Source organism: Balaenoptera borealis (assembly GCF_965194805.1).
Source record: "Balaenoptera borealis genome assembly, chromosome: 1".
Lineage (NCBI taxonomy): Eukaryota > Metazoa > Chordata > Mammalia > Artiodactyla > Balaenopteridae > Balaenoptera > Balaenoptera borealis.
In genome coordinates, this window is record NC_138860.1 from 144909495 (window position 1) to 144981583 (window position 72089).

A 72089-nucleotide genomic window follows, 5' to 3' on the forward strand; every position below is an offset into this window, starting at 1 on the left:
AAGAGGTATAGGAATTTCTGCATTGAAAATTTTTATGGTCATTCTTAACACAGCTAAACAGTCTTAAAGAGTTAAATGATAAGCATATTTCATGTGCGTTAACATTGTAGTGGACATTTACGAAATACCTGCTTTTAAGTTATGTGCCAGGCACCCTTGGTTACCGAGATAAATAAGGCACAGGCCCAATTCTCATGGAGCTCATGGGCTCAAGAGTAAATTCTACACCATGTCTCTACATTAAGTTTATTTTAGTTTAATGGAATATACATCTTTAATATTTGCCTGATTATTTAGGTGAGGGGGGAGGGGACAGTGGTATATTGGCCTGTAAAAATAGTTGAATTGGTAGGATTTGGTCTAGCATTTTCCACCTCTGATACCACATGGAAGATGAATTCATTAAAACAGGAAGTGTATTTCTCTGATTGCCCTTATATATAGAGAAAGACAAAATTCAAAGAAACAAATGATATGCGTTGGCATTTCTTGATGCATGGTTACATCCTGGTTATTCTACATCTCTGATCCTTTTAGATCCTATTGCATTAGAAATGCCTTCTGTGAGAGCAGGGACCTTGTTGTTTATTGCTATGTTCCCAGGGCTTAAAACATCCTTGAGTCAATAGTGACTGCTTCAAAATTACTTGCTGAATTAGTGAATATAATATCTAGAGTGTTTGATTTTTCTTCATTCCATTTGGTATAATGGTTGAATTTCTCCCTCCTTCCAACAAAGCCCACTATAACACAATAGTAGATTTATAAATTAACAGTATGATTCAGAATCAAACTAGAGTAGATAAATTTATAAATAGTAGATTTATAAATTTACAGTATGATTCAGAATCAGACTAGAGTAGATATTTGTTTTTCATGGTAGATTTTTAAAAACTATTTTAAGTGCTGATAGAAATTTGACATTGCTTCAAAGTAAAGGAAAGTCCATTTCTAATCATGTGGTTTTGAAAGATTGACTTAAGGTGGGTCCACATTTTGAGATTTTGGTAATACCATTACATACGTAATTACATGGTTTAATTATCAAAGAATTAAACTCACCTGCAGCAAGCATCTGGTTGTTGATAGAGCACGTTTCCAAAGCTTTGAGGTACCAACTTTCCACCTAATAAAAACCCACTTGATAAGTGGAAAAAAAAAAAAGAATAACAAAGAAATGGCATATGTAAAATATCTTGTCACAGTACTTGACCTAGAGAAGTTGCTTCAGAATTATGGGTTTCGCTCCCCAGGAACTAACATTTTATTGAATTCATACTATTTATCAAACACTGCCCAAAGTACCTTAAATATTTAACTCATTTTCTTTCCTGGACAACCCTATGTGATAGGTACTAATTATTATTGCCATTTGGGAGATGAAACAGAGATCAGTAACTTGCCCAAGGTAAACAGATAAATGGAGGTGGATTGGGATTGGAAACCAGATAGTCTGGCTCCACCCTGAGTTTTTGAACATTCAATAGTTTTGCCACTTGTTAAAGCTGCAATCCAACATAACAAGTGTTAAAGATATGTTCCCATTATTTCGTTCTTCTTTATGACTGAGTATACCACATCTTCTCTTTCTGTCGTTGCTGATTTTTTTTTTTTTACATCTTTGTTGGAGTATAATTGCTTTACAATGTTGGGTTAGTTTCTGCTGTACAACGAGGTGAATCAGCTATATGTATACATATATCCCCATATCCCCTCCCTCTTGAGCCTCCCTCCCACCCTCCCTATCCCACCCCTCTAGGTTGTCACAAAGCACTGAGCTGATCTCCCTGTGCTATGCAGCAGCTTCCCACTAGCTATCTATTCTACATTTGGTAGTACCACATCTGCTTTATCCATTCATCTGTCGATGGACACTTAGGTTGCTTCCATGTCTTGGCTACTGTAAATAGTGCTGCTCTGAACACTGAGGTGCATGTATCTTTTCAAATTAGAGTTTCCTCCAGAATATGCCCAGGAGTGGGATTCCTGGATCGTGTGGTAACTCTATTTTTAGTTTTTAAAGGAGCCTCATAGGGAACTATATTAAATATCTTATAATAACCTATAATGGACAAGAATCTGGAAAAGAATGTATATATATATCTCTCTCAATATCAGTTATATATATATATATATAACTGAATCATTTTGCTGTACACCAGAAACTAACACAACATTGTAAATCAATTACAATTTTAAAAATTAAAAAAATTTTTAATTAAAAAATTATGTGCTCCCAGTGCATACAGGAGAAATAAACTAGAAGGAAAGGCTTCGTGTGACAGATAAGGTCTGAACATAATCTTGAGATTTGAGTGGGTGCTAATCAAGCAAGCATTGGGGAACAGTACCTCAGATGAAGGGAACAGCATATGCAAAAGTATAGAGACAGGAGACAATGTATACATGAGCCTCTAGCAGGACATGCCACTGGAGCTCTTAGTTGTTAATGTTAATATTTGCAGTGTCGACATTTCACTTGGTTCTCATGCTTTCTGCTGCCTTCCTGGTTTCTGGCCCTCTTGGAACCTTCATGGATTGTGCTTTGCCCCTCAGCTGTCCTTGACCCACTCTTCACTAGCCCTGCAGCTGCTTACCTCCCCAGAACAATCTGTGCCATACTGGGGTTTCTGTGCAAAGCCTCTGCTGGCTGGTCGTATTACCAGGTCATTCAGGCAGGACCATTGCTAACCATTGCTCTCTGGCTGAGTGTCTACCAGAAGGCTTTTAGCACTGTGGACACACTGCAAAGACTTGTTGACTGTCTCACTTCTTTTGATGGGCACATTGCTACCTGTAGCTTTTCTGCCCCTTGCATCCCATTGTGTTTGTTGTCTTGGTTATTCAACACTAGAACAGGCTAGGCATGTCCTTGGTGCTACGTACACAGCAATAAGTGAAACAGACAAAAATCTCTCCTCTACTCTCCTTTTAGAGAGGAAGGAATGGCAACAAACAAACAAAAATGAATATAGGATGTAAGTCATATTGAGAAAACATGGCTTGAGGATATAGAGAATGAGGAGAGTGGAGGTGATCAGGAACAGCCTCTCTGGACAATTTGGATCAATGACTCCAAAAACCATTGTGATGTCTCTAGTTCTAGAGTTGACAGAGGGTTAAAAACATGCTTTCCCTACCTGCTTCCCCCACCCCCATCAACACACACACATTGCCACCCCACGAAACAAGAAAATCTGAAAATAAATTTTGCCATGACTGGCCTTGTGATTGAAGCCAGTTATTCAATTTCTCCATACCTGTGTGAGAAGTTGCATCAAAGGCACAAAAGGCAAGTAAAATTCATTAATTCAACACATTTCTTCTGACTACCTACTGTACACCAGGAACTGTGTTGGCATGGGAGTTCAATGAATAAGGCAGTCATTGCCCCCAAGAGGCTCACTGTCTAGGGGAAAAGGTGAGGAGCAATGGAAAATTATAACGCCAAATCTCAGTTGTTCAGAAGAGGCACCTAAACCAGCAACAGGTGGTCAGAGGGGAGCTTTCCAAAGAACATGATCCTTGAGCATCGCGTGATAGCTATAAAGTGCTTTGATAATGAGTAGGAGAACTAATTTGAGTCCTCACGTAGCCTTAAATCTTTCTCATCATCATTTACCCCCCATCACCGACGTGTGCACACTTAATGTTCTGGGCAAAGCACCGAATTTCACTCCTTAGAACAGTATATACATCTGGCATGCCAGCTTTTGTTTTTGTTGAACCATCTACCTAGAATGTGTTCTTCCTATGTGTAGCTACCAAGTCCTGTCCATCACAGCTAACTTTGCACTTTCCAGAAGCCATACCCTCTCTTCCCTGGTTGCAAATAACCTTTCTCTTCTAAGCTTGAAGTGCAGTCTGTATCATGATTATGGCACATTCTTTCTGAAATTGGATTTATATTTTCCATGACTTTTTTACTAGATGGTAAGTGCCTCAAAGATGGACCTGTGTTTCCTTCACCCCTGTATCCTAAGACCATGCACAGTACCTGACACACAGTAAGTGTTTAACAAGTATTTTTTTAGCTCAAATTTAATTGAGTTGAATGGAACTAAAACGTGTTAGGGGTTGAATTAAAATTTCCCTTCATCCACTTGCCACTTAAGATGCTATGAATGGATATTTTAAGAATTAATTTTTATAGAATTTATATAGATGAGTAATTTTTCCAGAAGTTCATATTGCATCAGGCAGCTGGGTAGTTTTCCCATGATCAAAGATGGTTAAGTCCTATCTGATGAAATTCCATCTCAACTCTCTAGTATGATGTCATTTATCTATTGCTAGAACTTGGGTAAATTAGGGGGCTGTCAGCTGCTTGAGTCTACAGGGTTTAGATTAGATCCTAACATCTGGCAAGATAGAAGACATTAAAGGACTCAGCCATGAGCGATAAAGAGAAAGAAGGAAGACTGAATGATATGGGAAATAAACCACCAGTTACAAAGGATCTAGGGAGCTATGGGCATAGGCTCCACTGTCACCAAGATGTACTGTCAGGGCTCAAACAACCGTGAGCTCAAAGACAGCTCTCTGAGTGGCTGGCTGAGGGCCAGTCCCGCCCCCAAGGAGTCCTTCTGAGCAGATGTTACTGAATATCCATTGATTACTTCATACGGGGGCATTCCTGAGATGTCTTATCTTGAGCCTTTCTTAGACTGACCACCTTGAGGGAAAATGAGGCAGTTCAACACAGAGAATTGTACTTATTATGGCTTCTACCTATTGGCCTATCTCATTCCTCCAAACAACCCTCCTCGGTATCAGACTCAAACTGTGGGTGCTCTCCTGCACTTGGAGAGCTGGACCATGCAGCCAGCAACTGGGTCATGTAAAGGTTATGCTGCCAGTGCCGGGTTCTCTTGTGGTTTTCCAGGGTGAATGGGGGGAGGGATTATGTGAATTAGCCTCTCCATCACTGTGCAGGCTTTATTTATACTCTGCTTGGCTATTTTCTCCTCTTATGACTGCTGCCATCTCTCCTGGGGCTTTCTGAGGCTGCTTCAGTAAGTTATATTTTTTATTTTGATTTTCCTTGGCTTGCTGAGGATTTGCAGAAACAAAAAACAAATGGAAACAAAATGCACAAACTCACTGGAGTACAGGGTGTTGCTGAAAGCAGGAGCAGGAAAGCTGATGTCCAAGATGAAGATTTTGGACTCAGGCATTTCAGTCTGCTCTGTTCACCAGCTGATGTCCTGACAGTATCTGGTAGTTTAGCCAGACTCAAGCCATGACTTCTGCCCAATTACCAAGCTAATGACTTCTTTCTTTGCTTACTGAGGAGTTTTACAATACATCCTTGTTCACTACCCACTCCTTCATTCAATGAGCACTTCCTGAGAGGCAGCAGTGGATCGGAACCTTGGCTTTGAGTCTACGCTTTACAATCACCTCATTGACCAATCTTAGTCAGGACACGCTACCTTTCTGGGCCCCAGTTTCACCAATCTCACGTGTAAATTTTAGAATGTGATCTCAGTGAGGGCAGAAAACGTCTGCTTGTTTATTTTTACATCCCTAGTGCCAAGCATGGAGCCTGACACATATTTGGTACTCAGAATATTTGTCGAATAAACAGATTGTAGAGTGCATTAGGTTAAACTGCATGATCTCTAATATTCCAACATGGTCCATCAATTTTTCATGTCTTCACTTGAGAATTTCCTCCACCTCTTAACCCTATTAATAACTAAGCTGTGAGGTTTCTAGAATCTATACAGAGAGCACCTATCATAGGTAATACTCCAACTCCCTAACTCTAAGGCGCCTTTTCTCTGAATTTCCGTAGCACCCACACTAACCTCTATCTAAACATTCATTATACCATCTTATCCTCTTGTCTTTTTACTTGTCCTTGCCCATCACTAGTTATGAACACACTGAGGGCAGGTTCTTTTTTATTTCTGTATCCTCAGTGCTCAGCACAGCCCCTCTGTATTAAGTGGAATTGATGAATTATTATTTTAATCCTCACTGTAAGGCCTCAGAGGCTCTAATAATATTTTTAAAGCTTTGAGTCAAATTTCACTCTTGTGTTTATCACTTTCTGGTCTCTCTGTGTATTTCTCCATCTTTTCTTCTCATCATTATAGTACAGTGGTTAAGAACATGGGTTCTGGATTTAGATTTCCTGGCTTGGACTCTTGCCTCTGCATTTCCTAGCTATATGACCGTGGGAAGTTAATAACTTCTCTATGTCCCAGGTTCCCCATATGAAAAGTGAGATAATAATACTACTTATCTCATATAACTGTTATGAGCATTAAAAGAGCACATGCCACATAGTAAACACTCAATATATATTAGTTAATATTATTGCCATTGTCGCTACTGATCACATATTAAACACCATTATAGGTGCTGTGAACAAGAAAGAAAACTATCCTGTTCTCATGGAGCTTAAATTATCGTGAATCAATCCCTTCTGATTTACGTATGAGAGACAGCTCTTTAAGGTTTAGCACCCACTTACACCTTAGTATAAATCAGATAGTGGATCTTCTCTGGAGAGGAACTTTTAATTGTGGTAGGGAGATGCATGAGACCATAGAGCACCTGTCTTAAAGGTAAGAAAGAGAAAAAGCAGAGGAAGCTGTGTGATTCAGGAAATAAACCACCAGTTACATAATTTCACTGTGCCTCCCCCTGTCTTCAGGCCATGGTCAGCAAGTTTAATGTATTGGTTTTTATGAGCAGCCACAAGGCATGTCCCATCAATTTTTTTTGTTTTCGATGACTGCGGAGTGACTCAGACTATTAGCCTTGTATGATTACAGCATCTGTATTATGATGTTGAGGACATGTTGCTGCTACAATTTATTCCCTTTATTTTGTTCGCTTTGTCTCAGCATATCGCTCAGTGGCTGCTGGCGAAAACACTGGTGATGGACAATTTCCCTTTCTCTCTCCTCTCCTGATATTCCTTCTCCTTGCCCTTCTGCCTTTGTTGATGTCTTGTTTAAAAGAAGATTTGTGGATTTCCTGGTTTCCTCTACATTGGCTGACCCTCGGGTCTGCAGCTCTCAGCAATGCGGCACCTCTCCATGGTGCTGAAAACAAGCACGTGGTTCTAGCTCTGCAGCAGCAGCTAAGGGAGCCTGTCGTATCATAACATGCAGCAGCAGGCAGTGGCCTGAGAAAGTATCCTGTCTTGTCCCTTTTATTTCAACAAAAAGGGACAAGAGACACAGAAATGAAGAGTCATTTCCCTAAAAAATTGTATACATCTCACATGAGATCAGAATACAGCTTTTCTGGAGACATATTCAGAGCTTCAGAGACAAGCTAAGAAAATTCTTTAGTGTCCTTAGCCCTTATTGTTCTCATCTGTAAAATAGGGGAATACTAAAAATCTAACAAGTACCGTGACATATAGATTAGATAATATGATACTAATTCTAGAGCCCACTGCCTATCTCATGCCTACTTCTCTATCTTTATCTCCTGCTGCTTCCTGCCTGACATGTTTTGCTTGAGTAATATGGAGTGATTTATGGTCTCCCTTTCCCACACCATGCTGCTTTATGCTTTACTCATACTGTTCCTTCTGCCTGTGGTGCCCTTACAAGTTCTTCTATGCCTTTATGATACCTACACTTTGCTCACAATTCAGGTCTGCTGACAGCTCCCTCAGAAAGCCTCCTCTGCCCTTCCTTGCCCCTCCTCCAATGTGGACTAGGTGTCCCTTCCAGGTGCTCTTATGTCACTCTCTGCATATCATTTTACATATCTCCCTATCAAGACACCTACCACATGATCATGAAATTGTGGTGTCTCTGATTTACTAGATTATAAGCTCTTTGAAAGAAGGGCCATATGTCATCATCTCTAGGACAATACATATCACCAAGTGGGTGCTCAATGTTTGTTGTCTTGAATTGAACATGATAGGGACTTAAATCATGTAAGTTTCTTTCTCATTTCCAGTCCAGTGCTCTCTTCTCGTATTGTGCTGTCTCTAGCTTGTTGGAAAGTTTTTGTGTTGGCTACCACTGTGAATACCTTCATTTGCTAATGCCACATACTTGTAGGGTTTACTCAGTTTGCTCTGGGTCATCCTTGAGTGTGCTGGATTCATATCAAGATGGTTTGTCTTATTGTCTTTGGCATAGAGTCTCTCCAAACCAGAGAATTCACATAAGCCATGAATTCGATCCAGAGAGGAGAGGGCACCTGCCTCTGTGAATTAGCTACAAAATTATCCTGGTCTGGCTTCCAAGAATACTTAGAAAATTCTAAATCGTCATAAGACTTCTATTTAATATCCACTGGCAAGAACAGCTGCTCTTATTTTAGGAAAATTAATTGCCTTTCAAATTGTTCTAGAAGTCTAAATCCATTTGATAATTCCATAGGAATAAACATTCACTTTTAATTTGAGGTCCATGAAAGCCCAGACTCTAATGACTTCCTTTGGACTTTGAAGTCATATGTCATCTGACATCATCAGTGACCTCATTAGAGATCACATGGTTATTATGGAAATGATTAGAATCTAAATCATGACACTGAAATTCTATTTCTGCTCTGACAATTTACCATGATGACCTTGAGCAAGATATTTCACATTTTTTAGCCTCTGTTCAATCATCTGTAAAATGGCAATAATTGCAACAATTCTGTTATCTTTATTAAAGATCCTAAGGGGATACACTAAACTGATGCAAGAGTGCTTCAAAAAGTATAAAATTCTATACAAATCCAGACATAATAACAAAGGTGATACCTAGAAAAAGTAGGAACTGGTAGTTGAAAAGAGAGAGGGAAGGAAAAGTGGATGGCAAAAGCTAAGGTGATGTTTCTTCAATGCAGATTTAAGAAAGGGGAAGAAAGCCTGGAAATAGTAGTTAATGTTTACTAAGCACTTATTACATTCTGGGTGCTCTACTAAGTGATGAACTTTTCACAATAACCCTAGAGGTAGAGCTTTTATTACCCTATTATACGGATAAGGAATAGAGACATAAGAACTTTAGCCTAAACATATATGCTAGAAAGAGGTAAAGCTAGGAATCATATTTAAACAGTGTGATTCCAGGGTCTATACACATAACCAGCCAGGCTGGAAAATTCCCCATCTCATGATGCTACTGTGCCGATGTCCTTCTGGTTGCTAAAGAGATCCAGACAGAAACTTCAGATGAGCTGGAAGAGATTTATTTTTAAACACATTTATGTTATTTGGAGTAAAAGGCACCAAGAGATTTCAAGGGAGTAAGCAGAGGTCACTAAAGCTGTTCTCAGCACACTCTCTCTCTTCCATCCCACACAATTTGTCAGTTTGAGTCTGGTCAACAAATATTTAGTCTTTGTGTATGCCAGATGCTATTCAAGGTGTTGAGACCACAGAGATGATTAAAAGAACCTCTCTCTCTTTTTTTAATATTTGTATTGGGGTATAGTTGATTTACAATGTTGTGTTAGTTTCAGGTGTACAGCAGTGTGAATCAGTTATACATATACATATATGACTCTTTTTTTTTTTAGATTCTTTTCCCATACAGGCCATTACAAAGTACTGAGTAGAGTTCCCTGTGCTATACAGCAGGTTCTTATTAGTTATCTATTTTAAAAGACCCTCTCTTTCTGTGGCATATCAAAGATAGTGGCAAACTTTTTGCTATCCCTTTGAATTTGGGCTGACTTTAGTGACTTGCTTGACTAATAGAATGTGGCAGGTGACATAGTGGGACTTTCGAGGCTAGGTCATAAGAAGCCTTGCAGCTCCACATTGGGCTTCTTGAAGCACTTGCTCTTGGAACCCGGTTAATCACGCTGAGCAAAGCCTCAGTCCTGTGCGTAGATGCTCTGGTTGACGGCCCCTCTGAGTTCCCACCCAGGAGCCAGCATCAGCTGCTAGTTATATGAATGAGTCATCTTGAGTTTCCAGCTCAGCGAGTTTTCAGCTGATTCTGGCTTCAGTCACTGACTGTAACCACATGAGAGACCCCAAGGAAGAACTGCCCAGCTGAGCCCAGTTACCCATAGAACTGTACAAGGTAATAAAAAGGTTAAGTCTGTAAATTTTGAGGTAGTTTGTTATGCGGCACTAGATATCTGGAACACATCATAAACAAAGTCTCCGTCAGAGAATGGGAGGCAGATGTACCGACAGTTGATTTCAACGTATGTTATAAATACCACACAGTGTAAGCGGAGGATGCTATGGAGTTAGCTTAGACCTCAAGGAATCAGAAAGTGTCCAGTCTAGGACTAGCTCTGCTGCTTTAGCGTATATGAGGTTGGCCAGGATTCCATCATCTGGACAGATTCCATCATCTCGACGGATTCCATCATCTCTGTTTCCCTCCCAATAATAAGACTTCAGGATTGCATAGACCCCTCTCTACTTCTGAGCCTGAGTTTACCCCTCTGTAAAGTAAGAGATAATAAGGAAGCAAGACACCTAACATAGACTGTGGAGCTGGGATAGAAGGCAAGAAGGATAGGAAAAATTCCACTGGAATTACAATGAGAGGATTTGGGGTGTGTTGAAATGAGCACAGGCTCTGTGGTCAGACGGCCTGGGTTTGAGTTCTGGCTTCATATCTTCCCAGCTGTGTGACTTCACCTCTATGAGCTTCAGCTTCCTCATTTATAAAGTGGTCGTAGCTGTGCCATGGGCACAAGGGAAAGCACCTGACAGCCTTATGTATTGCCTTCCTTCTAGGTCTGTGCTTAGTTCCAGGTCTCTTCTGATGTGGCTTTGTTCAATGGAAGAAGCCAGGCTGGGGGAACTGAAGGAGAGGCAGGGTAGCAGTGTAAACATCAAGAGGCAGGGAGCCATGTGGGTTCACAGCAATGCCAAGCAATATGGAACCTTGGCAGAGCCAGCCAAGGGCGGGCTGGATGGGGTTAACTGAGCCAGGGGCCCAGCTGGCATCTGTGCTGGCACTCCCAAGGAGAGAAAGAAAAGGAGCCTCAGTGTCAAGACAAGAAAGAGAAACAAAACAAAATACCAGCACTTTAGCCAAATTCCCAAGTTCCCATATGGATGGAGAAGGAAATATCCAGCCAGCTCCATGCAGCAGCCTCTGGTCAGAAAAGACCTGATGATCAGGCAAGTCTGTGAACACACCTGGGCAACTCGTCTCTGTTGGATGGCTTGTAAGAGAACCAGCTTCTTTATTCAATGTGACAAGAAAAAGGTGCATTTCCCCCCTTTATTATTCATGCTTCCAACCATCTACCCATCCATTCATTCAGCCATCCATCAATTTGTGCATTTCTATAACTAACATGTATTAAACACCTACACTGGGCCAGACACTATGTATTAGGTAACTGGGACTGTAGACAAATCAGTGAGACAAAGATGAATAAGCCAACGTGGTCTTTGCCCCAGGGACAAAATCTGCCAAGACTAGATATTGTGGGCAGCTCCAAGGTGAGCTCGAGGGTGAAGCTTGAGGGTGGAAAAAGCTAACATTTACTGATCGTTTACTGTGAGCCAGATACTGTGATAAGAGGTGTACATGCATCATCTCATTTAATCCTCACAATTTGCCTTTAAGTTTGGCAGTGTGATTAGCCCTGTTTTATAGCTGAGGAAACTGATGCTCAGCTATGAAGGTACTCGCTTAAGGTTGCACAGTAACTACGTGTCAGAGTTCTGATCTGAGCTCATTTAGTGCCGAAGAGGAGAACCTGGATAAAGACAGACAAGGACATAAGCAGGGCCGGGACTCACGTGCCACACAGTCTTGCTATTGTGTGGGAGTGGATGAGTGGTTGGAAGTGGTTGGGTGGTCAGCGTAAGGAGCTGCAGTGGGAAGGGAGGCACGTCCTGCCACCACTGGAACACAAATGGCAGAGTAGCACCCGCATTTGAAGGGTCATTCCAAGCTGAGACGACACTACCCCAGACCCATCATCCTCTTCTCAGTTTTGGGTGAACGCATTTTCTGCTCCTCTGCTGAGAACATGCTTATGAAATACAAATCCTTCGTCTCCTCTCTGCTTCCTGGCTTGCCTCTTTTACCCATATGTGCACCGGCAGATGGATGGGCTACAAATGCAGCTGAGAATCAGAACAAGAGGGGAGGGTGCTGGGATTTGGGGGGGCGGGGGAGGACTCCTGTGCAACTTTATCAAGTAAGGTTGTATGCCTGGGTATCTGGGTATCTGAAGGGATGGAAGGTTTGTTTATTTGTTTTACTATTATTATTTATTATTATTTTTACTCCTCCATGTTATTACTCACATGGTGGTTCGGGAAGTAGAAGGCAGGGGGCTGGGTCACCTGAGAATTACTTCCTACGAGTTTCCCAGTGAAGTTGGCTTCTTCTCTGAAAGCGATTTTCCTTGTTTGGAGTCAGTTCACACCTAATATGGAAGGATGGCTTTTAGTCTATACTTGTTGCTATGGCAGCTTCAGAAGCGGCTGCCAACAGAGCTGGGAGCAGCCGCTCCCTCTTCTCCCAAACTCCTTTGGCATGAGGCTGAACACGAATGGTTTCAAGACTATGCAAGTGTCAGTGGATGGCATGTCTTTTATTTTGGGAGACATCTTTCAAGTGGGCTGAGTGGCAGCTTTTGCTGGTCCCTCAGAGCCTCAGCACTGCTAATTCTAGATCATGCGTGGCTTCTATCGTCTGCTCCCTACCCCACCCCCCTTTTTAGAACAAAGGCTGAAAATGGCCTTTATAGATATTTTAAATAATTTAGCTAGTTGGATTAAAATGCAATCTTCTGGTTGGTTTTAAAAATAATTTTAAATAAAAGAGTGCTATAAATAAGTGGAAAACTCATTTCCAACGGGAGGAATGCCTCCCACTGCAAAAATGAGAGGCACAGGGAAAGGAAATGGTGTGAAACATGGTACCACCTTTTATGTGGGAGTTGGTACAGTGGTGAGTAGGGCAGGTGGAATAGTGGTGATTGAGATTCACTTGGTCCTTGTCCTTAAGAAGTTTATAATCCAGTGGGTAAGAGACATATTGGTTAAGTAATTACCAGTGTGATGAATATTGCAAGTGGGGGAGTATGGGGTGCAGTGGAAAAGTGAGATGGGCATCTTACTCCCATCTGAGGCAGTCAGGCAAGGCTTTTCTAAGAAAGAGAGGATTAAGATAAAAGGTGAATCATGGTAAGTGGATCTAGGGGTCGGCATATAAGAAGATTCTGAGGGGAGATAGTATGTTAGGAGGAATTAAATCTCAGTATAGCTGTAACAGAGAGCGAAAGGGAAAGATTATGAGCTACGAAGATGATGATGATGATATTGATGGTGGTGATGATGGTGATGGCAACAATTAAAAAGCATTTATAATGCACTATTCTAAGTGATTTATATATATTAACTTATGTAATCTTCATGACAACCTTTTTAAATATGTACTAATATTATATCCATTTTACAAATGAGGAAACAGAGGAACAGAGAAGTTACATAACCTGCCCAAGATTACAAAGCGATCACGTAAGCAGTCTGGATCTAGAGTCTATGCCAAATGAACAGGGACCTGCCACAGTAAAGAGTTTGGAGTTTTATCCTCTGAAGCCACCAAATGTGAAGGCACCAAAAGGTATTAAATAGGATAGGGACATCTGTGCTGTAGAAAAATGTCGCTTTGGCTGCAGGAAGTAGAATGGATTAGAGGGAAGTGGAGTGGAGGCAGGGACACCAGTTAGATGTTGGAGGCAAGTGCTCAGATGAGAGACGAGGATGACTTGGATTGGGGGAGGGTGTGTGTCAGTGGAGATGGAGAGAAACGGGTGGATCAGAGAGTTACTGAGGAAGTAGAATCTATAGACCTTGAGGGCTGTCTAGATGAGAAGGAAGTCAAGGACGAATGCCAGATTTCAGGCTTCATAACCCGGGTGAACTGTCAGACGGACTTCAGTGCCAGTCCCTGGAATTGGGTGGGGCCTCCCCACAGGACAACCAGGGTAAATGGACGCTGGGCAGGCAAAGATAACAGATGCTCACATCAAAAGTCAGAAATAAAACATCTGTCTCCTTCCTTCGCCCCTCTCCAACTCCCTTCCATGGTGAGGTCCCATCTTACTTATATCAAGTCATGGTCCTTTGTACCTGATAATGATTTAGTCAGGGGATTGTCCTCCCTGCTCATCTGCCTCAACTTGCCTTCCTTCCCAAACAAATGGGCTGTGCCCATTTCACCACTAATGGAATGGCCCGCTCATCTCTGCCAACCCCCATTTATTCATAAAGACATGGCCCATCCTACCTCCCCTTGTAGCCCTTATGGATCTCTCCTCTCTGAGCCTCTTTGGCTCTAACAGTCTCTGGTCCCCACAGTAAGACCACCTGACAGATTGTCAGATCTCTTTCTTGGTCTTGCTTCTATATCAAAACAGGGAGCTCCTTGACTGCCATCCCCAACCCCTGCCCCAGAAGTTTCATAAATGTTACATCGTTTGGAACTTTCATCATTTCCACAAGGTCCAAGGGCAGGCCATCTCCTTCTCGCCTCCTCTCCCTCCTCTTTCACAGATGAGGGGGCTGGTACCAAGAGAATCTAAGTCACTTGCCCAATGTGATGTAGCTGGAGAGTGCCATGCAGGATTTAGAAATTCCAAATCCCTTGTCTTTCATTTGTAGGCTTTTAAAAAATCTTCTAGAAATTGGGCAATTGTATTAAGCTTAACAGTTTGATTGTCTTTATGACAATCCTATGAGGTAGGCATTGCTATTTTCCTCATTCTACCTTTGAAGAATCCAAAGCTCAGAATAATGGAATAATTTTTTAAAAATAAATAGATAAATAAATAAATTTATTTATTTATTTATTTTTGGCTGCATTGGGTCTTCATTGCTGTGCGCCGGCTTTTTCTAGTTTGGCGAGCGGGGCGTTACTCTTCGTTGCTGTGCGCGGGCTTCTCATTGCAGTGGCTTCTCTTGTTGCGGAGCACGGGCTCTAGGAACGTGGGCTCAGTAGTTGTGGTTCGCGGGCTCTAGAGCACAGGCTCAGTAGTTGTGGCGCACGGGCTTAGTTGCTCCGCGGCATGTGGGATCTTCTTGCACCAGGGATAGAACCCGTGTCCCCTGCACTGACAGGCGAATTCTTAACCACTGTGCCACCAGGGAAGTCCCTAATGGAATAATTTGCCCAAGGTTTCAGGTGGTTAAGCCAGGGCCAGAACACAGGTCTATCCATTGCCAAGTGCATTCTCTTAATCCGCATGCTATGCTGCCCCTATTCTTTTTTCTACACCAGGCTGCAGCCATTCTAAGTGCCCAGAAAGAGACAGGAGTTCAGTGAAAGAAGAGAACATGACATGGCTGGGGAGGTGGAGTGTAGAAGAGAAAAGATGGACACAGGTGGCTCTTCATGAGAAGTGGGACCCTCCTGCATTAGAGGAGGGCAGGCTTCATGCAGACAGAGGCATTTCTCCTCTCTGGAGCTCACATTGCAGGTGCCCTTACCTGAAGAAGGCCTCCCTCTCATCCATACGCTGGCAGCCTCTGTCTCCTGCTGTTTGTCTCAAGGTAATTCTTTTCTTCCTGGAGCCCCCGCTCAGGGTGTGCAGATGGTTGGTCCTGATCTCCTGGAGTCATCCCGTTGATGAGGCCAATATAAATGCATGAGGGAGTCCAATTGCAAGTGCTGATTTCTGTGAGAGCTCAGCGGAGCCCATCCACAAAGTCATAGCAAAGGCTCTGACTGATGGGCCGGAAGGAGGCATTTGAAGAGCAAGCCCCTCCAGGAAGCTTTTTCACTACAGTTGCTGGTATAACTCAGGGGCCTGATCTGAGATGACAACATCTGCCCTTTGGGCAACTAAGTATGAAAGGTGTATATTTACAACCGAGTGATCCTCCATGGGCAGAGTTCTGAGAAGAGAGACTTCCTATAGGCCTTAGGGGTTTCCCTGGAAAAACCTGGTGCAGTGGAAAAGGTGTGGGCTTTGGTGCCCTAGACTCAAATCCCAGCTGTGCAACTTTGAGAAAGTATCTCCACCTCTCTGAAAATCAGTTTCCTCATATGCAAATTGGGACAATAATATCCTACTCAAGGATTTGCTCTGAGAATTAGTTTAAATGACTTATATAAAATGCTTGTTACAATTCATGGAGCAAATTAGATACTCACCTTACAATCCCTTTCTTCCTCCACCCAGGGAGATGGGTCTAACAACCGGTCAGGTGTAGCCCTGACTTTCCGTGTGTATGAGCTATATGCTTCTGCAGGGAGAGATTTGAAGGAGTCAGGTTTATTAATCTCCATATAACCTGTAGAGTAATTAGAGTGTTTATTCTCGGCTCTTTAGGAAGAAGTAACTATAATTACAGGACCAAATTAAATGGAATTATCTTTTAATGTTTCATACTGTTTGTAGGCTTTCTCTGCCAAGTTCCTTTTAGGAATCTGAGAATTTTCCCCACATCACCTTTCTCTTTCAGTGTCTAAATGCTGAGCCTCCTCAGGCTGCAGGTTGAAATTTCCCTGGTATCTCCTGAGTAGGATGGGCATGTGTTTAAAGGGTCTATTTTGTCACCCATGTGGAGATGGCCACCTGTCCTTCAGAAACCCCTGCTCCCCTTTCACAGTTTAGAATTACCACTGGGATTGGTAATTCTAAAGACAGTGGCTGTCTTACCAGGGCCTACAGTTTCTAGCCCCCTCACACATTCAAGAGGGGCTGCGTGACCAGCTGGGATGTAAACAGAGGACGTGTGTGCCCCTAATGGCCAAAGGTGGTTAGGCGGGGAGGGTGCTTTCTCCACTATTTTGTCACCCATCTGGTGACTTAACAAGGACACCAGGGAGATCTCAGAAACCATGAAGATGGCAGAACATCTGTCAAATTCGTCCCTGAATGACTGCGTGGAATGCAACCCCCCACTGCCACTGATCGGGAAAATCTGGTTGGAATTTACATGAGCTGGACACTGAGATTTAGGTTTTATCTGTTAGAGCAGTTTGCTTTACCTTAACGAACACACTGCCTGATCCTGCATCCCTGATAGAGGGTGAAACCATGCTAGTCCTGTCTTGTGGACTAGGAAGACGTGTACATGAACACATTTCAAAACAGCGCAGTAACGGCTACACAAGTAGGAAGACAACGCTGTGGGCACAAAGAGGTAAGAGTGACTGCCTGGAAAATTTGAGCTGGGCCTTCAAAGCTGAATAGGAGTTCACCAGGAGGTGAAGGATGAGGGCTGGGGAGATTATTCTAGGCAAAAGGAGCAAACATATGTGAAAAGCTGGGATGTGTTGAGTCACTGTGAGAAAGTCCTTGTCATGAAGGAGGACACAGTCCAGGTGGTGGATTGAATATATGCCAACAACTACACAAGTGGGCCAGGTTTGGCAGGGGCCAGAGGAGTGGTGTAGAGAATAAAGTACTCTTGGAGTTCTTAGGGAGAGAGACCACCAGAAGTTACTGTCAAGGGGTCAAGAAGGCTTCATGAAGGAGGGGGTAGGTCTGGAACTGTACCTTACATAACGTTGGTGACACTGGATAAGAGCATCATTTGTTAATTTATTCATCTTCCTCTTTTAGACTGTGAGGTCCTTTAGGGCAGGAATCAGGCTGTATTCATCTCTGAACTCTCAGAGTGGTGCCCTACCCTTAGGAGGCACCGACTGAATGAGTGAATGACAGAAGGAAGGATTGAATTCAGATGCTTCTGAGGTCCACCCTGCCTGCTCCATGTGTTGGGCATTGAGCGTCAGAGGCAACAGGAACTTCCCAGGGCTTCCTTATCCCCAGATCGTGACTAAGATTACCTCCAGGCAAAGCGATACTAGATTAAGGAATAGGCTTTCACTCTCTGTACCATTTTCTCCTGTATTCTACTAGTAGTTAGAGAGTGCCTCCTGTATATACTGGGTTCCTACAAACTGGGCAGGACACAAAAGTCACCCTCATGAAGTAAGGAGACTTCATACCACAAGTTGACTATATGTAACATCCCCCTTCTCCCACCACCAAGTCAGATCTCATGATTTACATGATCTCTAACATTCCTTATTTCCATGATATTTATGATGTTGACAGTCGGTGAAATGAAAGAAGAAAGCAGCATAGAGAAAATGTCAAGACTTGGATAATTCACACACTAGATAGCCAGTTCTCAAATCATGGAGACATGACAGTTTTGATGAGTCCAATCCATTTTGTGAGCAATAAGCTTCCTGGTGTCTCCAGGTGAAAGTCCAGGCTCCTTACTAGGACAGACAAACCTTGCTTCTCTCCAGCCTCATCGGCCATCACTTTCTCTACTCAGCTCACACCTGGACTCCCAGATCCTTAGGCTATTCTCTCACACACTTTACACACACTGCTTGTTCTCTGTTCCAGAGCTGTCTATCTAGTCCTTTGTGTTGCAATTAAAGTGTCTTCTCTTTGTAGTTTTTCCAGAACTTCCCAACCGAATTTTATCCATTCTTGCTTTGTGAAAAGCACTCTGCTAGGAACAGAGAGGAAGGAAGTTTGCATTAGGAAGCAACTGACTTTTATTGTTGTTGTTTCTTAATATTTTAAAAATTTTAGTTGTGACAAAATACACTTAACATAAAATTTACCATCTTAAACATTTAAAAATATTTTTTAACTTGAAATATAGTTGACTTATTACATTGTGTTAGTTTCAGGTGTACAACAAAGTGAATCAGTTATATATATATTTTTTCAGATTCTTTTTCATTATAAGTTATTACAAGGTATTGAATATAGTTCCCTGCACTATATAGTAAATCCTTGTTGTTTATCTATTTTTATATATAGTGGTGTGTGTCTTTTAATCCCCTACTCCTAATTTATCTCTCCCCCATCTTAAACATTTTTAAGTGTACAGTTCAGTAGTGTTAAGTACATTCACATTGTTGTGCAACCAATCACCAGATCTTTTCATCTTACAAAATTAAAACTCTATACCCATTAAAGAACAACTCACTTCCCTTTCCCCCCAGTCCCTGGCAACCACCATTCTACTTTCTATTTCTATAAATCTGACTACTCCAGATACCTCATGTAGAAGAATCACACAGTATTTACCTTTTGGGACTGCCTTATTTCATTTAGCATAATGCCCTCAAGGTTCATCTATGTTGTAACACGTGTCAGAATTTCCTTCCTTTCCAAGGCTGAGTAATATTCCATTGTATGTGTATAGCACGTTTTGTATATCCATTCATCAGTCAGTAGACATTTGGCTTTCTTTCACCTTTTGGCTATTATGAGTAATGATGCTAGGAACATAGGTATACAAATATTTCTTTGAGACCCCGATTTCAATTCTATCAGATATACACCCAGAAGTGTTATTATTATATCATATGGTAATTATATTTTTAATTTTTTTGAGGAACTGTCATTCTGTTTTCCCTAGCAGATAGGCCATGTTACATTCCCATCAACAGTGCACAAGGGTTCCAATTCCTCTATATCTTTACCAACACTTTGTTATTTTCTTTTCTTTTTGTTTGTTTTGCTAGCAGCCATCCTAAAGGGTGTGAGGTGATATTTCATTGTGATTTTAATTTAAACTTCCCTAGTGATCAGCAATGTTGGGCATTTTTTCCTGTGCTTATTGGCCATTTGTATATCTTCTTTGGAGTCCTTTACCCAGTTTTTAATCGGGTCATTTGGGGTTTTTTCTTGTTGTTGATTTGTAGAGTTCTTTATATATTCTGGATATTGACCCCTTATCAGATATATGATTTACAAACTTTTTTCTCCCAAAAGATTGCTTTTTCACTCTGTCGATTGTGTCCTTTGAAACATAGAAGTTTTTAATTTTGATAATTCCAGTTGATCTATTTTTATCTTTGTCACCTCTGCTTTTGGTTTCATATCCAATGAATCATTACCAAATCCAATATCATGAAGTTTTTCCTCTATGTTTTCTTTAAAGAGTTTTATAGATTTAGGTCTTATGTCTGATCCATTTTGAATTACTTTTTGTAGTGGTGGAAGTAAGGTCCAACTTTATTCTTTTGTGGATATCCAGTTTTTCCAACACCGTTTGTTGAAAAGACTGGCCTTTCCACATTGAATGGTCTTGGCATCTTTGTCAAGAATCATTTGACCATATATTCATGGGTTTATTTCTGAGCTCTCTACTGTATTCCATTGATCTATATGTCTTTCTCCAAGTTCCACACTGTTTTGATTACTGTAACTTTGTAATAGATTTGGAAATCAGGAAGTGTGAAACCTCCACATTTGTTCTTCTTTTTCAAGATTATTTTGGCCGTTTGGGGGTCTCTTGAAATTCCATATGAATTTTCGGATGGATTTTTCTATTTCTTCAAAAAATACCATTGTGATTTTGACTGCCTTGGGTTGTATGACATCTTAACAATACTAAGTCTTCCAATCCATGAACATGAAATGTCATTCCATTTTTTTGTGTCTTTGGGTAGCATTTGTTTTGAACCAACAATCAGGGGCTTTTTATATATCATTCCAGATCTCATTTACCCCTAATCCCCTTTTGGGTGACTATTCAGAAACAAGAGTCAGAAAAACGTTGCTTTTATGAGGACCAGGGACGTGCCTTCCTCATATTTCTATTATGCATAGAGGGTAGAAGAGAGATCACTTAATTTCCCAAGATTCCCTCTACTACTTCTTCCTGAGAAATGTACAGCTCAATTTTAATAATTATGTACAGTCTGTTATAATGTAATAATTATGATGATCTATATTTGGCATCCTTACTTTTTCTCATGTCTTAAATGCCTACTGTAATTTATAATTTCTCTGGCCCTAATATTTTTGTTTTTCTACTGCATTGTATGCATTATTATAAGCTGCCTTAAATACGTTGTAAATTGAAATGTGTCTATAAAATAATATTTTTAAGTGAAAGATATGTATAACCATCACCATATTACAGATGAAGAAGATGAAGTTAAGAATGGATAAGTAACTTCAACAGACCATACAGCTCATAAGTGGCAGAGCTAGGATTCAAATCTAGATCTCTTCAGTTGCAATGCCCAAGCTTCCATTTCTACTGTAAGTCAATAAGATTGGGTCCCTGCATAGCTCAGAATCTAATTAGGGGTGAAGAATTAGATGGATAAATATGGCCATAAATAACTCTCATACCAGCCAGGAATATGAACGGCAATAGGGAAGTTTGAGGGATAAAAATTGGAGGGGATGGAGGATTCTTGGAATAGATGGGATTCCAGATTGAATGATCTGAATATATCATATGTGAATTCATGAAGCAAGAACTTTTAAAAGAGGGTTTTAGAAATTGTCTCATCTCTGGGTTAAGAAATAAGAGGCACAGTGTATTAGGTTCTTGTTGTATGCTATTCTAATCATTATGAGGTGGACATATACCAATGTCTGCTCAGAATCCCTTTCTATGGAGGAACCACTCCTCCTCATTCCAGGGGGTTCAGTAAAAGACGACCTCCCTCCACCCCCATCCCGGTCACAATACTCCTCCCCTGGCCACAGTGAGGGACAAGCTATGCCCAATGTAGGCCAAATAAAGCCTTTTCAGGACCTTTGGAGAAAGATACTCTCTTCCTTTAATATCTTGAAGTATAAGGATGATGTAAGCTGGAGTCACTTGTGACTGTTTTTGCTGACACCGTGGAAATAGGAAAGAATTGAATTAACCTACAAAGAGTATAAGAAGAGCAGAGAAAGAACCCTGCTGACATTGAGAATCTCTATCCAGCCAGACCAAATGCTAGATACTCCTTTAACTATTTAGTTGAGAGAACCAATAAATTCCCTTTTCTACTTAAGCTGATTTAAACTGAAGAGTGTCCACTTAAAGCCAAAAGAGAACTGACAGGATGGGATGGAGTAAGAGTATGGACTTCTGCTTGAATCCTTACTCCATCACTTACTAATTGGGTACCCTTGTGCAAATTCCTAATTCTTTGCTCCTCAGTTTCCCTTTTCATTCATGGATTTATAGGATTCTTGTGAGGAATGGATGAGAAATTGCATGTAAATGCTAGATCAGAGCTTGGCATAAGTGATCATCCTAAGCATGTAAATGCTTATAAATACACAACAATTTTGTGAGGGGTAGGGATTATTGCTTCTACTTTATGGATGGGAAAATGAGGCTCATTAGGGTTTAAAAAAAGTAATGGATGTCCCACAGTTAATATGTCAGATTCTGGAGGAAATCTTCCATGGGGCACCCAGCCGATTGGATGATCCTGTTCTGCTCATGGAACCACAACTGGTGACAGCAGAGGGAAGGGCAGAGGAGCCCACCACATTGCTCAGCTGTCTTCCACTTGCTGAGCAATGTGTAGAATCCTATCCCCATTTTCCTCACAGAAGAGTCCCCATCATACCTACCAGGCTACAGGGAGAGAGTGAAACAGCTGTGGAGAAGGTAGGATGCCAGGCTGTATTTGTTCAGGTGAATACAATAGCATCAGACTAGTGTGGAGCTCAAATATTGAATCATAATTCTTCAGGCATCTTTGTATTTAAATCATAGCCCTGTCAAGCTCACATTTGATATGCACTAATTAATGTTCCCCATGAATTGTACCAGATACTCTGGGGTGTGTGTGTGTGTGTGTGTGTGTGTAGAGCCAGAAAGAGATTCCTATAAATCGGAGTGATCAGAAATAAGCATCTGTCAGTGTCAAATTCAATAGTTGGCTCTTTGCGGCTGATGGGTGCCTCCTGGATGAGAGGGGTGGATACTACTCATTAGACAAATATGAATCATTTATGAGGATATCACCTAGAGCAAATGAAGCTAATATTTTTTTATCATCCCTCAAAACTGGGATCTCACACTGGGTTGAAGAGACAACGCCAAACCCAATGTGGAATTTCATATTCCAATTCCAGTAATTCTGATCCTATGCCTTTCCTTCCCATTCAAAATGGCAGGGGCATAGCTGGAAATATGTGGATGAGATTTGGCTGAAAGGAGGTGGATATTTCAAGTGGAATATTCATAGATTCCACTGTAAAGAAAAAAATTTTAATATCCCTTTGTGGAACATGTAAAAATGGTTTTGATTAGAGGAGTCAATAAAAATGGACAAGCAGTAGACATGCTTATAATTATACCTATGGGTGAAATGTACAATGCAATGCCAGTGAAAGTGAGAATTAAAACCACTTGCAAGATTACTCTCCCTGGAAGAGAAGGAATTGGTGAAAGTTTGACTAACTGGAGGAGAGAGCAGGGCAGTGGGGAGGACTGAGATATTTAAGCTGAGAGGCTCCTCTTACATTCACACCTGGAGAAAGGGAGAACCTCAGCTTTGTAGTTAGACCAATTCAGGTTTGAGTCTAAGTTCTGTAGTTTCACATTAAGTGATCTTGAATAAACCATGCCACCTCTCTGATCCTCAGTTTCCTTGTTTATTGAATGGGAGAATATGTCATCCCTACAGAATTCATGTTAGCATTATGTGATATATTCTATGTGTAAAGTATCTTTTGCTAACTCTACTCAGTCCTAACTTTCTGTTCCTCTATCACTCTCTCCTTCAAGTTCCCAACACATTCTACATTCTACTTTTTGCCTCCATCATAAAATCCATTTGAAATTTTTATGAGTTATGCCACAAGGTATATAATACCTTAGGGCTGCCATGTTTAAATTAAAACCTTTCTTCTAGGACTGTGCAAATCACAGCAAAGAAAATACAGATGACAGTAGGTTTATCAATTATGAAAGATATAGCTAGCTGACCATCAAAATGCGTGCTCCCCCTTTCAGAGAAGTAGAATAGAGTGGCCACTGGGAAATAGCCACCAAGCCAGGTAGCTCTTATATTTGACAGCACCCACTGCATTTAGAAGGTGTCATGTGATTAGTTCTCATCAATGGAATGTGAGAAGAAATGTGATTCCAATTCCAAGAGAATCAACAAGCAGATATGGTTTCTTCTTCTAATGGCTTGATGTAACAAGCTTGGTTGTCCTTGGAAGCTAGGTGTTGAAGATAGAGGTAACCTATATCCCTAACTCACCACTTGAAGGAAAACCACACACTAATCAGGAAAACCAATTTAGAACTTGAATAAGAAATAAACTCCCATCATATCTGAGTTATATACACTTTAGATTTCCTTGTTACAGCAGCTAGTGTTATACATCAAGATATTTCAAGATGACAGATTATATCTATTTACGGAAGTGAGGTGGTGAAAGCCAACACATCACTGACAGGATCTAATTACCCAGGAGTTCTGAATTGATTGGGGGTTAGCCTAGATGGCCTCTAAGGTCTCTTAATACCCTAAACTAATAACACCAATATCTTACATTTAATAAGTATGTGCTATGTTCCAGGCCCAGGGCTAAGCACTTTACATCAATTTTCTTCTTCAGGACTTACAACAACCCTGAGATATTCTCATTTAAAGATAAGAAGGTTGATGGCTGTTGGCAGATATAAGAAACTTGTAAGTTCAGACAATCCACAAGTAGTGGATTTGCATCCAAACCTATCAGACTGCAGAGCCTGAATTCCTCACCACTGAACTACACTGCCTCCCCAAATCTGCGAGTCCATGATTTTAAGTGCACACCATACACCTCGTGCCTTTGTTCCAGGAATTGCTCATATGTTTGGTTATGGAAAATTAGTTGAAAGACCAGTCAATGGGTCAATTTGTATTGTAGCATTAGTCTATTTTTGGCTCTGTTTAAAAAGGAGAAATGAGGGAAGGGATGGGAACCAGCACTAACAGAGTTTCTGCAATGTACCAGGTGCATTCACATGTTATCTCATGTAAACTTTTCCAAGATCAGTATTAATATCATCATTTTACAGACAAGGAAGCTAAAATTAGAGCTATCCAAAATTTGTCCATATGGCAATTTATTCCCTTAATACATATTTATGGACTTTCTACTATGTTACCGCAGGAAATCCCAAAGTGAACAAGGCAAACATAGGCCCTGACATATTAGAACTAATGGTCCAGCAACTGCCACATGAGGCAGCAAGCAACCTGTCACAGAGAGTGATTCAGAAAAATCTGGATGCCTGCATACCAGGGAAATTGTGAAGGAAGTCCTGACATTGGATAGAGATTGCATTAGGTGATTTCTGGGGTCCCTTTCTGCACTGAGAGTCAAGTTGTACAGTATCTAGTTGATTGAAAAGGATCACCAGAAATGATCAGCTAGGAGAGAAAATAAATGCCAGGGAAAAGAGGCAAACAAAAGCAAAGACATTTTTCTATCCAGAATCTGGATTGTAGCAATTGTTCAACAAATATTATCTATCATCATTACTACTAAAACAATTTTTGCATCCCAACTTCACATACTTTTTATCCACTGAGTGTTTACAGCTCCCAATAAGGGAAAGGAATCATTGTTTATTAAATGGTTTCTGTTTTCCATATTATCTTATTCTGTATGCCATAATTTCACATTTTCTCGTGTAACTCTCAACAGCAATTTGACAAGATAGTACACCAGTAAGGATAGGTTAGGTGATGCTTCAGTAACAAGCTCACCCAAAATCTAAGTGGCTTAAAACAGGAAAGATTTATTTCTTCTTCATGCTGCATGTCTATCATAGGTTGGCTGGCGACTCTACCCAATGTTATGTTTGTTTTGACTCTGAGGCTCAGCGTGATAGGGTAGGATAGCCACTGTGAACACTGAGGTTGTTACGTCAGAGGGAGAAGAGAGTAATAGAGTGAAGCACACACTGGCTCCCACCTGGAAGTGACACACATCCCTTCTGTCCATATCTCATTGGATAAAGCAAGTCCAATGTCCTTGCCAAAGTTGAATTGGGATGAGGAAGTGTGATCTTAACTGTGCCCAGAATGAGAGGATCAAATATTTGTTTACAGTCCTCATGACTGCTTTAGGAAGATATTATTTATTATACCCAGTTTGCAGATGAGGAAACTGAGTTTGGGGAGGGGGCGGAATGCTAAATGACTTGTTGGAGTCCTGAGGACTAGTAAGCAGATTTGAATTTCATCGACCTGATTCCAAATCCATGTTCCTAGACTCTCCGCCTGTACTCTGGATCTCATTTTCCTGCCTTCACCAGGAAAGAGTTACCACCGCTCTCTCTCTGTCTTCATCTTTCCCTTCTCTACTGGCTCCTTCTTCCCATAGGCATGCTTAAATACCTTTATATTTCAAATAGAAGAAAAACTTTCTTCCTCCACTTAATCTATACATCCAGCCACTGCCCTACCTCTCCATCCTCCCTCCCCACTACACTTTTTGAAAGTTATCTGCAAGTATCACTCACCTCCCAATCATCCCCTGCTTTCTGGATTGTGCCCATATCGCCTCACTGAAACGACTCCTTGTTGACCTTCACACTTTAAGTCCAATGCTCTTTTTTCAATTCTTACTTCAAGCTTGATCCCTCAACAACATGTGGCACAGATGACCACTCCCTCATCCATAAACCTCCCTTCCCTTTGGTTCACAAGGTCAGTCCTCTCCTCCTACATCTCCAGCCACTCCTCAGTGACATTTTCAGACTCTCCCTCTTTTCCTATCTCTTAACTGATGGTGTTCTAGAAGGATGAGTTTTAGACTCATTTCCATTCTCACTCTACCCACTCTCTGGAGAGTCTTATCACTCCCCATATCTTTAATTACCTCTACAGACTGACAACTGCTACAGTGATCGCTTAAGCCCAGACCTAACTCTGGAGCTACGGGTATGTAGACCCGATAGACCACTTAGACATCATTGCTTGAATGTTCATAGGGGTCTCAAACTCAATATTTTGGGAAAAGCTATGAGTCCATGGATGGGCCTGGTAAATTTCATCTGGGGGATTTCTAGGGAATTGAACTTTTCTTCAGATTGGGTTTGAAAGCTCGTTGTCTGGGTTGCTGTTAGAGTGAGACAGATTTTTTTTTTTCCCACTCCTGTTTACTAAGAGGAGGGATTTTCTCTTTGCATGCTCCTGGCCTTTATTTGCCCTTCCCTTGGAGAATTAAAGCAATTTTTCTGATTGTGAATTTAGGAACAGTAACTAGGCACGCTTAGCTCAGATCCATCTTCCTTCTCTCTCAGGAGAGAGTTGTTTGCAGAGAGCATTGATTCCCCTCTGCTCACTCATTCCTTAGGTCTTACCTGGGTAGACATCCCACGTAAGACAGTTCAGCTGTGCCTTGGACTGAGTGGGCATGTCTGCCCAGTTTTGGGGTTAAATATTGGCAAGCCACATAGGCTAAGACACCTAAAGCCATGTGCTCCACATTGGCCTCTAGCAGTAATACAGTTGACACTTTGGTCTCCATAATTACAATTATTTCAACTTGTTTACAACCTAGGCAAGGAAACAGTGCTACTTTAGGGCAGTTCAAAGGACGCACTCAAAGACATAGGACTTGAGTTTCAGCTCCTACTCTGTTGTTTCTTAGCTTTGTGAATTTGGTCAAAACTTTATTTCTGATAGGGGATTACAAATATTCAAAATTCTCTATCTTATTTCCCTCATAAGCCTGAGAAAAATATCAAGTACTGCATACATTGCCATTTTGCATTGTTTTATTATTTATGTAGCAACATTTATTGAACACCTCTACCCCAGGTTTGGGGAATACAGAGATAAAAGAAACTGTCCCTGCCCTCAGGGTCTTATAGACCCCCCAGGAAGTCAGAGGAGAAAAGGAATAATGACAATACTGTGTCATCACAGATCAGGGCACACAGATTAGGGTGTGGGGTGAGCCTCAAGGAAATCTTAGAGAAGATGATGCCTGAACTAATTCTTGACAGATCAGTGGGAGTTAGAGAGGGAGAATGCAGGGAAGGTTATGAAGAACTAGAAAAACAGCGTACACAAAGGTACAAGGCCTGAGACAGAAGGCTCTTTCGAGGATCTGCAGGGGTTTGGTTTGGCTGGACTGAAGGTGCTGGCTGGAGAGTGGCCAGAAACGGGGTTGGGGCGGTAGACAGCGGCCAGCTCACAAGCGGCCCATTACATGAGGCTTATGATTAGGCAGTAAGGACAGTGTTGAGGAGGGTGATGGTGTGGACAGGTTGCATCTTGATGGTGCATCATTATCAATCCAGTGGCTGGCAGAAGAGGTGATAGCAGTGGGAACATCCAGCCACTGTCTCTCTGCGCATGGGCGGCCGATAGGATCACCAGAAAGAAGCAGGAAAGGGCCCAGCGCCTTCTAGGCAGACCACTTGTATTTCTAGTCTCCTTCCTAGTCTTTCCCCCAAGCTGGTACCTCCAGCTGATGCTTTACTTTGGTAAAGGGCCCATGAAGGTGAGAAGAGTGGTTCTGATACTACCTTCTGATGGGAATTAGAGCCCAATTATGATTAGTGACCTGCCCCAGGTTCCCGAGGTTATTAACCTACGATTTTCCTGGATCACAGGCAATTTTTCTGCTGTATTCAGGGAGTGCCATGTAGATTCTAGAGTAAGACTCCCTGGATTCACATACCAGCTCCCCTACTTCCAAGCTGAGGGCATATTACTGAAGTCTCTGGGCTTTGATTTCCTTGTCTGCAAAATGGGTTTCATAATAGTCCCTACCTCATAGGGTTATTGTAAAGGTTAAAGTGGTTAATCTGTATGTGCTTAGAGCATTTCCTGGACCTTCGTGACAGCTATAAAGTGTTATCTATAACGATTGTTACTTTATTGTTTCAGTTAGGCTGGCCTTGCTTCTAACAAGAGCATTCTTTAAGGACAAAAGCTGTATCTTACAAACTTTTTTGTGGTTTGGACAGAAAATTAGGAATCTTAAATTAGGTTTGGAAAAAGTCCTTCAAAGTCATGGACCTTCTCCCATCCTTTCTCTAATTTCCTGTAGGGAGCCTGGTCCATTATTCCACACACACATTGGCTGGGCACCTGTGCCAGGCCTACATCTTTTTGAGATGTAATGGGAATAAGTGAGACCCACCTGGTTTCTAACCTGCAGGAGCACATTGTCTAGTGGGGATATAAGAGGCAAATATCTGTAACACAGAGTCCAAAGGGATGGGTGCACACAGGAGGGGCTGGGAGAGTCCAGAGAGGAAGAGGTTACAGATAGCTCAGGCTTCACAGGAGTCTTTAAAGAGGAGGTGGCTTCTGAACTGAGCCCTGAACGATGCATAGGATATTGACAAACCTGAGCACGGGGAGGAAGGCAAAAGAAAGACAGGCAGAATGTTCCAAACTTCCAAGCATCTCTTGGAGAATTCTGATTAAGGAGCTTCCCATGAAATCCTGCCCTCTCTCCCAACCCATCAAATCACAAGTGGGTATATGCACACACACTGCTCTGTCTCTGGATCCTTTGTCTCTGTTCTAGTTTGTTTAAGCTTTTTGCAGTTTTATGTTGTGCTTCTTCAAGGAAAGAGAAAAGGAGAAGAAAACGAGTACTTTTGATTGCCTACTGGGAGCTAATTATATCACCTCATTTAATTTCACAATCCTGTAAGATCAGCATTATTATCGTCCCATTTAACAATAGAGGGAAACCACAGCTCAGAGAAGTTAAGCAATTTGTCCAAGAACACACAGTGAGCTCGTTCATTCAGTAATTATCTATTGAGTGTTAGGGGCAGAACCAGGATTTTTTTTTTTTTTAATTCTCTCATTTTTAATTTTTAATTTATTATTATTTTTTTATTTGGCCATGCTGTGTGGCTTTTGGGATCTTAGTTCCCTGACCAGGGATTGAACCTGGGCCCCCTGCAGTGGAAGCACAGAGTGCTAACCACTGGACCGCCAGGGAATTCCCCAGAACCAGGAATTGAACCTAGGCCACTTTGATTTCAAAGGCCTTATCCTGTTAACACAGGACACTGCTGCTTCTCTAGAGGGTCAGATCCCCAAGGGCATAATCCTTCTCATAGGACCCTCCAACACCTACCAACCTGCATTAATCCCTGGCCCTATAAGGGTACCAAACGGGATATTCAAGTAATGTCATCAGTGTTGACAGTGTTTGAGGGCTGGGCTCCTCATCTACCTACCAAATCTTCCTCTCTAACGAGCAACCAGTCTCCCTTCAATACCTAATGTTTTTCCCGTGTCCAGTTTTGCCAAGAGTCATTAACCCATCACCCACGGAACTGCCAGGAGCCTCAGGCCCCATCCAGTCCAATGCCCTGTGTTTATAAAGAAGAACCTGAGCCCAGAGAGGGCAAGTGCCTGGTCCAAAGCCACACAGTGATTGAGTAGCAGAGCCGGCAGCCGAGCCCTCATTTAGCCAGGAGCCTTGGAAACCACAGACTGTTCATTTTGCCAGGAAGCCCCCAGCTAGACCTGTAAAATAGCTCGGTCAGATCAGTTGGTTTAAAGGATTTTCTTTTTCACTCTTTTCACTGACTGAACTCCTGAAACAGATTGGGCTGAACAACTGAGCAGTAGGGAGGCAAAGTAAACAGAAGGGGTCCTCCGTGCCCCCGGCATGTCTGCTGTCGGCAGCGACTCATCACTGCCTGTAAGGCTGACAGACAGCCGCTCCCGCACGGGGTTCTCAGACCCCTTCTGGGGTGTGAAGAGACCCGCGTGGCAAAGCCAGGACAATGGAGCGCCCAGAGGCCCGTGCTGGGGAAGCCCCGCGTTATCTTTGTGTGTCCCTGTTGGGGGGGGTGCGGTCCGGGGTTGGGGGGATAGGGTTGGGGGTGGGCAGTGGGGTGGGGGACAGGGGTATGGAGGTCGGGGTTATACGGGTCGGGGGGTGTAAAGGGGTGGATCCTCCTTGTGACAGCAGCACACACTTAAAATCCAAATCAGCAGATCTTCCCGGGCCTCATTGGACTAAGTGCCCCATTGGATGCTTGGAGTCTTGCAGAAGCCAAGTGATCAAGAGGAGGGGACCCAGGACCTATTACGTTAGAGAAGCCGAGTTCCAGTTCTAGCTCTCGCACTTACTTTACCTGTTTAAACCTCACATCCTAAAGTGTAACCTCAGAGATGTCACTTCGGCTCTCTGAGATTGAAGTTGTCCCAACTATTCGATTGGATGGCTAAGGTCTATTTTGTAGGGTTGTTTAAGGAATCAGTTAGAAACTAGCGGTGGCTCCAAGTGGAATCTGCTTTACAGAAGTATTCCGTTTGTATAAAAATCCATTTACTTGGATTGTAATGCCTCTGGGGGATGGGCAGGTGTGCACCCTAAAGTTGATTTTCTGCCTATCCCTAGTACATAGCATAAATAATGGGCCCTCCCTTAGCACCTGCAGTGTCCTTGTGCACTTGGGAAAAAAGTAGCTCTTGGTAGGCCGAAGTGCCTTCCAGTGAAAGAAAAGTTGTTCCTACCTGCAGCTAGACTTTGCTCTGTCCCCTGGTGCATGGTTTGGGGAGCACAGGGCAGGCTGCATTTCAACCCATCCTCACCCTCTCATTGGGGTCCTTTGCAGGTGTATAAGCTGCCCAGCCACGTACAGACACCCTGTACACTGCCTCCCTCTAAGCAATCAACTGCTTCCCTCGAGCTTACTAATGCAGCCCTTCAAGGCCCTTGAGTTTGAGTTCTTCGAGGACCAATGATATCGTACACTGAGCGCAGTGCCTATGACACACAGTCGGGTCTGAACGAAGACCTTCACGGAGCAGAAGGGAGGATTAAATGAGGCAACCCATGTGACAATGCCCAGTGCATAATTCAATGAGTGCCTATTGCATGAATGAATGAGCTCTCAGTCCAGTTGTGAAAACAAGACATAAATCCCCATGTGAAATGTTTAATAACAAAAAGTGTTCAAATTATAGGTCAGTACAACTCAAGAGATGGCGCAAGTCCGCATATGAGTGTCAAATTAATTGCCAGGCAGTAATTTTTATAGGAGTTCAGAAGTTGGAGAAGATCACTTTGGTGGACTCAGGGTCAGAAAGGCTGGATGGCTGCTTGTTCATGCACTTACACAGCATGTTTATTCATTCATCGGATGTTTCCCAGGCCCATATTCGTGCCAGCTCAGTCACTGGACTCTGGGAATGCCAGCATGAACAACACAAAGCCCATGGCCTCAAGGAACTCGCAGGCTGGTAGGGGACCACAGTTAGGCAGACAATGTAAATATGATGCTAAACTAACACTGTGGAGAGAAGGGGGAGGGTTCAAGGAACTAGTGCACACAGTAGGTGTGTCATAAACTGCGGCATTGCGATGCACGCCTCTGATTACCATCGGAGCACATTTCTTTCTTTTTTTCTTTTTCGAATTTTTGAATTTTATTTTATTTATTTTTTATACAGCAGGTTCTTATTAGTTATCTATTTCATACATATTAGTGTATATACGGCAATCCCAGTCTCCCAATTCATCCCACCACCACCACCTACCCTGGCACTTTCCCCCCTTTGTATCCCTATGTTTGTTCTCTACATCTGTGTCTCTATTTTTGCCCTGCAAACCGGTTCATCTGTACCATTTTTCTAGGTTCCACATATATGCGTTAATGTATGATATTTGTTTTTCTCTTTCTGACTTACTTCACTCTGTATGACAGTCTCTAGATTCATCCATGTCTCTACAAATGACCCAATTTCGTTCCTTTTTATGGCTGAGTAATATTCCATTGTATATATGCACCACATCTTTATCCATTCGTCTGTCGATGGGCATTTAGGTTGCTTCCATGACCTGGCTATTGTAAATAGTGCTACAATGAACACTGGGGTGCATGTGTCTTTTTGAATTATGGTTTTCTCTGCGTATATGCCCAGTAGTGGGATTGCTGGGTCATATGGTAATTCTATTTTTAGTTTTTTAAGGAACATCCATACTGTTCTCCATAGTGGCTGTATCAATTTACATTCCCACCAACAGTGCAAGAGGGTTCCCTTTTCTCCACACCCTCTCCAGCATTTGTTGTTTGTAGATTTTCTGATGATGTCCATTCTAACTGGTGTGAGGTGATACCTCATTGTAGTTTTGATTTGCATTTCTCTAATAATTAGTGATGTTGAGCAGCTTCTCATGTGCTTCTTGGCCATCTGTATGTCTTCTTTGGAGAAATGTCTATTTAGGTCTTCTGCCTATTTTTTGATTGGGTTGTTTGTTTTTTTAATATTGAGCTGCATGAGCTGTTTATATATTTTGGAGATTAATCCTTTGTCTGTTGATTCGTTTGCAAATATTTTTTCCCATTATGAGGGTTATCTTTTCGCCTTGTTTGTAGTTTCCTTTCGGAGCACATTTCTGAATGAATCTCCACCAGTCAACATCTATTAAGTCTCTAAATCTCCCACCTTTTCTCCTCCCCATCTTGCTCCCTCTTTCTTTAAACCTGCCAGCAGCCTTTAAGGGCACTGCACTATCTACTTGCTGGACGCTTGGAGAGTGAGGGGATGACTGGAAAGGGGCAGCTTACGGCTGCAAGGGAGGCCCACGCTGTTTTGGAGCTCCGAGGAGCCCTTCCTGCCAAGTCCATCTTCACTGCAGTGAAGTCACTCTGATCACCCTGGCAACCGTGCACCCATAGATTCTTTGGCAACAATGCCAGTGAGGAACGTTCTCTTAAACCGCCACTGAAGAGGGAGAAAAATACACCTTCTCGAAAAGGTAGACCATGGCTCTCAGTCCCCTCTTTCCCTCAGAGAAAGGCAGAGCTGGAAGGGACACCCTCATTGCATGGACCTCAGAGTTGAGCTCTGTGACCAGGGGCCCTGGGGGACCAGCCGTGACGCAGGGGAAACAGCACAGTCAGTAGGACCAAGATGTCCCAGAATCAAATCCTGACCATGTTACCTCGGAACACGGCAGCTTAGACATGTTAGTTCAACTTCTTTGGGGCTCCGTTTCCCTCTTTGCAAAATGGACATAATAATTCCTGCCTCCCAGGCTTATGGTGAGAACTAATTGCAAGTGGGATAGGCATTTGATGAACGTTAGTTGAGTGCAAAACAGAGGCCCAGAGATTAGCAGATGCAAACTATTATATATAGGATGGATAAACAACAAGGTCCTACTGTAGAGCACAGGGAACTATATTCAATATCCTGGGATAAACCATAATGGAAAAGACTATGAAAAAGAACATATATATATGTATAACTCAATCAGTTTGCTGTTCAGTAGAAATGAACACATTGTAAATCAAATCAACTGTACTTCAATAAAATAAATTGAAAAAAGAAAAAAACCAGAGGCCCAGATACTTTCTAAGATCACTGAGCTAGTTACCAGCCAAAACTGAACGAGAGCCACCCTTGTCTTTTTTTTTTTTAACATCTTTATTGGAGTATAATTGCTTTACAATCGTGTGTTAGTTTCTGCTATATGACAAAGTGAATCAGCTATACATATACATATATCCCCATATCCCCTCCCTCTTGCGTCTCCCTCCCACCCTCCCTATCCCACCCCTCTAGGTGGTCACAAAGCACCGAGCTGATCTCCCTGTGCTATGCAGCTGCTTCCCACTAGCTATCTATTTTACATTTGGTAGTGTATATATGTCAATGCTACTCTCTCACTTCGTCCCAGCTTACCCTTCCCCCTCCCCATGTCCTCAAGTCCATTCTCTATGTCTGCGTCTTTATTCCTGTCCTGCCCCTAGGTTCATCAGAACGATTTTTTTTTTAGATTCCATATATATGTGTTAGCATACGGTATTTGTTTTTCTCTTTCTGACTTACTTCACTCTGTATGAGACTCTAGGTCCATCCACCTCACTACAAATAGCTCAATTTCATTTCTTTTTAGGGCTGAGTAATATTCCATTGCATATATGTGCCATATTTTCTTTATCCATTCATCTGTCGATGGACACTTAGGTTGCTTCTGTGTCCTGGCTATTGTAAATTGTGCTGCAATGAACATTGTGGTACATGACTCTTTTTGAATTATGGTTTTCTCAGGGTATATGCCCAGTAGTAGGATTGCTGGGTCATACAGTAGTTCAATTTTTAGTTTTTTAAGGAACCTCCATACTGTTGGCAATCTTCCCCTCCCCCCTCCCTCCCGCCCTTCCTTTTGTGGAGTATTCATTCGCCTGCCACTGCTTGCCTTGGGTCGTGAAGAAGACAAGTCTGAGAGAGTGTGGATGGCCCAAGACAGACTTTGCATTAAGTTCACAATGGCAGCTTATCACAGGTGGGTCAATACCACTAGGACAATATGAGCTAGATGCTGTTCTCCAGCAGGATTGGAAATGGAGTATTCTAAGGAATATTTGGTACTCGATATTAAGCAGCAACACTACCAAGGGATTCTCCGGATTTTGGAAAATGATAATCCTGCCAAACTGGGTCTTGGTTACAAGGCAGGGTCAGCAAATATGTAGCAAATACAGGCACCATCCAATCCACTCAGGGCTTCCATCAGTAATCAATCCCACCTTTATCTTCTATTGATCTCTGATAGGGACTCGGAATCCTTCCATGTCCTGTCAGTTGGCTGGTGCTGTCATTCACTCAATAAACATTAACCGAGTGCCTAAAATGTGCTGTATACTGAGGAATACATCAGACATTGACTTACAGAGCTTTATCATTCTAGATGCGACCCGCTAGCCATCTCAGGTTTCTAATGCTGCTGTGTTCCAAGCTGGGAATCCGTGTGGGATCACAGAAAGGGCTAAGGCTTCAGGGAAGCCAGTGTCCGAATTTGGCTCTGTCGCCGCAGTGGATGCCTGTCAATTTTGTCTCCCTGGTACTCCTTCCCTTATCTGGTAACAGGATCTTCTTGATGTAGGGGGACTTCCTCTCCCACACTCCGTGGCATTTGGCTACAGGATTGGGTCTGTGTCAGGCTTGGCCAATCATGGTATCTCTTCACCCTTGGCCAGAGTAGAGGTTAGCTAAGCATGTAAGCCAATCTGGGACAGGGAGAACTTTTATTTATTTTTTTGTAATATGGTAGGATTCATATGTTTCATAGTGGGAGAGAGAATCTCTCTTTCTTGAGATGATACAAGTGTAGAGCTCTCAGTGGCTGTGTCCCCATCCTGAGCTCTCCATACAGGAGAGAAACTTTCTGCAGGGGAGAGGATGCTGGAAGGGCAAGAAACAGAGGAAAGCAAAAGAGGGAGGGAGAGGTGGTGAGGTGGGGAGGGAAGCAGGGAGAGAGTGGGAGAGACAGAGAAAGACAGAAAGGGAGAGAGATCACAGACATGATGACATCATTGGAATCAATGAAAACTCTGGGCTGGCTTCACCCTGGACTGCCAAGTGACACCAGCCAATAAATTCCCTTTGCCTTAAGCTGGTGATCCTGACCTCTCAGACAGAGGTGAGTGGGGCAGAGGGAAGCATGAGAGTAAGGAATGACCACATTTCTATAGACAGCAAGAGGGAAAAACAGCAAGGCTTCTGAAACAATTCTGTCTTTGCCTGTAATTACAACTACATTGTTCCGGCTTCATACTCCAATTGTCTTTCTACCAATAAGTGTTTAGCAGGGGACTGAATATATATATCTTGTCTTATGTTTCCCTTTGAGCGTACATCTGATGTGAGGGTGTTCAGGGTGGTCCTGCCTCCCCTGTGGTTGGTAAGTCCCCCCAGGGCCTGGGATTTGTTGCTCCCCATTTTTCCCTCAGCCACTAACTGTAATATTCATACTTTTATCTTCATAGGGTGCCTTGTGCTTTGCAAAGTACTTTCATCTGCATTATCTCATTAGATTCTCAGAGCATCTGTGAAGAAGGCAAGGCTGGGATTACTATTCCTGCCTGTCAGATTGCAAAACAGAGGCTCAGGCCCTGGGATCTTGGCACCGAAAGAGAAAGACACGGGCAAGGCTCATGCAGTGATCTCATAGGGAATGGATGAGACAGAGGTGGAAGGGTCCCTGGATTTGGAGCCACAAGGCCCAGGCTTGAGTCCTGGCTCTTTTACTTACTAGCTGTCTGACTTGGAGCAAATCACTCAATCCCTCCCAGTCTCGGTTTCCCCTTCTGTCAGATATAGGGATGGCATTTTCCTTCAAGAATTCTTGTGACTCTCACAGGAGGTGATACGGAATAAAGGGTATTGTGAGCCATAAGGTGCCGCTCACCTGTTCGGGGTTGCTTTTTCGGAGTGGAGGGCAGTGGTGTTCCAGGTCCAGCTGGATAGGCTCACGAGAGCTATGTGTATACCTCCTCCCAACTCCACACTCAGTGACATCATGTTGATAACTTGAAATCAGCCATGGTGAGGATATTTACACCAAGGAAATTGGCAAATGCCACAATTTTTCCCTCCCTGCCAAGAGTCAGTTGTTAGCCGGCACACCAATGGTGGTGGGGATGGAAGGGGAGGAGAAGAAAAGGATACTATGTAAGTTTCACCCTTAGAGCATCTCCTTCAGTCCTCACACACGTGCAGACCCTATTTTACAGCTGAGGTAATCAAAACTTAAAGAAGGTTGATAACTTGCTCAAAAACACACTATAAATGACAGAGCAGGGACTCAAAGTCAGGTCTCACGTTCTCTCTGATAACCACGCAGCAACCCAAAGACGCACCCAGGAGTGCTTGCTCTTTCCTTGATTTCAACCCAGCAACAGTGAGATATTAAATCAGCTTACTTAACGTGTAAGATCCCTGCTTGGACTTCAGTATCCTAGTTTCTAAATAAAAGTGGCTTGGAGAAAAACGGGGATGAGTGCAGGGCATTGAGCTGGGTACAAGGGAATGAGTTGACTGTCTTTGAGACCCACAGGTCTGGGTTTCAGTTGGATACATGTTTCAGGGTCTCAGAAGTTAGGCAATACCATTAGATTGGGGCCACTTGAAGCATCAGGCATGCAGAGGCAGAAGGTCAAGTGCACCTGAGCCCAAGTGCCAGCTCTGCTACTTCACTTAGCAGGGGGTGAAGCTGCCTCACCTGTCAGAGGGGGACAATGGTCCTACATACCTGTTTCACCTTATTGGATTTTGTGGTATCAGTGGGGGGAAGGATTCTGAAGGCCTCTGGAGTCTGTTTTACTGCATGGATGTAAGGGAATGATCATGTGTCTCAGCTGAGAACCTTTCCTCCTGTTGCTAAGAGAAAGGACTGCCTGTTTTCCTTTCCTGCCATCTCTGGCTCTCCCCCGCCCCGCAGCCCTTTTTTCCCCTTCTATTTTTATACCTCGAGTGCTCATATGATGATGTCCTGAATGCTTCAAACTAGATGGGGATGGCAGACAGGAAAAAATAAATAAAAAGGACCTAAACAAAATGAAAATCTGTTTCTTGCTTGAGAAGATGGCAGATGGGTACAGAGGCCAGCGTTACCAATGCAAGCCTTCCCCTAGGTGCTGGGATGAAATCTTCTTGGACCTAACAGGTTCCCTCGGCAGGCCCTGGACAGGACAGTTCCTGGAGAGGAAGGATCAACCCTTCCTTTTCCTAGATGGGGACAGAGGTACAGTAGGAACACCCTGGAGGAGCCTGGGGACTTGAAGTGGTGGGTACAGTCAAGATGAAATGAATGGTTATTTAGTAGCTTAGGTGCCTTCACCATCTCATTTAATCCTTGCAATAATTTTATGAGAATATATATTATTTACATTTGCCAGTTAAGGAAAAGGATCCTCAGAGAGTGGTGGGAGAAGTCCACACCCAGGTTCCTGCAGTTCCTGGCAAGTGGCCTCTCTCCCTTGCAGACCTAGTGGAAGCGGGGTGGGGGTGGGGGAGTCACTGAGGTTGTGCAGGCCAGGGAATAGAAAGGGACTTTTATTCAGCACTGCAGGAGCCTCTGACTGTTTCCCCTGCTTCTAAGTCCCCTCCAGGCCATTCTCTGAGCAGGAGCTGGAGTGAGCTTTTACAAATGCAGATCACACTGTTTCCTATCCCCCTAACAATCACAGCTCTGCTAACTCCAAACAAATTGCCTACTGACATCCTCCCATAAGACCAGCCTCTCTCTCTGACCTCCCTGTCTCATACCACTAATCACCATCCTTGCTACATTTCAGCCACAGTTGGTTTCCTTTTGCTCCCCAAACACATTTAACTCATTCCTGCCTCAGGGCCTTTGCACTTGCTGTTCCCTCTGCCTTTAATGCTTCTTGGTCTCAGGTCAGTTGTCATCTTCTCAGAGAATCCTTTTCCAGCCCCCAGCCTGATGTCCTACTCCAGTTGTTTCCTATCACATGTCACCATCTGTTTAAATTGTTGTCATAGCAGTTATTATTATCTGCCAGTTTCTTGCTGATTTACTTGCTTATTTTCTGTATCCTCATACTAGACAGCAAATTCCAGAGAGTAAGGATTACTTTATCTTTTTGAAAGTCTTACCCTACTCCATAAAATGGAGATTGGTAAAGTTAGCATACAGTAAATTTTTAGTGAATGGTTATTGATGTATTATTATCCCAGGAAGGGCAGACCTGCACTGAGTAGGGAAAAGTCCTCTCATTTGCTATGACTTAACCTTTGTCAAGGTCTGTGTTTATCTCATTTGGTTCTCACAATAATGCTACGAGACAGATAATCTGGTTCCCATTTTGCAGATGAAGAAATGGAGCCTCCATCATTCATCTGCCAATTTTCTTAAGGTCACACAACTGCAACTGGAACCCTTGTCTGCCTGTTCCTGTGCCCACACACTGGATGGGGGGGGGAGGGGAGCACAGAAATGCGTCTCTGGGGATTCTGCACGTGCAAGAGAGTGTGTGTCTGCTGCTGCAAAGCCTCGTGTGTGTGAAGACTCCAGTGAGGATGAGGCAGTGTAAAAGCATGTGCGGGCCAAGACTCCGGCAGCAGCTCAGAGAGGGCTTCCTCTGATAAATCCTCATTACCTGGCCTGAAGTCCAGACTTCTCTGGAGAGCAGACAGTCCTAGAAGGTGAGCACTGCGGAATGGCTGCAAGTTTTAGGCCTCGCTGTGATCGGAGCCGGGAGGGAACCTATCAGTGGATACTGAGGTCCTTCTCCCCTCCAGCGGTGCTCACGTCCTGTCGGATCGGGCTTCGCCACTGCTGCGGGCGCCTGCATTCTGCGCTAGGTGGCGAAATGCTGTGGGGCTCCCCTATTCGGGGGAATGCGGTAGTGATGTATAAGGTATGAAAGATGTGGCCTGCAGAGAGCCGGCACTATCTCCACTGCTGCTGCTACTGCTGCCGCTGCCGCCGCTGCCACCGCCGCTACTGCTGCCGGCAGAGCTGCTGGGAGTGAGCAACCCCGTCCGGGATACGCACCTTCGCGGCATTTCCTGCGCGCCCTGGCCCCAAACGGACCTGCCAGCCCCAGGGAACAAAAGCGGAGACCCCTCGCCCTCTCCTGCTGCATCCGGAGGATGAGTCGAGAGGGCTAAGCGGAGAGTGAGGTCCTCGGCGGCGGGCGGGGAAGGTGAGAGAAGGTGTTGCGCTCGCCCGCTCCGGCGTGGGAGGCTCGGGGTGGGCGGGGCAGGGTAGGACGCCGCCCGGTCGGGCGAGGTGGTGAACTGAAACGCAGCGCCCGCACCGCCAGCCAGCCCAGCGCAGGGCGGGCGCCGAGCTCCCGCAGCCGCGAGGGACCCCCCTGGGTGGGAGTCGGAAGCAGCGGGGAAAAGTGCGGAGCCGAAGCCCGGCAGCGGCGGCTGCGGAGGGGCGGCCCAGGGCACTTCGTGGCGCGGGACTGGCTGCGAGGCGGGCGGCGTTGGCTGCACTGTGCGCAAAGTTTTGGGCGGCGCGCAAAGGCTGGGGCGAGGGCCCCGCGCGGCGCAAGTTGCGGCCGCAGCCAGAGGGCGACCCCCGGGGGGCCTCCACGCGGACTCCCCGACATTGAGACTAGCGGCTTTGGCTCCCCCCGAAGCCAGCCGTGGCTGGGTTGGCGCTCAGCCATTTAACCCTTCCCGGCCCGGGGGAAACAACTTCATCCTCGTCGGAGGCGGCTGCACTCAGGCTGGCTGGGTTGGCGTCGAGGCTCCCAGCTCGGTCCTTCTGAGGTTTTGCGAGTTTCCTAGCACGTTTTGGGTTTTCTGTTCTTTTCTGGCCACCTCTGTGTCCAGAAACCAGGCAAGCTGGCTGGGGCTGGCGAGGGTGGTGGTCGTGTCTCTCCCCCTCACTGTAATTTTACCCCATATACCATCCGGACGCATGTTTTCTCTCTCCCCACTCAGCTTGGCTCTTTGATGCTGCCTTGAAAAATGAGATGATTAATCAATTAGGTTAGTGGCCAATTAGCCATAACCTTGTAGGAAAATAATTATGCCCGGCTCTCCAGGCTTTCCCTGGTGATGAGGTGGGAATCCAGCCCAGGTGGAGGGGCTGTTCCGAAAAGATAGGGCTGATCAGGGAATTTCTGGGAATTTAAGATGAAAAAGATTCAAATGTGTGGTGGCCGCGGGGGTTGCGGGGTGTGTGTGTGTGTGTGTGTGTGTGTGTGTGTGTGTGGAGACAGAGGGGCTGGGGGGAGAGAGAATCAGTTTTTGCCGAGGAAAGTAACCCTTGGCAGCATACTCTGGGAGGACTTTGCAGGCAGCATGTTTCAAACAGCTCAGAAAAGGTGTGTCCCCTGCGTGCCTTCCCCATCCCCCTCATCTCTGATGGGCTCTCGTCTGTAAATCTCGCCTCACCGTGGCTTTGCCGTTGCTCTGAGAGGCTGAGTTCGGGTGTTTCATGTCTGAGGAATCGCGCTGTAGCAAAGGGAGGTTCCTGTGCTGTGCCTTCCAAGGATACACATTTCCCCTGCCTGTGTTCAGTATAGCAGTTATTAAATGGGTGCCAAACAGAGACAGTCTGTGTCCAGGGCTGGGAAGTTCTTGCTGCCGAGCGGGGCTTCCTTTTGCTTTTTGGGAATGACTGGCGGGGTTTGGCACTGCAGTATTACAACACAGCCATATTAAAAAGGTCCTCAGAGATTAGAGCACCACTGCAGCCCCATCTTCAGCAGACTTTGCTGCTCGAATCCTGCTTGCGGGGAGCATGCAGTGGGTTTCTGATGGGCACCCGTGTGTATTTTAACCCCTTTCTGTTTCTATTTTAATCCTCTTCTATCTGTTTATACATCTGGACCCTGTATCGTGGATTCTTGTTCAGAAGGCAAAAACCTAGAGGTGTTCCCAGGGTAGGGGGATTTCTGCAACAGGTCCTAGGTCTGGGTTTTCTAATAATGGGTTCCCCTGGTATTTAGCAAGCTGGGGACCCGGTCTCTCCACCAGTGACCTGATCGGGTTGGAACAGGTGGTCTCTGAGATCCCCTGCAGTGCTGACGTTAGCTGGTTCTGACTTTTATGGCTTTTCTTCCTTTCTGAGCTGATCCAGAGGAGTAACTAAGCAGTGCAGTGTGGCAGCGGTCATGCCACCTCACTCCCAGTAGAAAGCGATGGGCACTGGCTGGGGCTTATTAGCAAATAGGAATTGTCCAGCTGGAAAACTGCCTAGTGAAAACTGGTGTCCAGGGGCAAGCGAGAGCCATAGGCTCTACCTGCCTTCCTCGGAATCAAGGGCCACCATTCAGTCCTCTCTCTTTTCCAAGATTTTTTTTTTTTCTTGAAGCTGGACTCAGCTAGTCACCTTACTGTGACCATATTTGTTGCTCTGACTCTTGTGCTAGAAAAGGCCTTGCTCCTGTTCTAAAATTGAAGCTCTTTTATATAGTGAGAAGGGATATGGGCGGAGAAGGAAGGGAGAGAGAAAAGAGGGAAAGAGGAAGAGGTGGGGGGACAGTAGTAAGAGAGCTAGAGAGACAGAGACAGCCCAAGACTTCAAATACAGCCAGACAGTGGAAAAGAGGGAGGAGAGATGGAGAACAAGAAAGGAGGAGGAGGAAGAGGAAGTGGAGGAGGGGGAGGGGAGGCGGAGGAAGAGGAGGGAGGAGACGCACAGGCAGAGAGGGAAAACAGAGGAGGAATTCTAGTACGGAGAGGGGGAAAGAAGGGCCCCCAGAAAGCAAAGTTTTGTTTTATCATATGGCTTTTTTTTAAATGTAAAGGAAAACCCTAAACTGCGAAAGACTCGTTGCAGTTAGGCAGCTTGGACTTCAGCGTTGACATCATCAGATAATTGCTTATGAAATAAACATTGTGCCACAGAAAGCCATTAGCTCTGTTTCTTGTTTCTTCCTTGGCCGGAACTCCAGCTGTCAGTATGGGGTCAGAGCTCGGAAGGGGGTCTGTTTGCTTGTGCCTCAAGAGCCTACTCTTATTTGGGTCAAGCTGGGGCACTCCATTCAGACAGGCTGGGTGTCAGAACAACTTTGGAGGGGAGGTATTCCTTTGTTTTAGATCTGTCTTCCATAGAATTGACAACTTTTTAAAAATCGTGCATTCTTAATTTATTTAACGTTGGGGGAAAGAAGAAAAATGAAGGAGAGTGCAGTAAACATTCTTATCTGCTGCCCAGAACTAAGAGTGATGGGGCAATTATTCCAACTTGTCTTCTCCACTCCAGCCTCCTTGACTCCAGTCCAGACCATCCTCAGAACCTCCCAACTCATCTCCTGGCCTCCAGTATGGTCCCTCTCTACAGGTGTGACATCGTCTTTCTAAAGGGTTAGGGTTAGGATTATGGTTAGGGTAACTTTGATCATGTTACTCCCCAGATCAAAACACATCAACGTTTCCTTGTTGCCTAAAGCATGTTATTCAAATCACTGACCATAGCCTTCAAGGCCTTTCACGGCCTGGACTTCTTGCTTTCTCTTAATGGGCTTCACACACACATACACACAAACATGCACCACCACACACATGCACACTCATAAACAAACTCACACCCTCATATACACAGCATCGCCACATACTCTTTCACACACACACACACACACACACACTACACTCACATTTCACGTGCATACTACACACGGCTGTCGTACCTTTGCAGGTGCAACCTTCTTTCCTTGTCTGGAAAATACCTCCTACTCCTGTACCTGGTAAAGTCCACTCATCTTTCAGGATCTATCTCAAAAGTGACATGCACTCAGAGATCCCTTTCCCTCAGGAAGCTGTGTTCCCTTGGCACTCTTAACACACTTCTTTGGAAGTATCAATACTATTCATGTGTTTGTCTCTCCCAATAGATTGTAAGTTCTTTCTAAGTGAAGATAACTTATCCACCTCTTCAGTCTCAAGGTATATATAACACAGTGATGGGCACAAAGCTATGTGAGTGATCGTCAATAAATACATTCACTTTAAGAGCTTCTAAAGGATGATTAACATTTGTAACATCTTTTCACTTCTTATTTTATCTTGCTCTCACTATTTTTATATTTTTTCTTTATTTTGATTGCAAAAACATGTTTTAAATTCAAATGATACAGAAGTGTGTAAAAAGTGTCAGCCTCCCCCCCACACCTAAATATCCTCTATTTTTAATGCACATGTTATTAAATACTTGCATTTCTTCTTGACCTTTGTCTTATATTTTCCTAGCTAGATCATATGCAGGGATTATGCAGTATACAGTATATCTATATATATGCCGATAATGCCTAATGCAGAGTTGTACGTGTAGTAAGTGCCCAACAAATATGGAATAAATGAACACATATTAGTTTGGTTTATGTTTTAATTACATTAAATAAATTGCTTTACTAATCTTCATAATAGCCTTACGTGATTGGTATTATAGTCCTTATTTTACAGATAGAGAAAGCTAGGCTCTGAGAGATTATATAAATTGGCCAGATTGGAAAGGGAAGTAGTGGGGTCCAGATTCAAACCCAGACCTCCTTCATTTTATTGCCTCTGCTCTTTCCGCTCTATTATTCCATGAGTGGATCTGTGGGCACCGAGAGGAAAAGCATCTTACTCAGCTTTATACATGCCCAGTACTTGCTCAGAGCTTAAGTGTCTATGGAGCCCTTAGCCCACACCTTCACAGGTGTCATTATCCTTTTACGGATGAGAAAGGGAGACACACGGGAGAAGTTAACATGACTTGGCTGAGCCCCTAGAGCCAGGAAGAACCCAGGACTGGGGCCCAAGGCTCATTCCCTTTTCTTAGATGTGAGAGTTGATCCCAGAAAGGGACAGTGAAACTTCTGCTTTCCCTTCAGTGCATGACTCAATGGGACAGAAGGAGTCTGGCTGGTAGGGCTGCTTCCTGAAAAGGGGTGGTCATTGCTGGTGCTATGTCTGGGGACTTCAGCACTTGCAGGGTCCACATTTCCTGGGACCACTGCATTAGAAATTCCCTTGTGTCTGCTCATCTGCATGTCTGAAGTCTTCTGCACCAGAATCGTGAATAGAGTTACTTGAGACTTTGGTGAGCAACTGTGGACATAGGTATGCTACAAAACCTAATGGGATGGCTTGAAACTTTGGTGTTGGGATATTTTGTCACTGGGGCAGTGGGTGCTGGAGGCCTCCAGAACTTGGCGTTTCTAGCACCTGCCTTCCGGGTGGGGTACAGCTCCTGTTAAATGGGTGCTTGATATATGTCACCTAGAACAGTGCCTGGTACAATAAGTATCAACTATTTGCTGAGATTTTAATGAATAGAGAAGGAAACCATCGATCAGAGACATTAACTTGTCTTAGCTCACCTAGGTAGTGCATTTCAGAACTTGGATCTGAACTCAAGTCTTTCTGACTCTAGAGACTGTAGTCTTTTTTTTTTAACCACACTGTTTCTTCTGGACTGGAAATCCTGACCAGGTGACATAATAGAACTTGAACTTGTAGATCCTTTTCTGCAACTGCTTTATTTAAGAGAGGCAAAAATTTCCTCTGGGCCAAGTGCTACTCTGCACACTTGAAATGGAGTAACTTGTTTTATCTTCACACTCTACAAATAAGAATATGAGATGCAGCTAAGTGGTAGAGATGAGATTTGCGCACAGGTAGTCTGTGTTCTTTGTTGCTCAAGTGTGTAAGATTCTGGGACCTGTTTAAGATCCTCGAGTTACTTAGCAGTGGAACCATTGCCATCGTCGTCATCATCATCATTATCGTCATCATCACCTTTGTCATCATCGTTGTCACTGTTGCTGCCTCCATAACGATTTTCTTTACTTGTACCTATTTGTGCTTATGGGCGCTTTTCATATGTTATCCCATTAATTCTCAGAGCAACCCCATATTTCTATAGAAGGAAACTGAGGCGCACTGAGGTTAAATAAGTGCTGAGAGTCTCATTGCCAGTAAGTGCAGAACTGGGGCTGGACCCCATGTGTCTGGTCTTAGCATCTGTTCTCATTTTTGTTCTCCAGTCTCTTTTTTTTCACTGATCCTTGTTGCTGCTCTTAAAATCCAGCAGATCTTGAAATGATGAAAATTTTCTTAGTTTGTTTTTCCATTGTTAGCCCAATATTCAGAGGATCACTGTCTAAAAAGACATAGGCTTTAAGTTTCAGGGACTTGAGTTTTTTCTCCTATATTCTGCTGTCAGGTGTATGAAGGGTTACCTGATAGTTCCCTGCATCTCTTTCAGTTCCCTGGAAATGGAATAATAATATTGTCCGCCATGCTTCCTAATATGGTGAAGGGAATAGGAAAGTTGGGCTCTTGTGATTTTAACTTCCACTTAGAGAACAAGAGGTATCTTGTGAAAGAGTGAGGGTAGTGCTTCCCTGGTTGAAAATGACTACCCTGAGCTGCTCTGTGACCCTGGTTGGCCTGAGCAATAAAGTGACTATCAGTCGGGCTCTTTGTTGGTGACAGTGCAAGAATCCTATACCATTAATACGTACACTTGCGACGTAAACAGCCATATTGTGGATGACAGGAGACCCCGTGACATCAGACAACCTTTCACTTAATCAGCAAAGCACATGTAGTTTCTGTCTCAAAGGGGACAGAATTAAATAAGAATGAATACTAAATAAAGAATTCATTTGTATTCATAAGCTTTTAATAAATAAGAATTTTTTTTTTTTAAATGAGCTCTGAGCCCTAGGTCTTGAGACTTCTTGTTTAATTAATATGCAGAATATGACTTCTTCTTGTTTCAAAATGACCATTTTTTTGGGTAGCTTGAGCTTAGATTTTTACTGACATTTTTTTCTGCTAGCAGATATTTATAGCCGAATTGGAAACTGACAGGAAGGAGGGTTTAAAAAGAAAATGTTACCCAACTGAAGTTTACATCTGACTGAAACACATGGTATCACCATGGACAGAGTCCTAAGAACTCAAAATATTTGTCACTTTATAGCACTTGGAGAAACCAAGCTGTTTTCATTTGTTAATGTTAACTCAAAAACTCACATTTTTGTACATGCATTACGGTGGCCACTTATACTTCTTATCTGTTTGGTTTTACTATGGTTATGGAACTCCAGCCATTTGCTTGTTCTTTATCTTCTGTTCCAGATGTCTGAGGGTAGTCCCCATGTTTACTTCCACTGCCATACTTCTACAGTTTTTCCTGCCTGCAATACCCTCCTTTTTCAAGTCTCCTCCCAATCCAATAGAATCTTGAAGTTGAGTTCAGGTATCATGCCCCACATGAAGGCTTCTTAGTTAATGCCACTCAATATTGACCAGCACTGACATAGGTTGTTTTTATCGCTTTATTAATTTTCCAAATCATGTAAATAAAACAAATTCATTGTAAGAAATGCAAAAGTATAGAAGAAACTTTAGAAGCTAGTAAAAATCGCTTGAAATTCCAGTTATTTATTTTGCCTAAAATTTGGTGATCATCCTTTCATTTATCTCTTTAGACACATATGTTAGCATATGTAGATACATATAAGTTTACTGGCTCTGCCTTATTATGCAAACTGTTTACTTTTTATCCTGGACATCTATTTTTTAATATAGTCATTTACTTATTTACTCTCCCTTGCCCCTCAAACTAACAACCAGGATGCCTTCCATATCTTCCTCTAAACTCCTATAACATTTACACATGTATGTTCATACACACACATATACAAACATAGGGATTCTTGTCACTGACTTAAAACATGAGATCATATATGCATTCCTTGACATAGTGCCTTTATCACTTTAAACACTATTCCCCTCCAGCCCTCCCTCAGCCTGTTGGTATAGATATGTCACTCTTTTCAATGGCTGTATAAGTTTCAGTGGTATGAACATACCACAGATTTTTCAACAATTTCTCTTCTGATGGGCATTTATTTTTGTTCCACTAATTTTTACAAGCAATGCTGAAATAAACATCTTTGTACATTTATCAGTATCTGTTGATGCTGTATCTTTTATGATTCCCAAAACTAATACTTCAGAGTCAAAGGATGTATGCTTTTTAAAGTTTTAGTAGGTGGTACCATATATCTTTCCAAAGAAAATATAATAATTCTCATTTCCATTGGCATGCAGGAAGCAACATTTCCTTGCATCTTTGCCAACAGCGTATACTATGATTCTCTTTTGCTTTTGCTAACCTGATAAGTAACGAGTGATATCTCATTGCTATTTACTTTGTACTTTCTTGATGTCTACCAAGGAAGAGCATCATTTCACATTTATTGGGCATTTGGATTCGCTTCTTGATGGACAACTAATTCATTGTCTTTGCCTGTTTTTCTTTGGATGGTTTGTCTTATCATTTTATAAGGGTTTCTTTTAGATTATAGATAGTAATCTTTGTTCTTTCATCTACATTACATCTGATTTTCCTTCCTTAGAGGTTTGATCTAGTATTATAATGATCTCTTTATTTGTCTATGTCAAATCTAGACCAAGGGTTACTAGACAGCAATGACGAGTCTGATTCATCTCTAGGACATCACGTTCAGGGTGAGGCCTGAAAAAGCATGGGTTCAGAATGAATGGTTTTAACACTGACTACAAGTGTGATATCCAAATGTATTTCATTTAGCATTGAATTGTATGAAATAATTTATATATGTGGCACCACATAGACTGAGATGTTTCAAATAAGCAAAGTTTCAAGATGACCAATATTTTGAAACTATTTGTAAGTGAATTACATACTTCCCTGCTTTTTTAAAATAGATTATGACTCAGAAATATCATTTTGAACATCAACTATTGTGTCAGGTTATGTATTTTGTATTCTTAAGGGCTATTTAGATATGCAAGACTGTTTGCCCGTATATATGAGTGGCCCTAGACCTATGGATGTACAGATTTTAAATTCTCCTATCTATTTTTTATACCTTTGTAGTCTCTTCCCTCCCTGTCAGATTGTGTCAGCATGTCTTGATATTGTCAGTTTATCTGCCTCTAAAAGCAGTCTTCTTCCCTTCCTGTCTATCCTTGTGTTGGCTCTGGACTAATGTATCAGAATCATGCTCGCTGGAAATGTGGATATGGTAAGGGTCCGTAAGCACCAACCAAGTCTTGGCCAGGGTGTTATTCCTATGAATGAAGTGCATCAGCTGCCAGTGAAAATATGTTTGGCTGCGTTTTTTGTTTCTATCTTTGTTTATAACTGTTTTCTGGAAAAGTGAAATTGCTGGATAAGTGAAGTGTTGGCATGCCATTTCAATGAATTAGAATATTGGTCCAAGTGCATGTAGGCAAGACATCAAGTAAAGCAACTTAAAAGTGTCTTTGAAATGGTGGAAATAGATATCTCAGTCTTGTAAAAGTCTGAGTGCATAGGGCAGCTCCCAGCTGTGAAATCCTACAGGGGCCAAGCTCTTCTAGCTTGCCTCTCCTCCATCCCTAGGACTTTGCTGTCATCCTCATCAACCACGAGGGGACATCACACCCTCCTCATTCAAACTAGGTGGCTGGGAGGACCTCCCCATTTCTTTCAAGGGCATGGCTAGAAGTTGGACGCATAATTTCTTTTTACACCCTCATTGGCCAGGCCCTAGTCAACTGGCCACTCCTAACAGAAGGGAGACTAAAGAGTATTGTCTTTATTCTGGGTGGCGACGTGTCAGAATTGGGAGCTATGCTAGCGGATGGGGAGGAGGCACGTTGGTGGGCACCCTAGTGGCCTCAGCCACACCTACTCCCATCATTCCCCGTGTCTCCACAGCTTTCTCGTAGGGTTGCCAGCCCTTGAGTGCCATCATCACCTATTCTTTTGCTCACTACCTCCCATTGTTGTATAGAGTGTACACTAGTTAGTCAACAAAGACAGCTTTATTTGCAATCTTTCTCTCCTTGTTTTTAAGAGAGGGGAAAATTGAGCTTGCTAATAAGAGGCTCAGGGACTAGAAACCTTTAGGCTTCCTGGCTGATATTTCTTTAATTTAGCTCCTGTCCTGCCTAGTCCTTTAGGGCCCCACGCAGGGTTAGTTATTCCTATTTCTTATTCATTTTCAGCTCTAAGAGGTTCAGGTGTGGAGACCACATGCTTTGGAAGCAGGTGTGTTGGGCAATTCTGTGAGTGTCGAGGGGGAAATCAGCCCCCTGCAAATAATACAAGTGAGCTGAGAGTTTGAGATTATGACCTCTTTTGCAAAAAGGGTTTCCTGGTAATCAACAGATTGCATCTCACAGCTGAAGTTTCTGTACCCCATGGGCTCCCATTGCTTTTCTGATTAACGCAGAAGCATCCATCCCTTCCCTTACTCCAGACTGACTCTGGAATTGGGTTTGCTCCAGCCAAATGGCTGATTCTAACTGGTTTCCATGCTTCCAAAGCACAAATGTGATGTCTTTTTGTGGGGGAAGGTTTTGAGAGATAATAGTTACTCATGCCCTTTCTCTCTCCAAGTTAAATACCACATGGGAGTTGAATACTGGAGTTGAAAAAGATGAAACTTTTTTCATCTTATTTCTGTTAATGCTTGATTGGAGAATTCAGGTTGTGCAGCTACATCAGGCCTCCCAGACTTCCTCTCTAAGTTGGTCTGAGCTGGATATCAACAGGTTTCCCTTTCCCCTGTAGGAGCACAAGTGGCCTCATAGGCTTATTTCATGGATGAGCAGTGAATGAGGATCTTCTGAGGTCAGAAAGCTCTGAACGACAGAAGGACAGGAGCTGTTCTATTGTGTCAATTAGGTTCTTAGTTGCAGATGCCATAATTTAAACAGAAGGGGATTTATTAATGGGTGTTGGGTAGCCAGTAGCATTCTAGGAGGGGCCAAGCTTGGATGTCAGTACAGTTGCCCAACCACACCATGGAAAGGTAGGGTGGAGATGACACTGTAGCTGGAGACAGGAGGATCTTCATCTGAGCTACTCCAGAAGAGTTATTCTCCTTGCACATGGCAGATACTGCCTATCTTTCTCTTCCTCCTTCCAATCCTCATGCAAGTGTGTCTGCTTGGTCCCTAGAGCACCCTGTAGTCCCTTCTGGGTCTCGTGCAAAAGGATAAGAAATGCAAATATGGAGTTGGAATGGTGCCGAGAGAGACCATATCTGCTATAGCCACACATGTTTGTTCTCTTCTGATTTCACCCAAAAGATAAATCAGTCCCTTTCCTTTGAGGAGAGAGGATGGAAGTGTTGCGGCCCTGCTTTTCCCTTCTGGAGAGTGGAGTGGAAGTAGGCAATAAGCATTCCCCTTGAACATCACACACTTGCGTACAAACCCTCAGGGGCTGCCTTGGCTTTCAGGATAAAACTTAAACCGCTTAGCCTGACAGAAAGCCTCTTCTTGGATTCTATCCTGTTTTTCAGCCTCATTCCTCTCCAGTCTTCTATTCATTCACTACCTCACTCTCTCCTCTGGCTGCAGTCCCTTGTGAACTACTTAGAAGAGTAGTTCAGCACTTCTTTCCTTCTGTGCATGCTCTCCCATGCCTCTGTGTCTCAGTGCCTGCTGCCCCCCATTCCGCCCATCATGAGTGATCTGCTCTCCATGCCCTCCTTCGTGTGACAGCCTTCTACTGACCCTTCAAGACCGAGGCATCATTTCCTTTGGGAATCTTCTTCAGTGCCTCCTAGACTGGCTTAGGCTTCCCTCCTGGATATGCTCAAAGAACCCAGCAATCCCTTCTGTGACTACACTTAGCACATCATATGTAACCTTTAGTTTATCTGACTGCTCGAGTTCCTGAGAGCTTCCTAAGAACATGGTGTTTATCTTTTATCTCTGTATCCCAGTAGCTAGCACAGTGCCTGGTACACAGTGGTTGTGCAAATGAATAGAAGAATGAATGGTAGAGTACCGACAAAGAACGCAGCCTTTGATGTTGGAATCTGACTTTGCACCAGGTAGTTATATAGCTTTGGGCAACTTAAACATCGGAGGGTTGTTGTATGAAGGCTAAATATAATAATGCGCATAAAGTGTTTAGCGTAGAACACATAGTAAATATTCAATAAAATTTAGCTATTCTTTTCATTCTAAGATAATCATTATCATTGCAGGTGTTCAATAAATAGTAGTGATCACTAGAACCCTTTCTAGACCCAAGTGTAAAGTGGTAATCTGTGACATTTCCTACGTCCTGTAGACCCTTCCCCCAAATACTTTGAAACCACCAGTGGATTGAAAGAAGGAGTGAAAACAGACAGAAATCGACAGAAGTCACTGTCAGGGAAAATCCTCTGCCAAGTGAGCTCAGTGGCAGTGTGAGACAATGCCTCCTGCCATCGGGTTACAGTAATTGCACTGCCACCGGCATTTTCCTAAGAGTTCTGCCTCCTTTATATACTTCTTTCTCAACTCCAGAAGTTTTCCCTAAAAAAAAAAAAAATTGGCACTAAGGTGACACGGAAAACAGTGTCAGAACTTCAGTGAAGGTCAAACATTTTCCAAGGGATTGCCTGGAATCACACATCCCTCTGTGTTCTCTCTGCGAGCGCGCGATGTAAAGACGTTGGGAGCTTGAAGCTGATGTTGAAAACCAGCTTGGAATACAGCAAATGTCATCTTTGTGCCAAACTCCCAGCACAGTGTCTCACACAGAGTAGATGCATTTCCATCTACGTGTGTGCAGAATACCTCCTCTTTCTCTCTTTTCCCTGTGGATCCATGCTTATTTCACTCCATTCAATCCAGCAAACATTTATGGAACCCCTACTGCTTGCAGGGAACGCTCCTGCTTCTTTCCTTCTGTGCTCGTTTCTCCCACCACATTAAGGTTATTGCTTTATTAGAAATAAAGGCTCGTGTCAAAAAAGAAATACGTTAGTTGCTGGCAGCTGCTATTTTCAAGGGGACAATATAAAAATATTTTTATTACTGGTGTCTGTAGCAAGATCCCTTGTTATTGGGGACTGAATGGACGTCGACGGGGCAGAAATTGGTCTGGAGAGAGTATGCAGACCAAGGACCCAGTCCTAATCTGATATGCCATCTTGAGCATATTGTTATCACCTCTGGGTTCCAGGTTTCCAGTGATTATTAAGGACCTTTACAGTGCTAATGTACTATGATTCAAAAAAGTATAAAAGGAATATAACAAAGATTGGATCTGACATCCTAATATGGAAAGTGCAGTGGCTTTGGAATTAGGAGGCTTGGTTTGGGGAGTTCCCTGGTGGCCTAGCGGTTGGGATTCCTGCCCTGGCCAGGGTTCAATCCCTGGTTGGGGAACTGAAATCCCACAAGCCAAGCAGCACAGCCAAAAAAAAAAAAAAAAAAAAATTGTGATCAGGTACACATAACATAAAGTTGACCATTTGGGAGTACCCTGGTGGTCTAGTAGTTAGGATTTGGTGCTTTTACTGCCAAAATAAAAAAAAATTTTTTTTAAAAGAAGAAGGCTTGGTTTGGACTCTGGCATGGACATTTGGCTTATGTGATGTTGGGCTTAAGCTTACAGCCTCCCCAAATCCTTCTCTTGAAAATGTGGACACTGCTTCTCGCCTTTCCTGCTCCATAAAGTTGTAGTAAAGCTTCAAGGAGATGATGCACGTGAAAGTGAATTATGAATGATGAGGGACTGCACACACACACGCGTATAAGCTATTATTACTGTTAATAATCATCTTGATTTCAATATTTTATTCTAACTGATGCTTTCGCGTTTTACCTTCTGGGTTGTTTGAAGGAAGTATCACTTCCTGGTTTTTGTGGGGTTTTTTTTCCTCCCAGGATCAGTGAGGGGATTTCTCCAAGGAGCGCGTGCTGTGTCCTTTGCGTGTCTTTCCAATCCACGTGACACCGGTCTAGGGCCCCTGCGCTTGTCTGAGTGTATAATGTGTTATTTTTTGGCCTGAAAGGAGACCATTTGTTCCCTGCTAAATAAGCTGTGACTGTGCACCTCTCTCGCCCCTCCCCTGACACCTGGGGCTGCATTCATGGGAGAATCCAGCCGTGGATCTCAGGAAAAAGTTTATTAGAAGGAGGCAGAAAACATTTCTCTGCAGGCTGTGCCCTCCATCACCGGCCTCGGCTCATTAGTCAGAGCCGGGCGGCTCACCTGGGAGTGGGGGGGCAGGTCTGCAGGCCTCCGCTCCTGCAGGTGGGCTGCCAGGGGGCTGGGGGGCAAAGGGGAGGCCCAGGCCTCTCCGCAGCCTCTCTCTCTGGCCTTTCCACCACCCCTGCCCCATAGGTGGCTAATTAGCTGTAATTGGCAGGCACAGTGCAGCCTGGGGTTGCCGGGGGAGGTGGGAGTGTGTGGGGGTGTGGTGCTTATCTACGCTTGCCTCCAGGGGCATCTCTCCCTTATGTTGGCCCCAGGCCTGACCTAATGGCACAACCTACCACAAGGAGACTTCTCTGCAGACTGGGCCCTTTGCTCTGTCCACCGTGAATGGCCTGGCTCCGAGGGCCGAAGCGGTATCTTCTATCCAGACCCTGGCAGCTGGATCGACCCAATAAGGACCACGCTGGCAGCCAGCCCTGGCCAATTTGAGGGGTTAGTTCACTGGGGATGACGGCATTGTTACAGCTGTGCCGGGTGTTGGTCCTCTCAGCCCCGGGTCTCTGTGACATCCTACTGACACAGCAGGAGTCCAAAGTACAGGAGAGAGACCCAGAGAGATTATTTTGTCACAGCTCCTTCCTCTGTACACAGCCGCACACTCTCTACCTACAGGCAGATTGATTCACGGACACAGCCAGGGCTGGAATTCAGGGCTCCCAACCTGAAAGAGAGTGTATGTCTATCTTCTGCCCCGAGGGGACTCTGCTTCCTCATCTTTTAACCTCCTAGCCTAGGTGCTCAGAAAACCCTTGTGAAATAAATTTCCGAGGGTCTTGAAATAGGAAGTTTTCATGGCTAAGCATTTGAATGCTGGATTCGAATCCTGGTTCTACACTTACTTAATTCCTGATCTTCATCAAGCTGTTTAACATCTCCAAATTTCAGTTTCCGTGCTATAAAATGGAGATGATAATAATTGAATCTCTACTTCACAGGGTGCTTGTAGGCCTGAAATGAGATATGACACCAGGCTCAGAGTAAGGTTTCATTGAATGTTAGTAATGATCATTTTTGATTAGCTACCTAACCCTCCAGCCATCACACAGATGAGGATACTAAGGCTTAGGGGGCGGTGAACATTGGCTTGTCCAGTGTTAAACAGCTAGGTATAGACAGAGGCAGATACAGAATCTGATTTTCACTATTAGAATATTATCCTATTCCAGTGGGACCCAGGTCTGAGAAGCAAGTCTGTCCTGCAGTTGTTCTTCAACCAGTTGCATACCTGGCTTTCTGTTTTCTCTTGTCCATTTCTCCTTCGTCAGGCCCCTACAGATGCTAGGAACACCACAGATATGAGGCTGGGTAAAGGTCACAGGCCCTGGAGTTAGTCATTCAGAACTCAGAGCCTGGCCTCTGTATCTCAGCCTCTGAGTGGTGTCTGGCAAATCCCAAATCTGAGGGCGTTACTTCCTCTGCCCCCAGCCTTCAGTGGCTCCCCATTGCCTCAGGATAAAGTGCAAGCCCTTCCCACTGCCGGCCCCCCATCACCTGGCCTGGGCAGTCTGGTCCCAGGGAATCACTTGCAGGTCCCTGTATGTGCCCTGCTCTCATTCGTTTCTGAGCCTTTGCCCTTGCCGGGATGTGGTCTGTTGAGTGTACGGGTGCTGAGGGACTTGAAGCTCTTCCAGCTTTCCCGAGCTGTGACTCCACAGCTCCCGGGGAATAGACAAGTCAGCACAGCAGGAGGAGCCCCTCTCCGCCTTCCAAGGCTGCTTGCCCCCTGCCCTGGCCACCTTTGTCTTTCTCCCAGTGGCTGAGCACACTGCCTGCTGGGCAGGCTTTTTTTTTTTTTTTTTTTGTCCACAGGACTGTTTTCCATGCAGTGTGAAATCTCATTTTTGTCGCACCCTCTCTCTGCTCTGCCTCTGAGCACCCTGCCTTTCCCCATGATGTCACCCATCACAAGGGATCGCCATCCTGTTGGCTTGTCTGAGAGCTCCAGGAAGCACAGACTAAATCTGTTTTGCTGCACGTTGTAGCTTCCGTCCTTGGCAGTCAGGAACCAATAAATATTTGCTAAAGGAATGAAAGAATGAATGGATCCAGGGTTGGAGCAGTGGCAGAGAGGCAGACAGGCGTGAACTCCAGGAAAATGTGTGGTCCCAAGTCCTGGCAAATCTGATGTCTCTTGCTCAGCTGATGGTAAACATCAGGCCAAGCCTTTATTTTTCTTATTATGTTTAAAACCCACCAGTCGCCCAGTAGTATAATTTTCTAAGTGGTTTCATTTCAGCTCTGCTAATTGAAGGGAACCCAGCTCTTTTTGAAGGCTTACTTTGTGTGTGTCTGTCACTGGTGAGAGTTGAAACTGATTGTCAATCATTGATAATAGCTCGCCGTTCTGGAATAATTTAAGTTTAGGTCTTTCTTTCACTCAGGCATTCATACCCTGTTATATGTTTTCATACTGAGCTGAGAACAATCTGGGGTGAGAAACTGTCATGTGTTCCAGGAGCCGAAATGCAGATTTCTTGTGCAATTTCAAATTCCGGTGGTCCATGGCTCAGAGGAGCTTGGGGGGAAGGTCACAGGTTTGGAAGTCAGGCCTCCTGGATTGAATCCTTTGAAATCTCCTGGTTTGAATCCATTGCTTCCCCACCCTCTTCTCCAGCTGGGAGACCTTGATACGGGCTAGTCAGTTTCTGAGTGTATTTCCTTATGCAGTTAAAGGGGCTGTGGGCCTGGGTCTGGTTCCTCTCCAGCTCCTCAGAGCCCACACTGACCTGATTCCCAGATGCAGCCCCAAAGGCTTGTTGATGGAATGAATGAATCTCTTCCCAGCTCTGAAATTCGATGCTTCTAAGATTTTGCCTTTACTGGTACCTAATTTCCAAAAATAGACAGAAGAAATATACAGTTTTCTGCCTCTCACAAAAGAAGGTAATAATTATAACCCATTACATTGATATAGATATTCACACTTGACAAAACATTTTTCACATTTATTACTTAGTACCCTACTCTCCTAGTGGCTTCTTGAGCTTCAAAATAATACAAGGCCATGGTAGGATTTCATCCAAATAGATCTAGTTTTTGAACTACCGGAACCATCTCCAGGTAACACATCCTTGCCTTGAACTGATCATATTCACAGGACTACTGCCCTGTCCCCCACCCTAGATGGTCTTTTCACCAAGCTCTGAGGTCTCACTGACTCTCAGCTCATGGGCCAGATTGGGCCGCTGGTCACCCTGATCTCAGGAGTCCCCTTTCTTGGTCTGGTTTTTACGCAACAATGTCTGTATCAGGTACGTGATCTCCAAATTCACAGCCTCACAGAGGGGCCTGCTGTTGACAGAGCTGTCAGCAGGGGAAAAAAAAGAACACAAGACTGTCCAACAGAAATAAATCTCAGAGAGTGTTTTGCCAAGCCATCCAAGAGTTCATACATTTGCTGCTGCATGGAGAATACTGGGAGGGAAGGGGAAGGAAGGGGAGAGGGGAGGGGAGGAAGAGCTGAGACCACCTTGCACTGTGGGCAAGTCAAAGCTCTTCTTCTCTCCCCGCACGCCCAGCTTCTCCCTCCCTTCCAGAAGGCCCCACATGAGATGCATAGGGTATCTCTTCCTTCTTCGTTTATTTTCTCTCTGTGACTTTTTCCATTGTCGTGTAGGCTCCTGATGGGCTACGTGCTGGAGGAGAACAAAGAGATCTCAGTGTGCTGTGAATGCAGGGCTTGTAGACAGTACTGGACACAAGCCTTAACCCTACGAAGTAGGCTTCCTTCAACCACATACCATTTTACCAGAGCTCCCCTTTGCTACTTGAATCTGTTTCTAGACCCCAGTTGAATTTTGAATATGCTGTTCCCCTGCCTGGAATACCTGACCCATCCACATTTCTTCCAGTCTTCAAGGCCCACCTGGAGTTTCCTTCCCTCCATAGAGCCTTCCCAGACTAATCCAGCCTTATGCAAACTCTACCCTCCCTGATTTTGGATGGCTTTGTGATTAGGACCCCACAGATAGCCATTTGGCTCTGTTGCCTCCAGTTTCCTTCTTTGTACCTTTCTCCTTTGTGTATTTCAGATTACTTACTTTTAGAAGTTGTGGAAGGAAGAGTGAACTTTTCCCTAGACGTTTCTATGTCTTAGAATGATTCTGCTTTTAGCAGGTTCTGCAGTCTTGGACCCTCAACATCTCTTAGCCACAGTTTCCTCCTCCGGAAAATGGGGTAGCAATGTCTACCTTATAGAGTGCTTGTGAGGATGAAATGAGTCAGTATAACTAGCATGGAGGGCTACATCTGGCACTTAGTGGCAATCAGTAAATATCGTCAGTAAATATTGGGTTTCTCCAGAAGACATTGGTAGGAGGTTGTGCCGGGGAGTAAACAAAGGAGGATGTCATTAGGGTCTGTGGGTCAGATTGCCTGAGTTCAAATTCAACATCTGTCACCCTGTGCCTAGAGCAAGTTACTTCATCTCTCTAAGCCTCAGTTTCCTCCTGTGTAGAATGAAGAGGATCCTGGGACCTGCCTCATAAGGATGATACAAAATACTCCTTGGTACAAAATACTCCTTTGGCAGAGTGCCTTGCACTGAGCAAGCACTCAATAAATGTCAACTAGTTTTGAGGAGGTAGATGATATTTTCATTTTTTTTCTTAACAGTTCCATTGCACTTCAGCTGCTCTGAGGAGGGAACTATGGCCCACTCTGTAGATTCAGGGGATTCACATCATACCTTTGATGAGTCAGATGCCTGCAAATTTCAAGAAGAGTCTAAGACTTGGATTTCTGCACACCCACCTTAAGCCCGGCCTCTGTGCCTTACTTATTTTGTGGCTTTGGGAGACTGAACCTCTCTAAGCCTTCTTTTTAAACATCTGTGAAACGGGATGATAGCGTCTACCTTTAACAGTAAAAAGCAAACAAACTAGTGCCAGCATTTGTCAAAGCACTTTTTGAACTGAAAAGTGTGCTACCAAGGAAAGATATTATATATCTGTTGTTATTATTCTTGTATTATCAGCCAAGCAACATTAGTATTGCATCTCGCCTGTGCCACACTGGACTGGGTCTAAGGGGGTCTCCAACATTTTTTTGAACAGAATAATTGTAGTCAGTGGAAATTGTCCTGAATTCTGAGATGGCCAGAGCTAGTGCTCCAAGCACAGGACAAGCCCGGACCATCCCAGAGTGGCTCACGCCCACAGCAATCAAGAGCTGGGGGAGAGCAGTTAGAAGATCCCCCAAATCCTGGCTCTGCCTCACATGTGAATTTGTCAAGCTGCATTGACTCTACCAAATGGGTAGATTAAAAAAAAAAAAAGAAGGTCCTGTGAAGGTCAAATGAGATAACTGATGTAAATTACTAGAGACAGCATGCAACATGTGCTGTGCTGCATGTTACATTTCCTAGTGTCCCCACTAGTGTACAAGGTCGTGGAAGTGCGTGACTGTTGTCTGTGTTTTCTCAATACTTAAACAACGCTCATAGCATCACATTCAGCAGATGCTCCATGGCTGGGAATAGATAAATAGACCATTGTTGCTGTTCATCTTATTAGTAAGCTTCCTTCTTTCACCTCCTAAACTCCTTGCCAAAAAAGTGCGATTCCTTTAATGAGGTTGCCTTTTAAGCTTTACCAACTGAAGCTACTACTACTACTTCTCCCACTGCTACTAATTGCTACTGCTTATTCAACACCTCCTTTATTGTAAACCCTCATGTTAGGCACTTAATATGCAGTATCTTTAGCACTCAGGGCACTTCTGTGAGGTAGATGTGGAACCTAGGCTCAGAGAAGCAAGGGGAAACTCGCTCAAGGGCACACACCTTACAAATGGGAGAATGAGGGTTTGAACCTAGTTTGTCTGATTGCAAATTCTATGCCGATTACCCTGTACCCCACTGCCACTGTGAAGCCAACAAGCGGCCCAATTTTCCCATAATAGTCCACAGTTGAGTGAGGCAGTGATTTCTCCCGTGAGCGGATTAGAAGTAATTCCCACCTTGAGAACGCAGGGGGTGGGAGGAGCAGATAGGCCAAGGTAAAAAAGCCAGAGAAGCAATTCTTCTTTCAAAGGAAAAAAAAAAAAAATCTGTATCTGGATTCTTTTTTACACATCCAACCCAGCAGAAAATTGGTTTGCGGAAGATGTAGGTCGTGGCTCTGGCCCCAGCATCCGTACGCCTTATATTGTACACTATATTACCGGAGTAATATCGTGCACTTTATTAGCACCAGCAGGATTTGGGATTCCCATGGGGACTGTTCTTTGCTGTCAGATGTATAAGGCCATTTAATCCCCTTTATCAGATCTGGTTCTGCCTCCCCGCCGGCCCCACTGCCTCTTCTTGCAGACCAATAAAGAGAATTTCTTCAGATTCATTGGTCTGAAAACTGGCTTTTAAATACTCCTCCGTCCTTCCCAACCTTTGTATCTAATAAGCAAGCAAACCAAGGAGGTGTCAATGCCTTGAAAATCAGCTTTGTGCAATTGAGTAGCAATTTGCTCAGGAAATTTGTAATTGGAACTTCATCTTCCTTAAGCAGAGATGGGAGGAAAAATTTGTTAATTATGCCTCGCCATCTCTGGTCTCACCCAGGCACTGTCATCTTTGGGGACAAGATTGGTGTTCTTTCATCAGAAACCCAGTTGCACCTTTGGTTCTGGCTGAGAGAGATGACTAGAGTCACTTAAGGGAGAAGGAGAATTTTCTCTGGACAGAACCTGGATCTGTGGGGCCTGTGTGGGAGCCTTTTTTGACAGAACCAAATAAGATGTTCAGGGTGCAGAGAGGTTTATGTTCAAAATCCAGCTCTGTGCTTATGCTCTGTGTGCTGTGATATTTATGCACACTTGTAGTAAGTGTCAGCCCTGGAATCGGTACAGGGGACCTTGGGATTAAGACATGGCCCTGCATTTGTATAGAAGACATGTCTGAACAGATGCTAACAACGTAGTGTGATCAGTGCCATGAGGGTCACAAAGCAGACCCTTGGCCCAGTCATGCATCTCAGAGCAGTAACTTAGAGGAGAGGATGGCTAAGCTGACTGCATCCTTGGGTTAGTCTCTTCACCTCTGAGCCTCAGGGTCCTTAGCCGTAAAGTGGGGCAATAATACCTACATGGAAGGGTTGTTTGGGCAATAAGTTAGATACTATATAAAATTCTTAGCCCAGTGTCTACCGCATAATAACTAGTGTTATTTAAAAGAGACAAAGGGGGGATTTCCCTGGTGATGCAGTGGTCAAGAATCTGCCTGCCAATGTAGGGGACGTGGGTTCGATCACTGGTCCGGGAAGATCCCACATGCTGGGGAGCAACTAAGCCCGTGCGCCACAACTACTGAGCCTGCGCTCTAGAGCTCACAAGCCACAACTACTGAGCCTGCGTGCCACAACTACTGAAGCCTGCGTGCCTAGAGCCCATGCTCCGCAACAAGAGAAGTCGCCGCAGTGAGAAGCCCGCGCACTGCAAGAAAGAGTAGCCCCCGCTCGCCGCAACTAGAGAAAGCCCACTCGCAGCAATGAAGACCCAATGCAGCCAAAAATAACTAATAAATTTATTTAAAAAAATTAAAAGAATAAAAGAGACAAAGGGGCTGAATAATAACACTAATAGTCTTTTTTATTTGTATGAAAGAACTGGAGAGAACTGTAAATAAAGATCTGGGAGATCAACATTTGATTCAAGTCCCTTCTTAGCTGTGTGACCATAGGTAAATCACATCACTCCTCTGAGGCTCAGGCTCCTTTCTGTCAGATGGGGATAAGGTTGGGAGGATCAAATAAAATAGTTAAATGGAAAGGGACTTGGCAAATTGTCAGGTGTTGTACATCTAGAGGGAATTCGTGTAGGTTTAGATAATGTGAAAAAGATGGGAAGATATTGTGTTCCCAGGAGGTGAATTGGAGGTTGAACCAGCCCCGGGCTTGGTGCAATGAGTGTCTATCTGTAGGACATGATTTTAAGCAGGATTTCTCCACCATGGTAGGATAAGAGGAGAGGGACAATGTAACAATTACCCAGGAAATTGTTTTCAAAATGTTTATGTACGTATTCACAGCTTCTCTTCCTCCCCATCCCACCTGATGCATTACCCAAGTCATTCCAGAATTTGCAGTGGGCATTGATGACATGCATTTATAAAAAGCTGATAACCACATCTTCCCTAAAATTGAGTTCTGCAGTTTCAAAGAGCATTGAAAAGCCCACTTGGTGCTAAACTTACATCTTTCTACCTCTTGTCATTGTCATTTTAGCCCATTAGCCTGTCCTTATGCCTTACGGGTGGCTCCAATATATTTAACACTCTGACCTCCATATTTGGTCTCTTCATCTCTATCGCTCTATCGCGTGTATCCAGCCAGTATCCCACCAGCTGGGCAGTTTTAACACCTGGAACATTAGGTGTTTGCCTTATAGGGCTGTGGAACCTGTAGGACCAATAGAACTGGGACATCTTCAGGAGCAAACCAGGCTTTTGCGAGCTACAGCTGAAGGTTCCGTAAGACCTTGAGGTGTGCAGTCATCATTGGCGGTCCTGGCCATCCTCTGCACAGCCCCATGCTGGTGATGCCGCATTGCATTTGCACAGCTTTCCACAGGGCAAAAAGCACTTGCCCACATGCTATGCCAGTGAGCCTCAGGCATCTCTGTCAAGTCACCAGAGCAAGTATTAGGGCTCCATTTTACAGATGAAGTAAAGGGTTCCAAAGAGGTTGGGGGGCCTGTGTGTGGTCGCAGTTCATGAGGGATGCAGCCATGCTCATCCGGTGGGCATGCTTCCTGCCTGGGAGGGAGGCTGGGCCAATGTGGGGACATGTGACATGGTTCGCTTGTATGCACCAGTGACTGATCTTTCAAACAGGACATGCTCGGGAGCTGCCATCATATTACAAGCTGATGCAGAGAATCTTTAAAATTCCCTTTTTTGCAACACAGTCCTTTGAATCTTCCCCCATTGTTTAGGGTCAGGTGTTCAGTTCTATAAGGATCCTGTGAGCAACGAGTGGGTGGATCATTTCTAGCAATATATATGTGAGCTTACCACCCCAGGGGAAAGCAGCACAGCCTGATAAATCCTTATTCATATTTTCTCAGGCTTGGTGTCATTCTGCATGGGGATTCAGAAAAAAGGAGAAATATGTGTATGTTCATGTGTGTATATACCTTTGTATATGTGTGAGTGTGTGTGCATATTTTTAAGAAAACTGAATCAGTGCAGGAAAGCAAGAGAAAACCACAGCTCGCCAAGAATGCTTCTGGGTTTCAAAAAGAGAAAAAAATCAGTTCAATAGCTTTCAACCTGGACCGGCCAATAGTCACAATGATAATGCCTTATAACTATACTTGGGCTTATAAAATGTATTCACATTGATAATAATAATAATATATTGTTATTATGTATTACTGAGGACTTACGTTGTGCTAACATTTACTAGACTCCTTTTTATATCTTATTTTATTGAATTCTCCCAAAATGTATATGGCAAGATTATCATTATTTCCATTTTAACCTGGGGAAACAGGTTCAGTGAGGCAAAGTGACTTACCCCAAATTTCAGGGCTGGAAAGGCTCAACCTTCTTTTTTTTTTTAAGATTATTTTTTAAAATATTTATTTATTTACTTTTTGCTGCATTGGATCTTCGTTGCTGTGTGCGGGCTTTCTCTAGTTGCGGCGAGCAGGGGCTACTCCTCATTGCGGTTTGTGGGCTTCTCATTGCGGTGGCTTCTCTTGTTGCGGAGCATGGACTCTAGGCACACAGGCTCAGTAGTTGTGGCGCACGGGCTTAGTTGCTCCGCGGCATGTGGGATCTTCATGGACCAGGGCTCGAACCCGTGTCCCCTGCATTGGCAGGAGGATTCTTAACCACTGCGCCACCAGGGAAGTCCACTCACCCTTCTTCAATAGAGAGGGTCTGAAATTCCAAAGCCCGTGGTCTCTAAAATGCTATGTGGCTGACTCTAGAGTTACACACTATAGGTTTTCATTTTTTAAATTAAAAAAATTGCTGTGCTGAAGGGTTCTCTTCCTTCCTCTTTCTCTCTCCTCTTTCCTTCCCTCCTGTCTTCTTTCTGCTCTCTCTTTCTCCTCCCTCGCCTTTCCCCTCCCCATGCGTCTCCTCCTCCTCCTTCTCTCCCTCTTTCTCAGAAGGAACAAGAGGTCTTCACTTCCCTGGAGTGACAGCCTCTCATGACAAGAAGAAAATTTAAAGATCATCTATTTTAAACCAGTGGTTCACAACCATGGTTCACATTAGAATCACCTGGGTTAAAATATATTCCCCCCCAGATCCCATTCTAGGACAATTAAATCAGAATCTTTGGGGTCATCAGTTTTGTTTTGTTTTGTTTTTTAACTTTCCAATTGATTCTAATGGGCAGCCAATATTGAGAACCACTTACCTGGACTCATGACCATCCTTCTACAATATCCCTGCAAAATTGTTATCCATCTTGTGTTCAAAGGCCTCCAGTGGCAGAAAGCTTACAATCCTAGGAGGCAGCTGATTTCATTTTTGATTCTCCTCTATTTAGGGAATGAGCTACTAAGAAAACAAAACAAAATCTTGTTATGGGCCAGGCAGTGTCACTTCTGCTATCTCATTTAATCCTCATAGGAGTTTTATTATTATCTCCACTTTACAGATAAAGAACCTGAGGCTCATTTATTTTTTTCATTCAGCAAAGGTTTACTCCATTGATACCTGCTAAATGAAAAGCCTGTTATAAGCCCTGGACATGCACAGATGAACGAGGCAGGCATGGTCCCAGCCCTCAGGGAGCTTGCTTTATTTGGGGAAGACAGTCATCAAAAAAGCCGATGACACAGCTAACTAACCATGGGTGCATTGAGAGTTTGCAGAAGGTGGATCTGGCCTTGTGTGTGTGCAGGGAGACCAGAGAAGACTTCCTAAGTAGAACAGCCCTCTGAGCTGAACCCTGAAGGACGAGTAGGAATTGACTAAGGTAGGGGTTGTGCAGGGGATAAGGCAACTGTGGGCAGAAGGTCACAAGGCAGGAAAGTGCTTGATGCTTCTGAGGGATTGGAAGGTGGCTGACATGTCACCAACACTAGGAGAGGGACTCCAGAGGTTGGCAGTAGTGGAGGGTGGGCAGGCCCAGCCGAGTCCACTCACTCAGGCCAGGGGAAGCCTTTGAAGGAAATTAACCATGGGAGAGGCATGGCCGGATGTGCGTGTGTCAGAGACAGTGCCCAGCCAGGAGGCGATGTGGATGGGACTTCTGCCACTACCTCATCACTTCCTGCCTTTCTACCTGTAAGAAGCATTTCCTTCCTCCTTCCTTTATAGGTGTGCTCTGAGGGGTAAGCCAGAACCAGAGACAGCACATTCATAGATTCCAGTAGGAGAATCCTATTTGAGGAGGGGAAGGGCCCAGTCTGGACAGAAATCCAGAGGAACCATGGGGGTCTGAGCCATGGATTCAGAGCCCATCACTCTTTATTCTAGTGCTCTTGTCGCTTTGTGCTTAGGAATAATGTATATTTATTTTAAATTGAAACAGAGAGAAGAGTATCACAGATCTAAGTAAAAATGAAGTGGCCAAGATTGTGGGAGTTTTACTCCTTAGAAAAGCACTTGGAGAATGTGTGAAACGCCATCTTAAATCCCTTTTTAAAAACCACCCACAATCTAAAATGAGAATCTTAAAGCACCAGGTGTTGTAAGAATCTGCTCATAGGAAGTGTTCGTCTCTTGGGAAGTTGAGGAGATGGACATTTTTCTCTCTATGTAAAAACCCATGCACAAAAGCCCCCTCTGGGAAAGATGCACGGATTGTGGTCGTTGAATATTTGATTTAAATACTTCACTTCATTGACTTGCTCTCCTTCCTTATTTCCCAGCACCCTAACACAGGCAACACAGAGGTTCTGGCCCAGGGATTCAAACCCAGGTCCAGGGCCAGAGGAATCAACAGATACAGGCACCCACAGAGACATGGTCCAAAACACAACACACTCATGTACAGGCAGCTACTGACCTCTTCACCCTCCTGCACAAACATATGCAGACACCAAACACCCAAACTTTGAACTTTAGGAAGCAAAACATATCTCTCCTGGACTGTAGTGTGGAAGCAGCATGGGCTTTGGAGCCACGGAGACCTGGGGTCACATCCCTGCCAATCACCTTGACTTGGACAAGCTGCTTATCCTGCCTCAAACCCCGTTTTATTTTATTTGTAAAATGCAGACAGGAACAACTAGGGTTGTTTTAAGAATTAGAGTTAATGTATAGAAAGTGCTAAAACATATAGGATGCTTGTTCTAATTATTATGTGCTTATCCAAAATCCCATGCCAAAATATATTTGCCCAGATCACACTGCAGTTCTAGTGATCCAGAATTGAACCCCAATTCTGGGAGCCCTGAGAGCATCCATCTGAATTCAGCCCCCTTTGTGTTGTGTTTCAGAGGCCATCTCTAAATAACAACAATCAAGGCTTCTGATTTTTCTCTCCATCAGACATCCCAAATATCTCTTCAACCTTAGTTTTTCCTGCAGCCTCTGCCTGGAAAGAGCATCATGGTCTGTTGCCTTCCTTCTGGATTAGTTGGCCTGTAAGAGTTACAGTCCATTCGTCCATCCGTCCGTCCGTCCATCCATCCATCCATCCATCCATCTATCCATCCATCCATCCATCCATCCACCCATCCACCCATCCATCCATCCATCCATCCATCCATCCATCCATCCATCCATCCATCCATCCATCCATCCAACCATCTATCCATCCATCCATCCATCCAGGCATACACCAAGGTCAGAGTTGCCACAGTTTGGTCTATGAGGTATGAAGGTGCAGAGGCTAAATTATACAACTGCATTCTCCAAGAGCAGTCTGCTGGTGGCATCGGTATCCCCTGCAGTGGGCAGAGCCCCCCCTCCAACCCACTTAAATAGAATCCCTGGGGGTAAGGCCCCAAAACCTACATTTTAAACCCCAGTAGTTCTAATGCAGCCTAAGGACCACTCACTGGATCATATCCTTCCATGGAAACAGACTCTAGCATTTTGGGGAGCCTCAAGGAGTAATTAGGATGCAGTAACTGGAGATGTGCAGAACTTGGCTTATGACTGAACATTTGCAGTCACTTGAAAACCTTCATCTATGTATTCATTTAACAGAGTACCTAATCTGTGCTGGGTGCTGTTTGGCTAATAAAGATATATCAGTGTGAGGACTGATGGGCCCCCTACCTTCAAGAGGCTAACAGTCTAAAAAAGAGAGACAGATGATGACCACCCAAACACACAGGTCAATAGGGCTATCTCTTGGAGATATTAGTGCTGTGAAGACAATACCATCGGGGGTGGGCCAGAGGTTGACTGGGGTTGAAGGCTACCGTGACCACAGTGGTTACAGAAGACCTCTCTGAGGTGGAGGTGGGGAGGACATTTGAGCTGAAACCAGAATGACAAGAAGGGGCCAGACTTGCAAGGACCTTGGAGAAGAATTTTAAGCAAACGGAACACTTTGGAGTGTTTAAGGTGTGCAGAGAAGGCCAGGAGGGTCAGAGCCGAGAGAACCAGGGAGAGGGTTATAGGAGAGGAGAACCAAGCGGTCAACCTTGTAGACCACAGTAGGGTATGTGGTTTCATGCTGATGTCCTCAGTGAGACCCATTTCTGCAGCTGTGTCAAGGCGGAGAGGGAAACAGAGCATCTCTCTCTCCAAATGACCTTTGATACATTGGCTTCTCTGAAACCTGCCTGTGATGAAAATCCGACTGCTGGCAAGAAAACCCCAGCTCTGACTCCTACCTGTTGTGATGAGATTTTCCAGGATTGCTCACTCCAGTTAGAAGACAAAAGAGCCCTGTAGAAGCCACAGTGGCTTGCCCCAAGAGCACTCACTTTGAATCGACTTGCCTGGAAAGGGTAATCTCAGTCAAAAACTTAGCCTTGCTCTGACATAAGACAATATCATTTTTTTTAAAAAAAGTTGCAAAAAGTTTGCTCCTACAAATCTACTGCTCCTGAAAGCTAACAAGTTCATAAGTAAGAATTGAGATCAGTAAAGAAATAATCTGTGTGTTCTTTCATTATTCAACATATCCCAAAAGCATTTTCTGAGATCACCGAGGCATCCTATATGGCTCAATCCAACGGTCACTTTTCAGAACTCATTTCGCTGGATGTCCAAGCAGAATTTTATACAGGAGATCAACTCCATGTTTATTTTTTACCCAGTTGTTTTGTTGTGGTAAAATATATATAACATAAAATTTACCATCTTAACCAGTTTTTTTTCATTTGAGATGTTTTTATTTTTTTTAATTTTAAAAAAAAAAATTTTAACATCTTTATTGGAGTATAATTGCTTTACAATGGTGTGTTAGTTTCTGCTGTATAACAAAGTGAATCAGCTATACATATACATATATCTCCATATCCCCTCCCTCTTGCGTCTCCTCCCACCCTCCCTATCCCACCCCTCTAGGTGGTCACAAAGCACCGAGCTGATCTCCCTGTGCTATGCAGCTGCTTCCCACTAGCTATCTATTTTACATTTGGTAGTATATATATGTCCATGCCACTCTCTCACTTCATCCCAGCTTACCCTTCCCCCTCCCCGTGTCCTCAAGTCCATTCTCTACATCTGCGTCTTTATTCCTGTCCTGCCCCTAGGTTCTTCAGAACCTTTTTTTTTTTTTTTTTTTTTTTAAGATTCCATATATATGTGTTAGCATATGGTATTTGTTTTTCTCTTTCTCACTTAACTTCACTCTGTATGATAGTCTCTAGGTCCATCCACCTCACTACAAATAACTCAATTTCATTTCTTTTTATGGCTGAGTAACATTCCATTGTATATGTGTGCCACATCTTCTTTATCCATTCATCTGTCGATGGACACTTAGATTGCTTCCATGTCCTGGCTATTGTAAATAGAGCTGCAATGAACATTGTGGTACATGACTCTTTGAATTATGGTTTTCTCGGGGTATATGCCCAGTAGTGGGATTGCTGGGTCATATGCTAGTTCTATTTTTAGTTTTTTAAGGAACCTCCATACTGTTCTCCATAGTGGCTGTATCAATTTACATTCCCACCAACAGTGCAAGAGGGTTCCCTTTTCTCCACACCGTCTCCAGCATTTATTGTTTCTAGATTTTTTGATGATGGCCATTTTGACTGATGTGAGGTGATACCTCATTGTAGTTTTGATTTGCATTTCTCTGATGATTGGTGATGTTGAGCATCCTTTCATGCTTTTGTTGGCAATCTGTATATCTTCTTTGGAGAAATGTCTATTTAGGTCTTAGTTCAGGGGCATTAAGTACATTCATGTTATTATGTAACCATCACCACCATCCATCTCCAGAACTCTTTCCATCTTGTAAAACTGAAATTCTGTACCCATTAAACAATAACTCCCCATTTTCCCTTCCCCAAGCTCCTGGCAACCACCATTCTACTTTCTGCCCCTATAATTTTGACTACTCTAGGTACCTTGTATAATGGGAATCATACAGTGTTAGTCTTTTTGTAACTGGTTTATTCCACTTAGCATAACATCTTTAAAGTTCATCCATGTTGTAGCACGTGTCAGAATTTCCTTCTTTTTTAAGGCTGAATAATATTCCATTGTATGTATATACCGCATTTTAAAAAATCCATTTATCTGTCAATGGACACTTAGATTGTTTCCATGTTTTAGCTATTATGAATAATCCTGCTGTGAAGAAATATCTGTTCGAGTCCCTGTTTTCAGTTCTTTTATATATATATCAGAGTGGAACTGCTGGATCATATAGTAATTTTATTTTTAATTTTTTTAAGGACTGCCATATACTGTTTCTTACAGGAGCTATACCATTTTACATTCCCAGAAACAGTGCACAAAGGTTCCAATTTCTCCACATCTTTTTTCATCAATACTTGTTATTTTCTGGTGGGCTCTTTTTTCTTTTTTTTTTTTTTGGTAGCAACCATTCTAATAGATGTGAGGGGATATCTCAATCTCATTGTAGTTTTGATTTTCATTTCCCTAATGATGAGTGAGGTTGACCACTTTTTCATGTGCTTATTGGCTATTTGTGTATCTTCTTTGAAAAAATGTCTATTCAGGTCTTTGCCCATTTTTGAATTGGGTTGTTTTTTTGGTTTTGTTTGTTTTTAACAGAGATGTATGTTTTTTTTTTAATTTATTTATTTATTTTTGGCTGTGTTGGGTCTTCGTTGCTGTGTGAGGGCCCCCTCCAGCTGCGGCGAGTGGGGGCCACTCTTCATCGCGGTGCGCGGGCCTCCCACCGCCGCGGCCCCTCCCGCTGCGGAGCACAGGCTCCAGACGCGCAGGCTCAGCAGTCGTGGCTCACGGGCCCAGCCGCTCCGCGGCATGTGGGACCCTCCCAGACCAGGGCTCGAACCCGTGTCCCCCGCATCGGCAGGCAGACTCCCAACCACTGTGCCACCAGGGAAGCCCCTTGGGTTGTTTTATTGTTGAATTTTAGCAGTTCTCTGTATATTCCCATCTTCAAAAAAAAAACTTTGTATTTTGGCTTTTCTTCTGCCACACTCTCCTGGTATATGCATCCTCCCTGGTTTATCCTTCTGAGTCTCCTTTACCAGCTTTTAATCCTAAGGGTAGCCTCTAAATGCTGGTGTTCCTTACAGCTTAAAGATGATGTGGCCAGTGATAAGCAAAAGGTATGAACAGGGTATTATGGAAGCACACAACATGGGTACTTGTTCCCAAGGAGTCATCTAGCTCAGGGGGTTCATGAGTACAAGCTACTGATCTGAAAGAGTAGGGTAGTGCATTCCTGGCAGAGAGAACAGCCAAAGCAAAAGCTCAGAGGATTTAATGGCGTGACATGGCATTGCAGAATTTGGCATTTTTAGAGCATGACATTTATGATGGAAGACAGTGAAAAATGAGGCAGTGGAAATGTAAGCAGAAGTTGGTTGGGAAGGTCTTTCTTTTTTAATTTCTTTTTTTTCTCCCATAGACTATGGTAAGACACTGAAATGTTTTAAACTAGAGAGTCACATGTTTTGCATTTTAGAATGATTCCTATGGCTGCAGTGTTAAGGACAGAGTTAAGTGGGTACAATTAAAACGGCCTTGGAATCATCCAAGTAAGAGATGATGTTGGCTTGGCCTAAACTGATAGCACAGAAATGGAGAGGGGCAGTGGGTAGACATAAGAAACAATTTAGGAGGTGAGATCATCAGACATAGAGACTGTTGGATGAGGAGAGTAGGTCTTGAAGTCCTGATGTAGGAAAGCAAAATGAGGTAGACTCCAGAATTAGACGCTTTAGCAGTTCAACAAAGTAACCTGGTTTTAGCCAAACCTATATGACCCTTCCCTTATATGATCTTCCAGCTTAAAATCTCTCTATATGGAACATCTAGGCTGAAAAAGACCTCAGGGATTCTTTAAGTTTCTCATTAGAGATGTGGAAACTGAGGCTCACAAAAGGGTAAGTTGCCCACAGCTCTTCACTCCCATTCCTTATGATACCAAATCTGACCTCTAAAAATGATCAGGTCACTGCAAGTCCTTCTTTCCCAACATCAGATACTTACCTGAAGATACTGATATTAAAAACACAGCTTTAGTGATATATATGTGTGTATATCTGTGTTTTTAGCCTTTTTTGTAATTCACTGTAGAACCAGCATTCAAAAGAGACAAAATTCCAAGCGAGGGAGGTTTGAGGGTTTCTTAACCATGTTGGATCTGGAACACTGATAACCCTACCACCGCCAACCAGCTCTGTTTGTCATTTAACTAAGTTTCAACAACAAGCTGATTTGTACCTAAATGAAACTTGAATCAGAAGAAATTAGAAATCATCCCAATGAAATGTACCCTCGTTCACTCCTTCTAGCTTCATGAAGTTTTCCTCCTAATTTGGGGGATGATGGGAAGAAATAAAAGCCTTGAGATGTTGTACTCCATTAAGTTAATACAAGAAGGGTTGTGTTTATGTTTCTGCCCACCAGCTGCATTTATCTTAATTTCAGGGAGCTCCAAGAGTAGGGGATGGTTTTTCTGTAACCCTTGATGTAAGGGAAGAGGCAATAAATGTAGTAAGGTCTGTACACCCTTCCCAAAGCAAACCAACCAAACAGCTTCAGTGTCAGGGCTTCAGGCAGAATTGCCTGAGGATGTCCATCCTGGTGGTTAAGAATGTGAGTCTTAAAGTTCACTTCCATGAATTCAAATCCTGGCTCTACTACTTAA